Raw genomic sequence first — 71351 nt, 5'->3', positions numbered from 1 at the left:
TGAGTTTAGGAGGAACTTCTTCACCCAAAGGGTTGTGAATCTATGGAATTCCTTGCCCAGTGAAGCAGTAGAGGCTCCTTCATTAAATGTTTTTAAGATAAAGATAGATAGTTTTTTGAAGAATAAAGGGATTAAGGGTTATGGTGTTTGGGCCGGAAAGTGGAGCTGAGTCCACAAAAGATCAGCCATGATCTCATTGAATGGTGGAGCAGGCTCGAGGGGCCAGATGGCCTACTCCTGCTCCTAGTTCTTATGTTCTTAAGAGAGGATCTAACGATCGCCCCTTGACATTTGTTGTAACCTGCCTGCTTACCATTGGCTGGGGACTAATGACAATCCCACAATCCTGTGGGAGTATGAGCTTCCCCAATGAGGGGGGCAGAGAAACCATTAGTAAACTCCAAGTATAAATAAAGCTGGCCAGTTTGGAACCAGCAGGAAGAAGTGTGCAGCAAGGGAAGTTGCTGCTGCTGTTATATATATATATGTTATTGTAAATAAATGTTATTACATTGTATCCTTAAAACTCGTGCTGGGTTCTTCGTGGCCCTCACAAAACATTGAATTACATTACCATCGCTGAATCCCCCACAATCAACATCCTGGGGGGTGCCATTGATCAAAAACTGAACTGGACGAGCCACAATAATACTGCGGCTACCAGGGCAGGTAAAAGACTAGGAATCCTGCAAAGGGTAACTCATGTCTTCCCACCACCCCCGCCCCCCCCGCCCCCACCCCAAAGCCTGCCCCCCCCCCCCCCGCCCCGCCCCCACCCCAATGCCTGTCCACCATCTGCAATGCACAAGTCAGGAGTGTAATAGAATACTCTCCACTTGCCTGGATGAGTTCAGCTCCAACAACATCAAGAAGCTCAACAGCATCCAGGACAAAGCAGCCCGCTTGATTGCTCCTCCTCCACAAACATTCAAACCATCCATCTCCGATGAACAGTGGCAGCTGTGTGCACCACATACAAGATGCACTGCAGTAACTCACCAATGTTCCTTAGTCAGCACCTTCCAAACCCATGACCACTACCATCTAAAAGGCCAAGAGCAGATCACTAGGAACCCCACAACCTGGAGGCTCCCCTCCAAGTCACTCACCACCCTGACTGGGAAATATATCCCCGTTCCTTCGCCGTCGCTGGCAGAAAATCCTGGAATCCTCTCCCTAACAGCACAGTGGGTGTACTGACACCTGAAGGACTGCAGCGGTTCAAGAAAGAACCTCCCCACCACGTTCTGAAGGGCATCTAGGGATGGGCAATAAATGCTGGCCTAACCAGTGAAGCCCACGTCCCATAAATTAATAATAAATGTCTGCAGCTTTGTCTGCAGCACGGTTTTGTGAAGGGGAGGTCGTGTCTCACTAACTTGATAGAGTTTTTCGAGGAGGTCACTAAGATGATTGATGCAGGTAGGGCAGTAGATGTTGTCTATATGGACTTCAGTAAGGCCTTTGACAAGGTCCCTCATGGTAGACTATTACAAAAGGTGAAGTCACACGGGATCAGGGGTGAACTGGCAAGGTGGATACAGAACTGGCTAGGCCATAGAAGGCAGAGAGTAGCAATGGAGGGGTGTTTTTCTAATTGGAGGGCTGTGACCAGTGGTGTTCCACAGGGATCAGTGCTGGGACCTTTGCTCTTTGTAGTATATATAAATGATTTGGAGGAAAATGTAACCGGTCTGATTAGTAAGTTTGCAGACGACACAAAGGTTGGTGGAATTGCGGATAGCGATGAGGACTGTCGGAGGATACAGCAGGATTTAGATTGTCTGGAGACTTCGGCGGAGAGATGGCAGATGGAGTTTAATCCGGACAAATGTGAGGTAATGCATTTTGGAAGGTCTAATGCAGGTAGGGAATATACAGTGAATGGTAGAACCCTCAAGAGTATTGAAAGTCAAAGAAATCTAGGAGTACAGGTCCACAGGTCATTGAAAGGGGCAACACAGGTGGAGAAGGTAGTCAAGAAGGCATACGGCATGCTTGCCTTCATTGGCCGGGGCATTGAGTATAAGAATTGGCAAGTCATGTTGCAGCTGTATAGAACCTTAGTTAGGCCACACTTGGAGTATAGTGTTCAATTCTGGTCGCCACACTACCAGAAGGATGTGGAGGCTTTAGAGAGGGTGCAGAAGAGATTTACCAGAATGTTGCCTGGTATGGAGGGCATTAGCTATGAGGAGCGGTTGAATAAACTTGGTTTGTTCTCACTGGAACGAAGGAGGTTGAGGGGAGACCTGATAGAGGTATACAAAATTATGAGGGGCATAGACAAAGTGGATAGTCAGAGGCTTTTCCCCAGGGTAGAGGGGTCAATTACTAGGGGGCACAGTTTTAAGGTGAGAGGGGCAAGGTTTACAGTAGATGTACGAGGCAAGTTTTTTACGCAGAGGGTAGTGGGTGCCTGGAACTCGCTACCGGAGGAGGTAGTGGAAGCAAGGATGATAGGGACATTTAAGGGGCATCTTGACAAATATATGAATAGGATGGGAATAGAAGGATACGGACCCAGGAAGTGTAGAAGATTGAAGTTTAGTCGGGCAGCATGGTCGGCACGGGCTTGGAGGGCCGAAGGGCCTGTTCTTGTGCTGTACATTTCTTTGTTCTTTGTTCTTTGCAACTTTCTTTCTCACTGTCAAAAACAGGACCACAAATGACTTAATCCTGTCCCCATGTTAAAGTCTAAAGCATTGATACATAACTCAAGAAGCACGGAATCATGTCCTGAGAAATCTAGAATCCCACTGGAAATACCCCACCAATCACAAACATGCCTCTCAACCACTGCCTTGCTCGCTGCTCCAGCTGATGTCACTTCCTGCACTTGTGATTGTTCTGGACATGAGCAGTATCCTGGTTTTCCCACGCGGAGCAGGACTGGAATCCCCTGCCAGGTCTTTAGTTATTTGATTAGTTGACTTAAGCAAAATAAACTTAAGATTAAAATAAATAAAGATTCATCAGCTTCTCACCAATCAGTTTCTTCCATTGAGCTGAAGTTACTTTTTATCCGGAATTAACTGAAATGTTTTTGATAATTGTTTTTTTACATAAATTTAGCGTATCTAATTCTTTTTTTTTCAATTAAGGGGTAATTTAGCGTGGCCAATTCACCTACCCTGCACATCTTTGAGTTGTGGGGGTAAAACACACGCAGACACGGGGAGAATGTGCAAACTCCACACGGACAGTGACACGGGGCCGAAACCAGGTCCTCAGCACTGTGAGGCAGCAGTGCTAACCAGTGTGCCACCGTGCTACCATTTTTGTTGACTGTTAATATCTAAACCTCTCAACGCGGCATGTAGCGCAGTGGATAGCACTGGGATTGTGGCGCTGAGGAGCCGGGTTCGAATCCCGACCCTGGGTCACTGACCGTGTAGAGTTTGCACATTCTCCCCATGTCTGCATGGGGTCACCGCCACAACCCAAAGATGTGCAGGTTAGGTGGATTGGCCTTGCTAAATTGCCCCTTAATAGGAAAAAAAATAATTGGATACTCTCAATTTTTGAAAAAAATATCTAAACCTCTCAAATGATTAATTGACTGAAAAATGCAGACGTCTTCACTCTTACAATGCCAACTTCATCTGTATCCCCTAGATTTGATTAATGGACCATGTACCGTAATTCTATGAACAATGATCAGATTGATTTCAGTTTTGTGATAATTAATGAATTGTCTCACTTTATAATTGATGAATGCAGTGACCAGGATGTGCTCTCCACAGGACTGGGATGCCCTGTCATTGCCTTTATTTATTCCATTATTAACTGACTGAAGCAACAATAAACTTCAGGTTAAAATAAATAAAGATTCATCAGCCACACACCTATCAGCTCGTTCCATTTCCCTGCACCTTATTTTTATCAGGAATTAACTGAAATGATTTTCTTAATTTTTGTTATATCAACAGTTCGGATTTTAACTTGCTGAAGAATTCAGATTTTTTCACTGTTGCAATCGCTTGTCATTCAGTTTCAACTTTATCCCCCAGATTTGATCAATTGAACGCTGACTGCAATTATATAAATGATCAAATTGACTTCAGGTTTATACTAATTAATGAATCATGACTTATAGTTCATTAATACAGTGACCACAATGCTTCGCCCTCCTCTAGCTGTACTCTTCGCCTTTTATAAAGTTCTGGCATAATCTCCTTGCTCTTATATTCCAGGCCGCGCCCAAGAAAGGATTCTTGGCTGCCTGATCGATCTATCCAGCTACCTGTGGATAGGGACACTAATACCTCCCTGTTGCTCACCTGTTCGAAGTCTCATCCTATTTATAGTTCATTCACTTGTCTTGTTTTCACTCTGAAATTCATTATCTCTCACTATTTGTAGCACAGTGGTTAACACTGTTACTTCACAGCGGCAGGATCCAGGGTCAATTCCCAGCTTCGGTCACTGTGTTGTAATGCAGAACAAGGCCAGCATCGCGGGTTCAATTCCCGCACCACCTTACCCCAACAGGTGCCGGAATGTGACGACTTGGGGCTTTTCACAGTAACCTCATACTTGTGGCAATAAAATATTATTATTATGTCTGTGCGGAGTCTGCACATTCTCTTCGTGTCTGCCTGGATTACTCCAGTTTCCTCCCTCAAGTCCTGAAAGATTTGCTTGTTTGGTGAATCGGACATTCTGAATTGTCCCTGTGTACCTGAAAAGGCGCTGGAGTTTTAAAAAGATTGAATTCCATTTGCAATTGTTTTGCCCATCTGACCAGTCCACTGATACCTTCCTGCAGTCCATGGTTTTCTCCCGCAATGTCAACCATACGCAGAATTGTTGTATCATCTGCAAATTTCATAATCATTCATATGTACCAGAGAACTGTGGAACCCCACTGGAAACAGGCATCCAGACATCATTCAGTCCTGGATGTGATTCACAGCAGCAATAACAGCAGAATCCATCCCCTGCTGTCGCCTGTGAACTTGCTGATGTCTCAGCAGGTTGTTTGACTGAGCGAATCCCCTCCCACACACAGAGCAGGTGTACGGCCTCTCCCCACTGTGAACCATGTGTCAGCAGATTCCATTTACTTTTAAATCCTTTCTCGCAATCAGAGCAGTTGAAAGACCTCTGATCAGTGTGAATAAGTTGGTGTGTTGTAAGGTGGGATGACTGAGTGAATTTCTTGTTACACAAGGGGCAAGTGTATAGTCTCTCCCCAGTGTGAACCCGCTGGTGTATCAGAAGGTCGGATGAATCAATGAATTCCTGCCCACACACAGGGCAGATGAACGGTCTCCCCCAGTGTGAATTCGATGGTGCCTCAGAAGGTGAGGTGATTGGGTGAATTCCTTCCCGAACTTGGAGCAGGTGAATGGCCTGTCCCCAGTTTGAGTGCGCTGGTGTTTCAGAAGATCCTTTTTGCTTTTAAAAGTTTTCTCACAATCAGAACAATTAATTGGTCTCTGATCAGTGTGAACAAATTGGTGAGTCAGAAGGTGGGAGGGACAAGTGAATCTCTTCCCACACTTGGAGCAGGTGAATGGCCTCTCCCCAGTGTGAGTGCCTTGATGTATCAGCAAATCCTTTCTGCTTTTCTCGTTCTTCTCACATTTAAAAGGTCTCTGATCAGTATGAACAAGTTGGTGTGTCAGGAGGTGTGATGACTGAGTGAATCCCTTCCCACACGCAGAGCAGGTGAACGGCCTCTCCACATTGGCTGAAACTCTGCATCATGTCTCAAACTCCAGGAGAAAAATGGACCTTTCTGTTTGTGGCTTTAAACAGATGAAACCCTGTGGGTGTGGAGCAAACATTTCAACATTTGTTGTTGAAATATGGCAGCATGATGAAACAATCCACCAACAATTCAGGGGTTGATTTAAAGGAATAACTAGGCAGACAGGGAATGTCACCCTGAGGTCAAGGAGTCTCTGGTTTCAGTTGGTGAATGGACAGAAGGGTTAGGACAGGTTAGGGAGAAGGTTAATACTGTCATCATTCAGAACAACACAGACTTTCAAGCAACAACTGAGGAACTTTACTGTCCAATTTAATATTCACATAATATTTGTAGATCAGACACAGAAGAACAGGAATTTGCAATCAGTTTGGAGATTAATCTGATATTTTCCATTCTTAAACATTTTGTCTTGAAAGATACCAAATGGGATGAAGCCAAATCTTGAAAAGGCAAAGTCTTGAGTTTAAATCATCACTATGCTGTCAGTGGAAAGGGTTAACTTCTCTCCTCTCAAAGGTGTTGGAGCAAACGTGCTCAAATGCGCACAACTGTGTTGACTTTACGTAACTTTATTTTCAGATATGAAATGAATCAAACACCATTTTAAACTTTGTATTCTCAATTCATTTGTCAACTTTTTCAGCTTTGCCCAAATTAGTTTTTTCCCCTCTTTCTTCAGGCACTTTTCCAAGTGACTCAAATAAAACAAAAGAAAAGTAAAAGTAAAACGATCAGCTTTCAGAGGTAACCAAAGCTTCAACGTTCTTAGACCAAAAAGACTTAAAGAGGGCGGAGCTTCCAGAAGATTGTGAAATTCAATGCACAACATTAAGGCTGAAGATTAACTTCAGTGAATCCAACTTTTCACTGCCTTTTACAATTGTACAAGTAAATTGCAATTCATACTTAAAGATTTACTTTCACTCAGTAATTAGTACTTCAAATTTCTCAGCACAGACTCTTTAGATTAAACACCAATTGTTCACTTTGGGTGGCACGGTAGCACAGTGGGCAGGTTGCACTGTTGCTTCACAGCGCCAGGGTCCAAGCTTTGATTCCCAGCTTGGGTGACTGAATGTGCGGAGTCAGCACGTTCTATTCATGTCTGCGTGGGTTTCCTCCCACAAGTCCCGAAAGAGGTGCTGTTGGGTAATTTGGACATTCTCAATTCTCCCTCCGTGTACCCGAACAGGTGCTGGAATGTGGCGATAAGAGGCTTTTCACAGGACCTTCTTTGCAGTGTTAATATAAGCCTACTTGTGACAGTACAGATTATTATTATCAGCTGGTGTGTGGAGAAGGTCATGTTCCTGTCGATCTGTCAGCACAGAAACCGTACTGCAAGTAGATGAATCTTTTAAACATGACCCTAGTGAAGGTCTTCCAGGTGCTGCTAAGGAGTGAGACATCCCTGTAGTCGCTGCAATCTCCTCTGTCACTGCTGTTTTTATCAGTTGTGATAATTTTTACATCATGCACATGGAATGGTTCCGACCTCCCAACAGAGGAGGAGATCGTGACGGTGTGACAGTCAATGGGGCTTTGTGTTTGAGCAGTTCAGCTGGAATTCCATCCTTGCCGCGCACCTTTCTGCTTGTTGAGCAATCAATGGCCTTGTCCAACTGAAACATGACTGGAAGCTGCAGGAGCGTCAGAAAGAGACTGGGAGAAGTCGACATCTGACAGTCATGTTCAACCCAGCAGGACATCTGTTTACATCCGTAAGGATGTCACCATCTGGGATTTCAGGGGAACGACTTTGATGATGGTCAGACCCATTTTTGCTTCAATGACAGGTTCATCTCTGCTGAGTGGCTCTCAAACCAGTCTGTGTTGTGGGCTCCATCTCTATCGTAGAATCTGTAGGATCTTTACAGTGCAGAAGGAGGTCATTTGGCCCATCGAGTCTGCACCGACCCTGTGAAAGAGCACTCAACCTCGGCCCGCTCCCCCGCTCTATCCCCCTAACCCTGGCTGCTGCTGCTGTGTCAGAAATCATTGAACACAGTGACTTCCAAGTTTCATCAATATCAATGTTGATTGATGAAGTTTTTATTGATGTGCCTGTGAAATATTTCACTGTTTCGTTTAATGCTCCTTGATAATGTCATTTCACAATGGACATGTTACTGTGAGGAACGTGTGAGTAACAATTGTCAGCAATGATTAATCAGCACTTTCTAATTGGAGAGGTTAATCAGTGGAACCTTTCAAACTCTGAATTGTAGATGTTGTATCAAACATCAATTTAGGATTGAAGTAAAAGTTCAGAATTGTCTTGTTCCTGTTCAGAGTTCCTGAATGAAGCTTCACCTTCCGCGGGACTCCTGACACCTGGTGCTTCTCAACTCCACTGCCCCCGCCCCCCCCCCCCCGCACCCCCCCTCCCCGCGCCCCCCCCCCGCACCTCCCCCATGCTCCCCCACGCCCCCCCCACGCCCCCCCCTCCGCGCCCCCCCACGTCTACCCCCCCGCCATGCGCCCCCGCCGCGCGCCCCCCCCGCGGTGCCCCCCCAAAGAATTACACCGAACTTGCAGAAGAGTTGTAAATAAATTATAATCCATTTATTATTCCCATTCATTGTGCAGCAAAGAAAGAAGACCGAGATAAAATTGGACGTGTGAAATAGTTTTCATAGAATTTACAGTGCAGAAGGAGGCCATTCGACCCATCGAGTCTGCACCGGCTCTTGGAAAGAGCTCCCTACCCAAGGTTCACACCTCCACCCTATCCCCATAACCCAGTAAGCCCACCCAACACTAAGGGCAATTTTGGACACTAAGGGAAATTTATCATGGCCAATCCACCTAACCTGCACAACTTTGGACTGGGAGGATTTAGCAGCTTTCCTTTGCAGTGCTACCCATACATGGCAAGCGTCTGCAGGAAAAATACCTTCAGTTCTTTGTTGCTATTCAGTTTATAAACGTCAAACAGAACACGGACGTGCACATTGAGTGTAAAGTGTATGGTGAAAATATTAACTATAGTCACAAGGACCACTTTGGGGCTGGTTTAGCACAAGGCTAAATCGCTGGCTTTGAAAGCAGACCAAGGCAGGCCAGCAGCATGGTTCAATTCCCGTACCAGCCTCCCTGAACAGGCGCTGGATTGTGGCGATGAGAGGCTTTTCACAGTAACTTCATTTGAAGCCTACTTGTGACAATAAGCAATTTTCATTTCTGGGATGTTTTGAAGTAGAATTTGAGATCACGAACTGATAACTGCATAATACAATTTGCTCCATTATTTCAAATTAGTCTTGAACAAACTGTCGTATATATGGGACCTACACTTAATCTATATGATTTACCTAGGTATGTAACTGTGGACTTCATTGCCCCAGAGTGCGGTGAATGCTGGGACAGTGAGTAAATTTCAAGAGGAGTCAGACAGATTTTTAATTGGTAATGGGTTGAAGGGTTATGGAGAATGGGAAGGACAGTGGAATTACGGCCAGGATAAGATCAGACATGATTGAATGGCGGAGCAGATTCGATTGGCCAAATGGCCTAATTCTGCTCCTATATCTTATGAACTTATCGACACAACCAGACCTCACTTCCCTTGGAACAACATGAAGTGTCTACTGCTTTCCAGATCCCTTCCTTTCAAATCTTTCAAACCAGGATTCTTTAAAAACACCACTGCAGCAGTCATACACACACTAACCCAGGCTTTAACCCTTACTGCACCAAATACCTATAATACAATATATCTGAAATCCCTCCATTCATCACAAGGCTCATTTTCCCAAATGTTTAGTTGACGTATAGAAATCCTTTAGTTCTCACTGGGACAGGCACCTATCAATATGTTTTGAAAAATAAACTGCTGGTTTATGTTTTCATAGTGGCTGCAAAAGCTTGGAACACAGTTAATGAAAAGGATACTAAGTGACATACAGCCTTAAACTAATACAGAAATTACAAAGTTATCTCACATACAATTTATAACAAGTGTGCATAAAATCAGTGCATAAAGGTGTCAGTAAGTAAATGTTGAGAGAGCAAAATATATTACAAAATACAGCATGACATATTCAAATAAAACATATTTGTAAGGAATATGAGTTAAACTAACGAAAGAACTATGAAAACTGATTGGAGAACTTAAATTCTTTAAGTTCACAAACCAAAGGTGGTTACATAGTGTGACAGAAAGTGACTGCTTCTTTCCAGAAACTACAAGTTAAAGGTTAACTAATTTAAGACACAAGGCTGAAGGTTTGAAATCTCAGAGTTTTCTTCACACAAACTCACAGTTTTCTTCACTCAAACTGATGTATAACTGTTAATTTTCAATGGCAGGAGAGTTAACGGTTCCAGACCTTTGCTCATCCAACCTTTATGGGAATCGCAGCAGTTGCCCTGTAATTAAACCATTAAAGTGTAACTTTGTCCTGGCCTCGGGCCATGGGATGTATTTCACTTGTCCAGTGTGGCAGGAAGAATCGAAAAAACAATATTCTTGTGATCTTATGAGACAAAATCCCATCTTCACACTGAGGATACCCTCCATTGTCACGTGTGACACTATCACTATGCTAAATGGGGTAGATTCAGAACACATCTCGATAAAAACAGGGTATCCAAGAGGTGCTGTGGCCATCAGCAGCCTAATATTCAATTACAATCAAACCTCATAGAACATAGAACATTACAGCGCAGAACAGGCCCTTCGGCCCTCGATGTTGCGCCGACCTGTGAAACCACTCTAAAGCCCATCTACACTATTCCCTTATCGTCCATATGTCTATCCAATGACCATTTGAATGCCCTTAGTGTTGGCGAGTCCACTACTGTTGCAGGCAGGGCATTCCATGCCCTTACTACTCTCTGAGTAAAGAACCTACCTCTGCCATCTGTCAGAGAGTGATTTATTCCGTAGTTTTAATAATGATTGTTCAGAATACTGTGAGAGGCAAGGGAGGAAATTGCTGGGGCCTTGAGATAAATCTTTGTATCCTTACTGGCTACAGGGGAGGTCCCAGAGGATTGGAGAATATCCAATGTTGTTCCTTTGTTTAAGAAGGGTAGCAAAGACAATCCATGTAATTACAGGCCGGTGAGCCTTACGTCAATGGTAGGGAAATTATTGGAGGGGATTCTTTGAGACACAATTTACTCCCACTTGGAAATCAGTGGACATATTAGTGAGAGGCAACATGGTTTTGTGAAGCGGAGGTCGTGTCTCACGAACTTGATCGAGTTTTCGAGGAAGTGACAAAGATGATTGACGAGGGTAGGGCAGTGGATGTTGTCTACATGGACCTCAGTAAGGGCTTTGACAAGGTCCCTCATGGCAGACTGTTACAGAAGATGAAGTCTCACAGGATCAGAGGTGAGCTGACAAGATGGATACAGAAATGGCCGGTACAGGAATTGAACCCGTGCTGCTGGCCTTGTTCTACATTACAAACCAGCTGTCTAGCCCACTGAGCTAAACCGGCCCTAATTTTTATTGTCACAAGTATGATGTTATTGTGAAAAGCCCCTCGTCGCCAGAGTCCGGCGCCTTTTCGGGTAAGTCGGTACGGGAATTGAACCCACGCTGCTGGCCTTGTTCTGCATTACAAACCTGCTGTCTAGTCCACTGAGCTAGACCAGCCCATAAATCCTGGTGTCCTGGCAAATATTTATCCCTCAATCAACATCGCCAAAATCCGATCATCTGCTCATTGCCACATTGCTGTGTGTGGCATCTTGCTTTGTTGAAATTGGCTGCTGCTTCGAGAGGTTGATCATGAAGCGCATACTCCCAGAACGCCTTGATCCACTGCAATTCGCATACTGCTGCAACCGGTCCACATCAGACACCATTTCCCTGGCCTTACACTCATCCCTAGAGCATCTCGAAAACAAGGACTCCTACATTAGATTCCTATTTATTGACTACAGCTCCGCCTTCAACACCATAATCCCAGCCAAGCTCATAGCAAAGCTCCAAAACCTAGGACTTGGCTCCCCACTCTGCAACTGGATCCTCGATTTTATGACCAACAGACCACAATCAGTAAGAATGAACAACACCTCCTCCACAATAGTCCTCAACACCGGCGCCCCGCAAGGCTGCGTACTTAGCCCCCTACTCTACTCCCTGTACACACACGACTGCGTGGCAAAACTTGGTTCCAACTCCATCTACAGGTTTGCTGACGATACGACCATAGTGGGCCGGATCTCAAATAACGATGAGTCCGAATACAGAAGGGAGATGGAGAACCTAGTGGAGTGGTGAAGCGACAACAATCTCTCCCTCAATGCCAGCAAAACTAAAGAGCTGGTCATTGACTTCAGGAAGCAAAGTACTGTACACACCCCTGTCAGCATCAACGGGGCCGAGATGGAGATGGTTAGCAGTTTCAAATTCCTCGGGGTGCACATCTCCAAAAATCTGTCCTGGTCCACCCACATCGACGCTACCACCAAGAAAGCACAACAGCGCCTATACTTCCTCAGGAAACTAAGGAAATTTGGCATGTCCACATTGACTCTTACCAACTTTTACAGATGCACCATAGAAAGCATCCTATCAGGCTGCATCACAGCCTGGTATGGCAACTGCTCGGCCCAGGACCGCAAGAAACTTCAGAGAGTCGTGAAGACCGCCCAGTCCATCACACAAACTTGCCTCCCATCCATTGACTCCATCTACACCTCCCGTTGCCTGGGGAAAGCGGGCAGTATAATCAAAGATCCCTCCCACCTGGCTTACTCACTCTTCCAACTTCTTCCATTGGGCAGGAGACACAGAAGTCTGAGAACACGCACAAAGAGACTCAAAAACAGCTTCTTCCCCACTGTCACCCGACTCCTAAATGACCCTCTTACGGACTGACTTCATTAACACTACACCCTGTATGCTTCATCCGATGCCAGTGCTTATGTAGTTACATTGTATATGTTGTGTTGCCCTATTATGTATTTTATTTCATTCCCTTTTCTTCTCATGTACTTAATGATCTGTTGAGCTGCTCGCAGAAAAATACTTTTCACTGTACCTTGGTACACATGACAATAAACAAATCCAATCCAATCCAATCCATTTCCGACAACAGTGACCACACTTCAGAAGCTCTTTGGGACATGTTGTGGTTATGAAAGGCACTACAGAAGTGAAAGTTTTAAATTGAAGATTAATGCTTTCTGATCCTAAATTTATTTCAGCGATCCCCAACTTACCATTTAATAAATTTGCTTTGGTTTGGACAAGAATTGTTTTTTTAAATTTAGAGTACCCAATTCATTTTTTCCAATTAAGGGGCAATTTAGCGTGGCCAATCCACCTACGCTGCATATCTTTGGGTTGTGGGGGTGAAACCCAAGCAAACACGGGGAGAATGTGCAAACTCCACATGGACAGTGACCCAGAGCCGGGATCGAACCTGGGACCTCGGCACCGTGAGGCAGTGTAACAACTGTGCCACCGTGCTGCCTTCGGATAAGAATTTTAACCAATTAAAGAAAAGGCAGAATTCTCTGGCTAGTCAATTTAAAAAGTTTATTAACAGAAAAAGTTTACTGAACAACTTGAAGACAGTGACGTTTGCAAATTCAAGGTGGTGATCAGTCTGTAGAAGCGTAACCCTCTCTGGCTTCACCTTTGACAGTAATTTCCTTGGAACTCAGCCTCGAGTCTTCAGTACTTGGCCAGCAAGGAAGACCTTCGGAACATCGACCTTTATCCCCAAAGTGACCATTACCTCATGTCAGAGTTGGGCCTGTTGTAACATGACCATTGGTCAATTGGGCACTAGTTTAATTTACTTGAATCTCCAACTCCTGACACCACCTTAGACAGGAATACAATTGAACTGTTTCATACAGTTCCTTTATCTGATTCTGTACAATTCCTTTTTCATACAGTTTCAAATGTTGAGGCTAATCAGGGCTGGAAGGAGACGCCAATAGGCTATTAAGTTGGATGATCAGCCATGATCATAATGAATGGCAGAGCAGGTGCGAAGGGCCAAATGGTCTCATCCTACTCCTATTTTCTATGTTTCTATGTAATCCCTTCCCACACTGAGAGCAGGTGAATGGCTTCTCCCCAGTGTGAACTCGCTGGTGTGTCTGCAGGTTGGATAAATCAATGAATCCCTTCCCACACTGAGAGCAGGTGAATGGTCTCTTCCCGGTGTGAATTCGCTGATGTGTCTGCAGATTGGATAACCCTGTGAATCCCTTCCCACACTGAGAGCAGGTGAATGGCCTCTCCCCAGTGTGAGCTTGCTGGTGTCTCTGCAGACTGGATAATCAAGTGAATCGCTTCTCACACTGAGAGCAGGTGAATGGTGTCTCCCCAGTGTGAACTCGCTCATGTTTCCACAGGGTGGATAACTGAGTGAATCCCTTCTCACACTCAAGAGCAGATGAAGTGGCATTGCATCGATGAATCTCCAGCTCAGATGGGAATCTGTATTCATTCCCACAGTCCCCACATTTCCACGGTTTCTCCATGTTTTGGGTCTCATCACGTCTCTCCAGATTGGACAATTAGTGGAAGCTTTTCTAAACACAGAGCATGTGCACTGTCTCTCCTCACTGTGAATGGTGTGATGTTTTTTCAAGCTGTGTAACTGGTTAAAGCTCTTTCCACAGTCAGTTCACTGGAACACTCTCACTCGGGTGTGTGTTGTGTGGGTCTCGGTGCTTTTCCAGTCACGCTCACGTTTAAAATCTTTTGAAGCCGACAGATTGGACAAACATTTCTCCTTCTCGCCGATGATATTCAGAGCCCGATGATGTTCAGGTCAGAAGGAATCGAGTGAGTTTGTCACATCGAGACGTAATGTTTGAGATTTCTGTCTATAATTCCTCCTCTTCCAATATCCTTTAAAAACAATTTACAAAAGTCATCAGTTAGTACAGGATAGAAATTCAGAACAGACAATTCTCGTTCCTATGGAACATTATTTCCTCTCCCGTTCTCCAAAAGCTGTAAATCTCCATCTCACACACTCTCCCTCCATTCTCACTCTGCTGTATCTAATATTCACCCTCCCAATTCTCCTGAAGGTGCTGATTCATGTTGATTGACAGATCCGAGCTCAGCTCACTGCTTCCTGACCAGGACACAGAGATTAGAATGGGAGCAAGGGTCGGCCATTCGGCCCACTGAGTCTGCTCCATTATTCAATGCTATCCTTGCCCGATCTACCTCAGCACCATTTTTCCACATGATCCCCATAGCCCTCGATATCTTCAATATCTAGAAACCTAGCAATATTTGTCTTGAACATACCTGAGGCTCCACATTTCTGTGGGGTAGAGAATTCCAAAGCTTCACCACATCCTCGAGTGAAGAGATCCCTCCTCATCTCAGCTTTCACTCTATTTTCCCCATAACCCTTCGCTCCATTGTCAATAAAATATCTGTCAAACTTGTGCTTCAATATATTCAATGACCCCCAGATACAACTGGTCCCTGTGGAAGAGAAATTCAAAGACTCACAACCCTTTGAGGAAGAGATGACTGGAAATCTATAACGTAGCTACAGTCTTATATTACAAGACGAGAAATAATAATACATTTACTTTATTACAGAACGATAAATAATATATATAATCTGGACCATGTAACAACACTAGACATATCTCTGTCCATTATTAATTTAATGTCCCCTGAAATGTCAGCCATCTCCTGGGGAACCCACCCCTTTAAATGTGAACATTATGAAAGAGACAAGCCTTTTTTGAAATAAAATTAGAGTAACCAATTATTTTTTTTGCAATGAAGGTGCAATTTAGCGAGGCCAATCCACCCACCCTGCACATCATTGGGTGGCGGAGGTGACACCCACGCAGACATGGGAGAATGTGCAAACTCCACGCGGAAAGTGACCTGGGGCCGGGATCGAACCAGGGTCCTTAGCGCCATGAGGCAGCAGTGCTAACCACTGTGCCATTCTTTTAGTCAGTCAAATAAATGCGTCAACCTATTAAGGCGATCGGTGGGAGTAGTTGGAAACACTTTGTGGAGCCGCGAATCATGTAATTTTTTCCCCCAATTAAGGGGCAATGTAGCGTGGTTCCAGGTTGGGCTCAACTCATCAATGCGAACTCTGATCTCTGGCAAGGGAGGAAACCCTGGCAGGTGGGCAGGGAGGATTCACAAACACCCGCTGGAGGCCCCAAACCCCCAATAAGACCCATTGGTTTTATTGTCAGTCTGCAGACAGGAGCTGGAGAACTGAACCCAGGTAGAGGAGAGGGAGGGAGAAAACTGAGAGTGTAGGAAAGAAATGGTGCAGTTGGTGAGATGGGATTGGATTTCAGCCCAGGGAGGAGGGAGTGTGTGTGGGACAGGGATTTACAGCTTTGGGGGAACAAGAGAGGGAAAAATGTTCCAGAAAAACTAAAATTGTCTGCTCTGAATTTCTATCCTGGACTGACAGTGATGGCTTTTGTTTGTTTCAATTACAAAAAAAATAAATTTAGAGTACCCAATTCTTTTTTTCCAATTAAGGAGTAATTTTAGCGTGGCCAATTCACTTACCCGGCACATCTTTTTGGATTGTGGGGGTGAGACCCACGCAGACACGGGGAGAATGTGCAAACTCCATATGGACAGTGACCCAGGGCGGGGATCTAACCCGGGTCCTTGGCTAACCACTGAGCCACCGTACCTGTCCCTAGTGATGACTTTTGTAAACTCCTTTTACTGGATATTACAAGAGGAGGATTTACAGATGGAAAATCAAATCAAATTTCACATCAAGATTTCAGAGTCACTCCATTCATCAGGACCTGAATATCAGTGGCCTGTGAATGTGGAAGAAGAAATGTTTGTCAGTTCTCTCTGTCGGAAAAGATTTTCAAGATCAGTGTGACTGCAAAAATACCCGATACACACACAGTCGACTCGAGTGAGAATGTTCCAGTAAACTGACTGTGGAAAGAGCTTTAACCAGTTCCAGTCTGAAAATACATCACACCATTCAGAGCAGGAGAGACCGTACACATGCTCTCTGTGGGGACGACATAAACTGATCGTCAAACGTGGAGGGACAAGGACACCTGCAGCATGCTGTAACCGTGGAATTGTGGGGACTGTGGGAAGGGATTCAAGTCCTTATGTGAGCTGGGGACTCATCGCCGCAGTCACACCAGCGACAGACCATTCACCTGTTCTGAGTGTGGGAAGGGACTCACTCAGTTATCCGAATGAGGATGTGGGAGCCGAGCTGGCGAGGAAGCGAGCGGCCTTTAATCAGGTGCAGGCTGTTCTGTGTAAGAAAGGAGTTTGATTCAGGGTAGTATACCCGGCAAAGCTGCGGCACACATATGAGTCCAAAGACTTCCATTTCGAGACACCGGAGGAGGCGAACATTGTAAAGCATGGACTGGGGTCCAGATATCTGTATTGGACAAGACCTACGTTTCCTGTGGGGTGGGATGGGTGTTGTGAATTTTTAGAAAATCTGTTTTCTGTGTGGAGATGAATATATATGGGGGAGTCAGCTGGTGAATGGATAGTGAGATGGGGGAGTGGGGGGTGAAGCTGCAGCCGGTGAACCAGTTTTGGCTGGTTCAACAAGCTTAGCTTCTGGGCCGGAGGCCTGGGGGGTGGGTTTGGATCTTGGGTTTGGTTTCAATTTGTGTGTCTAGGTGGGGCGTTGGTGGGAAATGGGGGGAGACGTGTTAGCTCGCTGATGATGATTATAGAACTGTTTTTGTTTCACTCCGAGGGTGTGTGTGTGGCGGCCATCTTGGGTGGACCCTATGCCTCTACTTTTTCAAGATTGGAGAAACCCCTGATTCGAGGCTGGTCACCTGGAACGTAAAGGGATTGGGTGGGCCAGTGAAGATCGAGGGTTTTCGCTCATCTGAAGATTCTAAATGCTGGTGTGGTGTTCTTGCAGGAGATTGACTTGCGGATTAGAGATCAGGCCAGACTGTGAAGGGGTGAGCCAAGTGTTTCACTCGGGCTTTGACGGAAGGGCTCGATGTGCTGCAATTCTAATCAATAAGCAGGTCCCTCTTTCGGTCGCTAGGATCATTACGAACACTAATGGGAGATACGTGGTGGTCACGACTGGGAGTTAAATATCCAAGGGTATCAAACTATACGAAAGGATAGAATGGACGGTAAGGGCAGTGGTGTAGCTTTGTTGTTTAAGGATGGCATCCGGGCAATAGTAAGGGATGATATTGGTGCTATGGAGGACAAGGTTGAATCAATTTGGGTGGAAATCAGGAATAGTAAGGCGAAAAGGTCACTGATAGGAGTAGTCTATAGGCCACCAAATAGTAACAGGATGGTAGGGCAGGCAATAAGCAAAGAAATAACGGATGCATGTAGAAATGGTACAGCGGTTATCATGGGGGATTTTAATCTACATGTCGATTGGTTTAACCAGGTTGGTAAAGGCAGCCTCGAGGAGGAGTCTATAGAATGTGTCCGGGATAATTTCCTGGAACAGTATGTAATGGAACCTACGAGGGAACAAGCGGTCCTAAATCTGGTCCTGTGTAATGAGGCAGGATTGATTAATGATCTCATAGTTCGGGATCCTCTTGGAAGGAGCGACCACAATATGGTGGAATTTAAAATACAGTTGGAGGATGACAAGGTAAAATCAAACACTAGTGTTTTGTGCTTAAACAAAGGCGATTATAATGGGATGAGAGAAGAACTAGCTAAGGTAGATTGGGAGCAAAGACTTCATGGTGAAGCAGTTGAGGAACAGTGGAGAACCTTCCGAGCGATCTTTCACAGTGTTCAGAAAAGGTTCATACCGACAAAAAAGAAAGACGGTAGAAAGGGGAAAAATCGACCGTGGATATCTAAGGAGGTGAGGGAGAGTATCAAATTGAAGGAAAAAACATACAAAGTGGCAAAAATTAGTGGGAGGCTAGAGGACTGGGAAGTCTTTAGGGGACAACAGAAAGCTACTAAAAAAGCTATAAAGAAGAGTAAGGTAGACTATGAAAGTAAACTGGCTCAGAACATAAAAGCAGATAGTAAAAGCTTCTACAAATATATAAGACAAAAAAAGTGGCTAAGGTAAATATTGGTCCTTTGGAAAATGAGAAGGGAGATTTAATAATAGGAGACGGGGAAATGGCCGAGGAGCTGAACAGGTTTTCTGGGTCAGTCTTCACAGTGGAAGACACAAATAACATGCCAGTGACTGATGTAAATAAGGATATAAGAGGACCTGGAGATGATTGTAATCACTAAGGAGGCAGTATTGGGCAAGCTAATGGGGCATAGCCTCAAAATAAGGGGAAGTAGATTTAAGACCGAGTTTAGGAGGAACTTCTTCACCCAAAGGGTTGTGAATCTCTGGAATTCCTTGCCCAGTGAAGCAGTTGAGGCTCCTTCTTTAAACGTTTTTAAGAAAAAGATAGATACCTTTCATAAGAATAAAGGGATTCGGGGATATGGTGTACGGGCCGGAGAGTGGAGCTGAGTCCACAAAGATCAGCCATGATCTCATTAAATGGCGGAGCAGGCTCGAGGGGCCAGATTGCCTACTCCTGTTCCTAGTTCTTATATTCTTATGTCAGTGGGTCATTGGCGGGTAGGTTGGTGGAGCTGGTGAATGTCTATGCCCCTAACTGGGACGATGTGGCATATGTAGAAAAATTGTTGGGATCCATCCCAGACTTGGATACACATCAATTGATTCTTGGAGAATCGTAGAATCATAGAAGTTTACAGCATGGAAACAGGCCCTTCGGCCCAACCAGTCCATGCCGCCCAGTTTTTACCATTAAGCTAGTCCCAGTTGCCCGCACTTGGCCCATAACCCTTATACCCATCTTACCCATGTAACTATCTAAATGCTTTTTAAAAGACACAATTGTACCCGCCTCTACTACTACCTCTGGCAGCACATTCCAGACACTCACTACCCTCTGAGTGAAGAAATTGCCCCTCTGGGCCCTTCTGAATCTCTCCCCTCTCACCTTAAACCTATGCCCTCTAGTTTTAGACTCCCCTACCTTTGGGAAAAGATGTTGACTATCTACCTTATCTATGCCTCTCATTATTTTATAGACCTCTATAAGATCACCCCTAAGCCTCCTACGCTCCAGGGAAAAAAGTCCCAGTCTATCCAGCCTCTCCTTATAACTCAAACCATCAAGTCCCGGTAACATCCTAGTAAATCTTTTCTGCACTCTTTCTAGTTTAATAATATCCTTTCTATAATAGGGTGACCAGAACTGCACACAGTATTCCAAGTGTGGCCGTACCAATGTCTTGTACAACTTCAACAAGATGTCCCGACTCCTGTATTCAATGTTCTGACCAATGAAACCAAGCATGCCGAATGTCTTCTTCACCACCCTGTCCACCTGCGACTCCACCTTCAAGGAGCTATGATCCTGTACTCCTAGATCTCTTTGTTCTATAACTCTCCCCAACGCCATACCATTAACTGAGTAGGTCCTGGCCTGATTCGATCTGCCAAAATGCATCACCTCACATTTATCTAAATTAAACTCCATCTGCCATTCGTCGGCCCACTGGCCTAATTGATCAAGATCCCGTTGCAATCCTAGATAACCTTCTTCAACATCCACTGTGCCACCAATCTTGGTGTCATCTGCAAACTTACGAACCATGCCTCCTAAATTCTCATCCAAATCATTAATATAAATCACAAATAACAGTGGACCCAGCTCCGATCCCTGAGGCACACCACTGGTCACAGGCCTCCAGTTTGAAAAACAACCCTCTACAACCACACTCTGTCTTCTGTCGTCCAGACAATTTTGAATCCAATTGGCAACCTCACCCTGGATCCCATGAGCTTTAACCTTCTGCAACAACCTACCATGCGGTACCTTGTCAAAGGCTTTGCTAAAGTCCATGTAGACAACGTCTACTGCACTGCCCTCATCGACCTTCTTGGTCACCCCCTCAAAAAACTCAATCAAATTTGTGAGACATGATTTTCCACGCACAAAGCCATGCTGACTGCCCCGAATCAGTCCTTGCCTCTCTAAATGCTTGTAGATCCTGTCTCTCAGAATACCTTCTAGCAACTTACCTACTACAGACGTTAGGCTCACCGGTCTGTAGTTCCCAGGCTTTTCCCTGCTGCCCTTCTTAAACAAGGGCACAACATTCGCCACTCTCCAATCTTCAGGCACCTCACCTGTGGCTGCCGATGATTCAAATATCGTAGAATTTACAGAGCAGAAGGAGGCCATTCAGCCCATCGAGTCTGCACCGGCTCTTGGAAAGAGCACCCTACCCAAGGTCAACACCGCCACCCTATCCCCATAACCCAGTAACCCCACCCAACACTAAGGGCAATTTTGGACACTAAGGGCAATTTATCATGGCCAATCCACCTAACCCGCACATCTTTGGACTGTGGGAGGAAACCGGAGCACCCGGAGGAAACCCACGCACACACGGGGAGGATGTGCAGACTCCGCACAGACAGTGACCCAAGCCAGAATTGAACCTGGGACCCTGGAGCTGTGAAGCAATTGTGCTATCCACAAGGCTACCGTGCTGCCCCTAATATCTCCGTTAGGGCACCCGCAATTTCCTCCCTAGCCTCCCTCAACATCCTGGGATACATTTCATCAGGTCCCGGGGATTTATCTACCTTGATGTGCTTTAAGACTTCCAGCACCTCCTCCTCTGTAATATGCATCTTCAATTATGTACTGGATCCTAAAATGGACTGGTCTAAGCTGATTCAACCACGACAAAAAGAAAAATGGAGTGAAATCTGGACAGACCACCCGGTATCGACCCAGGCACCGGAAATGACAACAGCAAACCCAGCAAAAGGTAAAGAAATTTGTTCCCATCTGCAGTTTATAAAGGAATTGTGGGACACAGATTTAAGATTGTGAGCAAGATCTACAGGGGAGATATGAGGAAGAAATTTTACACAGTAAGTGGTAATGATCTGAACTCAATGCTTACACACAAATCTTGATAATCTCCAGATCCTGATAGAACATACAGTGCAGGAGGAGGCCATTCGGCCCATCGAGTCTGCACCGACCCACTTAAGCCCTCATTTCCACCCTATCCCCGTAACCCAATAACCCCTCCTAACCTTTCTGGTCACTAAGGGCAATTTATCATGGCCAATCCATCTAACCTGTACATCTTTGGACTGTGGGAGGAAACCTGAGCACCAGGAGGAAACCCAAGCAGACACGGGGAGAACGTGCAGACTCCGCATAGACAGTGACCCAACGGGGAATTGAACCTCGGACCCTGGCGCTGTGAAGCCACAGTGCTATCCACTTGTTCTACAGTGCTGCCCGATAACCCGAATGGAGCTGTCAGAATTTGATATGAGGATTGGTTGTGAGTTTCCTGTCTGCGAATCCCTTTCGAAGCCCCTGTGAAAGAGGTTTACAAAGGCATCACTGTCAGTCCAGAAATGAAATTCAGGAAAGATAACCATTTCTCCTGGTTTAAATTTGCTGTGTGTAAATCCTCCCCTACTAATCCCCTGTAAAAGGAGTTTCCACAATTAATCACTATCAGTCCAGGATAGAAATCAACGACATTCTCCCCTCCTGCTCCCTGGTCAAGGATGACCGCTCACACCCACGCTGCACACTGACCCTCATCGACATCAGCAGTCCCCTGATTTGAGGGTGATGTTGACTCAGGATTGCAAGTTTCTGCCCTGGGTCTTCATGTGACTGAACAGCGCCGCAGAACTTTGGACACATGGGACAGGGCGTCCAATGAGACAGTGAAATCTGGAGAGCAGGTTTTCTTCCTTTTCTTTCCATCTCTGCCACCACTCTGCCCCATCAATAAGACATTGGGAGTCAAAAACTAATACCGCTTGATGGACAAGTTGTCTCCATTCTGAACAATGGGGAACAAGCTCCTCCCACTCATTGAAACATCGCCCCGACAAAGATGACAAACGCGCATGCGCCGTGATGCACATCCAATAAAGATGGCGGCCGTTATTCCGAGCCAAACATGAGGAGCTGCAGCTCCGCTCGGTCCAAACTGGGTCCCGTAAACTTTTCCGAGCTTTGCGATTGCAACAACTTTACACAACATGTCCGCCCACTGCCAAGATCTCTCGCTTCTTCCATATTGTTAAACGCCTCTTACCAATTTCGGATGTGAAGACACAGCCCTTCTCGATTGCCATTCCCCACACTGCGCATGCCTCAATCACAGCCCCTCATTCACTCCGATTGGTGGGAGGACCAGCCGCCCTCACTCGGCCCTCCAGTCCCGCCCCCTCTTCCTATTGGTCCGAAGCTGCCGCCAATCAATCCCCGGGCATTGACTGACATTGGAGCATGCGCGGTACAATTGCTGTAGTTGGACACCTGTGCGCAGGCGCGGAGATGGAATTTGGAGCATGCGCAGTTCCAGTGTTGGCCTCGGGGAGAGTGTCCTTTGTCCTGGAGAAGCGGAGTCAGCGTCAGGCGGTGGGTGGGAGCATTTGGAAACACTTTGTGGATCCGCAAATCCTTCACAATTGGTAGCTCCTGTTTTGCAGCTGCGAGGCTTCTCCCTCCCTCCCGGGAACAGGCCCAAGTTAACGGGCACCATCCTGCTTCAGACACTGGAGGATGGTTCACATCAGAGGATGGGGGAGGGGGACAAGAAATAAGAGCTTCCACTTTGCACTCAAATCAATGAGGACTCTTATCTCTGGCAAGGAAGGAAACCCTGGCAGGTGGGCGCGGAGGATTCACAAACACCCGCTGGAGGCCCCAAACCCCCAATAAGACCCATTGGTTTTATTGTCAGTCTGCAGATAGGAGCTGGAGAACTGAACCCAGGCAGAGGAGAGGGAGGGAGAAAACTGGGAGTGGAGGAAAGAAATGGTGCAGATGGTGAGATGGGTTTGGATTTCAGCCCAGGGAGGAGGGAATGTGTGTGGGACGGGGATTTACAGCTTTGGGGGAACAAGAGAGGAAAAAATGTTACAGAGAAACGAGAATTTTCTCTTCAAAATTTCGATCCTATGCTGGACTGGCAGTGATGAGTTTTGTAAATTCCTTTTATAGATTGAGCGAGGAAACTAAAATGAAACAATCGCTGAAAGACCTGAATCAGGACCTGAATATCATCAGCGTTTCAATGTGGAAAGAGAAACAATTGTTCTATCTGAAAAAAATATTTAAAACAGCAATGTGGCAGGAAAAGCATCAAGACGCACACACACGTGAGTGAGTGTGTTCCAGTGAACATATTGTGAAAAGAGCTTTAACCAGTTACACAGCCTGACAAAACATCACACCATTCACAGTGAGGAGAAACCATACACGTGTTCTGTGTGTGGATGGGACAACTGATCATCCAACCTGGACAGACACAAGGACACCTGCACCATGGAGAAACCGTGGAAATGTCGGGACTGTGGGTTGGGATTCAAATGCCCATCCACGCTAGAAACTCACCGACGCAGTCACACTGGGGAGAGACCATTCACCTGCTCTGTGTGTTGCAAGGGATTCACCGAGTTATCCAGTCTCCAGTCACACCAGCTCATTCACACTCAGGAGAAGCCATTCAGCTGCACTTTCTGTGGAAAGAGCTTCAGGCAGTCAGGCACCCTCATTACACACCGACGGATCCACACAGGGGAGAGGCCGTTCACCTGCTCCTTGTGTGGGAAGGGATTCACAAAATCATCCAACTTGCTGACGCACAAGCAAATTCACACTGGGGAGAGGCCGTTCGCCTGCTCTGTGTGTAAGAAGGGATTCAGTCGGCCATCCCACCTGCTGATACACCAGCGGGTTCACACTGGGGAGAGACCATTCACCTGTTCCGCGTGTGGAAAAGGATTTACTGATTCATCCTGCCTCCTGTCACACCAACGAACTCACACTGAGGAGAGACCATTCAGCTGCACATACTGTGGAAAGAGGTTCAGGAGTTCATCACACCTCATTTCACACCGACGTGTTCATACCGGAGAGAGACCATTCACCTGTCCTGAGTGTGGGAAGGGATTCAAAAAGTCATCTAACCTGCTGACACACCAGCGAGTTCACACTGGAGAGAGACCATTCACCTGCTCCGAGTGTGGGAAGAGTTTCATTAATTCGTCCAACCTTTTGGCGCACCAACAAATTCACAAGTGATTGTAGAGATTGGATTCTTCTCTTAATCACACCCAGCACTGAAACATGCTCATTCTGACAGTTCCTGTTTGTTTCTGCTGTTTTAATACTCTCAGTAACTGGGCTGCTTGTGTTCCTGGGGCTGCAGTTCCGCTGTCTGTGACCTTCCCTATAATTCAGGAACATTCATCAGAAATAGGTTTTGATGAACTTTGACTTCACTTGTAAAATTGATCTTTGATACATTTATAATCCAATATCTGGAAGATTATACTGATGACCATCTCCAATTAGAAAGTGCTGATTGATCATTGCTGACAATTCTTACTGGTTTGTACATTACACACAGCGACACCTCCATTATCCAGCAGGAAGAATGAGAATAGGAATTGGTGGAGAATCGAGAGTCTCCAAATGTTACCCCTGCCGTCTGGTACAGAAACCCCCGAGGACAGGAATGGAGACACATTCAATTCAAGTACTGGACTGTAAGAAATCACCGTCTAATAATCTTCAGAACGTTATTGAATATTATTGAAATAGCTCTCTCTCTCTCACTCTCCAGAAGAGCTTGTCATGTGAGGAGCTGCTGAGGACTCTGGGTGTTACTCATTGGAGTTTAGAAGGATGAAGCGGGATCCTATTGAAACTTACAGGATACTGAGAGGCCTCGGTAGAGTGGAGGGGGAGAGGATGTTTCCACTGGCAGGAAGAACTAGAACGTGAGGGCACAGCCTCAGACTGAAGGGATGATCCTTCGAGATTAGGAGGAGTTTCTTCAGCCAAAGGGTGGTGAATCTGTGGAACTCTTTGCCGCAAAAGGCTGTGGAGGCCAAATCACTGAGTCTCTTTAAGACAGAGATCGCTAGGTACTTCATTAATAAGGGGATCAGGGTTATGGGGAGAAGGCAGGAGAATGGGGCAGACTCGACAGGCCAAATGGCCTAATTCTGCTCCTACGACTTATGGTCTTATGAAGACAGATTCCAGAGTAGCTTGCTGGCCGACAAACACAGGATAGGTCTGTATTCTAAGGATATGTCTCTCGCACAGGCCCTGAAAAAGTCATTTCTAACCTGAATACAATTGGATGTGATGACCCATAGTAAACCAACTATCTGTGGTTTGACTCTGTAAAGGTTAAAACTGGCTTTCGCAAGGAAAAATACCACTTTGTCAGGAAGATGAGCTTCAGCCCAACACCAACACATTGGCTTCTGCCAGTTAAAAATTCAGAGGAGACGGCCGCCACCAGCTACAGAGACCAGCTCTCACTCTGCAGCATCTGTCTGTCTGTCCTCTGGGACTGGTAAACCATTCTCACTCCCTGAGCTTCAAGACTCTCTTTCTGAAAGGGCTCCAGCCATGAGTCTGTAGCATGTTGAGCATTTATAACATTATAACGATGCCCTGGAATGAGTTGCTTCACCATTCCCACAATGGCGGCCATCAGCAATTAATATTAGTCGACTCTGACTCCCCCACCACCATCATCTATGATCCTCACCCTGACTCCATGAAGGGTGAGCTCCAGGTTTCCCCAGGCTTTGCAGCAGAGTGTGAACCAGTCACCTCTGATGATCCTGAGCTCCAGGTTTTCCCAGGCTTTGCAGCAGAGTGTGAACCAGTCACCTCTGATGATCCTGAGCTCCAGGTTTTCCCAGGCTTTGCAGCAGAGTGTGAACCAGTCACCACTGATGATTCTGAGCTCCAGGTTTTCCCAGGCTTTGCAGCAGAGTATGGACCAATCACCTCTGATGATCCTGAGTTCCAGGTTTTCCCAGGCTTTGCAGCAGAGTATGGACCAATCACCTCTGATGATCCTGAGGTCCCGGCAGTTCTCGAGTCTGTGCCGGGTGTATTCACAATCCATAAACATGGTTATGGAGACGTGTCCAAATTCAAAGATATAAGCGGACCGACACAGTGTCCCATGAAACAGTACCTTCTCCCTGCTGAGAGTACGCCAGACACTCAAAACACCGTCCGGTCATTGTTAAAGAAGTGTGTTGTACATAAACATCAAAAATCCAAAAGTAAATTGATTTGAGGAAGAAGTTTGAAAACAATTGTTATTTAATCTAAAATGTTGCCAGCTTCTGTACTAATAAAAATTAAACAGTAAAATTACAACTGAGAAAAGGATTATGTTTGATTCCCAAAGGATAAGCTTCAGCCTTGAAGGATGTCCGGCAGAAATCCTGTTTGAATTTGGAATCATTTTGAAATGATAAAACATCAGGAGCTTTTACAATGGGTTAAAGTGAAAAATAAACAAACAAAATATATTAATGCCTGGAATCAATGGGAATGTTGGATCTCTGATCTCAAGGTTTTCTGAGCATATTGTTGGACAGGAAAGTTTACCCGGAGCTCATCAATGAGAGAGGGTGGGAATTAATGAGATGTCTCAGATTGAGAAGAAGTGAGGGAGGATAGGGGAAGAGACAGGAAATCACAGCAGCAAATGAATGTAATTCAATGTAACATCTCAATCCGGTATTAATGTACGTTCTAGTGAAAGGAAAGTGTGAATGAGATGAATAAATTGACAGCATTCTTTTGAAGAAGTTTGTATCTTTGTCATTGATCATTTTTAAAAGGAAACTACATTTGTTATATTACAATCCCAGACCAGACCCCAGCAGTCGCTAGTGTACTGGACCAAAACCCCAATATTTTAGTTTATTTTGTAAGGCTGTGCAAAAAGAATACTTTGCACCAGGAGTGATTGCACAAAGAAATAGAAATTTGGTGTTTTAAAACAAAACTTTATTATTAACGCAACATTAAACACTTTAACATCACACCCAAAAATAGCTTCCAATGACCCCGTAAACAACATTACCCAACACAATAAATACCCTTAATTACCATCTCTATTCCCAAGTAAATAACAAGAAAGGAAAACCCCACAGCTCTCAATCCACCCCACATCCCAATGGCACAGAGTAATATTAGTTTTCCAGAACAAGTTTGACTCCTGTTAGAACCCCTGCAGACTCTCTTATATAATCCCCACAGTACAGAAAGAGGCCATTCAGCCCAACAAGTCTGCACCAACCCTCTGAAAGAGCCCCCTACCTAGCCACACTTGCCCGCCCTATCCCTGTAACCCCACATGGCCTGAACATCTCTGGACACCAAGGGGCAATTTTTGCGTGGCCAATCCACTGAACCTGCATATCTTTGGACTGTGGGAGGAAACTGTAGCACCCGGTGGAAGCCCACACAGACACGGGGAGAAAGTGAAAACTCCACACAGACAGTCACCCAAGGTCAGAATTGAACCCGGGTCCCTGGCGCTGTGAGACAGCTGTGTTAACCACCGTGTCAGCCTGGCTGGATGTCTTCTGGCAGGAATTCTTCAAAAAGCTGTTTCAAATGGTTTGTTTTCCCTTGTCCTCATACAATTCTGCTCTGCATTAAATACTATTATTCTCCTTTAACTATCTGACAGTGAGAGCAAAATACCTTTCTTGTAGTCCAAATGGTAGCCAGATCAGACCTCAACTCAAAATGCTTTCGCAAAATGTCTGAATACCGTAGCTCCACCCAGCAATGACATCATATCCCAAGCTAAAAACAAATTAACTCCCCAAGCTGAAAACACATTAACTCCCCAGGGATTCCCCCTCGTCAAACAGCATTGCATTACCCCAGGCTGAAAACACATTCCACTGGTTAATTTCATCTCTGGCTCCTAAAAACTTTCTGGTCTTGCAAAACAAGGTTCTTTTTAAAAACATGACTACAGCAGTCAGACACACTGTAACCCTAGCTGTTAACCCTTAAATTGCCAAATACTTATAATCTAATATATCTAAAATCCTGCATTTGTTACAGTGAGCCTGGCCACTGCCCAAGAGACTGAGACCATTCAGAGGGAGAGAGAATATAGGAATTAGGAGCAGAGGCAGGCAATTCAGCACTTCGAGCCTGCTCCACCATTCAGTCAGATCATGGCTGATCTCTTCCTGGTTTCAAATCCACCTGTCTACCTGTTCCCCATATTCCTCTAACCCCTTAAGATAAACAAAGATCTCGAGACAGACACCACCTTGAACTTTTGACAAGATCACCTGAAAGTCTATGAATGGTTGTAATCATAGGGAACGTGTGCATGATAATGGGATACCAGTGCGAGTGGACAGATTTATTTATTAGGCGTGGATTAACTAACATGCGGATGTGCATAGTGAGTCTGGGCTGAAGAACAGGTCTCAAGACTTGCTCAGTGAATTGGACACTAGAACATCTCTAATGGTTCCTTCTCTTCCCCAGTGATGAGAAACAATATCTCCAAGCATCCGTCAAGCATCTTCCCTGTAATCGAGGTCACACTCATGAACCTGTCGTTCCCTGGCTCTGATTTGGAAAATGGGAACGACGTGAGCTATATTCCAATCTCGGAACAATCCCTGACTCTATTGAGCTTTTGACGATATGGGCAGCGGGCTCACAGAGTCAGACAAGGGGGAACAAGAGAGAGTTTTAACCTGTGGGCTAGTGGAAGGGAGGAAAGCAGCAGAGGCAGCTGATCAGATTGTCTCGCTCTTACTGACAAAGATGCACAATGAGCTCCTCACACTTGTTGTTGGAGGTGAGGGTGGAGGAGACTGGGGAGAGGGAGAGACCTTTAAGGAATGACCGTAGTGTGCATTTAACACAAATCCAATTTATTTCACATTTATATAGAATATTAACTCGGCTGAAGTTTGTTAACACAGAACATACAGTGCAGAAGGAGGCCATTCGGCCCATTGAGTCTGCACCGACCCACTTAAACCCTCACTTCCACCCTATCCCTGTCATCCAATAATCCCTCCTAACCTTTTTTGGTCACTGAGGGCAATTTATCATGGCCAATCTACCTAACCTGCACTTCTTTGGGCTGTGGGAGGAAACTGGAGCATCTGGAGGAAACCCATGCAGACATTGGGAGAAAGTGCAAACTCCACACAGTGACCCAGCAGGGAATCTAACCTGGGACCCAGGTGCTGTGAAGTCACAGTGCTAATCACTTGTGCTACTGTGCTTCCATCAGCAGATATTACCGTGCTGCCATCAGCAGATATTACCGTGCTAACATCAGTAGAAACAGAGCACAATGAACATGGTTCATTTCTGGATGTAACTGACAGCAAAATCCAATTACTGTCGTCATTTGTGAATTCGCTGGTGTGCCCGCAGGTTGGATAAATGACTGAATCTCTTCCCACAATCGGAGCAGGTGAAGGGTCTCTCTCCCGTGTGAGTGCGCTGGTGTACGGTGAGATGAGCTGATTCTCTGAACCTAGTCCCACAGTGAGAGCACCTGAACGGTCTCTCGTCAGTGTGAACACGTTGATGGGACATCAGATTGGTGGAACTTCTAAAGCACTTCCCACAGTCTGAGCATTTAAAAGGTCTTTCCTCTGTGTGCGCATGTTGATGGCGTATCAGTTCACTGGAACTTTTGTAGCATTTCTCACAGTCCTGGCATTTAAAAGGTTTCTCCTCACTGTGAGTGCGCTGGTGTGCAGTGAGGGTAGACGATGTCTTGAACCTATTCCCACAGTGAGAGCAACTGAACGGTCTCTCGTCAGTGTGAACACGTTGATGGCGCATCAGTTCCGCAGAACTTTTGTAGCATTTCCCACAGTCTGGACATTTAAATGGCCTCTCAGTGGTGTGAGCTTGCTGGTGTCTCAGCAGGATGGATGACTGATTGAATCCCTTCCCACACTGGGAGCAGATGAAAGGTCTCTCATTAGTGTGAACTCGCTGGTGTCTCAGCACGCTAGAAGAGTGAGAGAACCACTTCCCACAGTGGGAGCAGGTGAATGGCCTCTCCCCAGTGTGAGTGCGCTGGTGTACAGCGAGGTCACTCGATTGCCTGAACGCTGTCCCACAGTGAGAATACTTGAACGGTCTCTCATCAGTGTGAGTGCGCTGGTGTTTGGTGAGGGCGAAAGATGTCTTGAACCCACTCTCACAGTGAGAGCACCTGAACGGTCTCTCGTCAGTGTGGACACGTTGATGGGACATCAGTTCCCCAGAACTTTTATAGCACTTGCCGCAATCTGGACATTTAAAGGGTCTGTCGTCGGTGTGAACCCGCTGGTGTGCCAGCAGGTTAGATGACCTTGAGAATCCCTTCCCACACTCGGAGCAGGTGAATGGCTTCTTCCCAGAGTAAACTCGCTGGTGTCCCAGCAGGTTGGAAGAGTGAGAGATTCTGTTCCCAGACTCAGAGCAGGTGAATAGCCTCTCCGCAGTGTGAACTCGCTGGTGTCTCAGCATGTTGGATGACTGAGTGAATCCTTTCCCACAGTCGGAGCAGGTGAATGGTTTCTTCCCCGTGTGAATGCGGCAATGCTTTTCAAGATGAGATGGAGATTGGAATCCCTTCCTACACACTCCACATTTCCACAGTTTCTTCACAGTGTGACTGCGCTTGTGTATCAACAGGTCAGATGATTGTCTGAATCCTCGTCCACACACGGAACACGTGTACAGTTCTTCTCCACTGGGAATGATTCCTTTATCTCCCATGTTCAAAATCCAATAATATTCCGGTCCCTATAAAATGGGCAACTGTCTAATCCTGATGTGATGTTTGGGTCCAGTTTCCCAACTGCAAATCTCCTCTTCTAATATCCTGTGGAATTGATATAAAACAGAAAAAGGGAGTGAGAGAACCCACAAAAACACAAGGGCAGGTTGTAAAATTGAGCTGAATGAATCTGGTCATTTGTGGGGCCGACACTGGGAAAAAGTGACCATGAAAACTGGATTATCATAAAAAACCCAACTGGTTCACTAATGTCTTTCAGGGAAGAAAATCTGCCACACAGTCTTGGCCCACACAGGATTCTGGCCAATATGTGGGAGAAGAGGACAAGAGAGAGAAGGGGCAGTGTGTAAGAACCAATGGGCAAAAGAGAGGGATTTTATTTATCTCTTGAGAGAATTTTGACAAACCCTCAATCTAACCACCCAGAGGATCAGGGTATCAGGTGAATGTGGAAACCATCACCTCTAGTTTTTCTCCAACTCACACACCATCCTGATTCTGTGATATCCAGTACTGGATGAGCAGACATTTCCTCCAAATAAATATTGGGAAGCCCAAAGCCATTGTCATCAGACCCATCTACAAAGTCCATACCCTCACCAATGACTCCATTTCGCTCCCTGGTAACTGAGTCTGAACCAGACTGTTCAGTCATGGCAAAATATTTCAACCCAAACTGAGCTACCAGCCACATATCTACATTATCACTATTTTCATCTCAGTAACATCGCTCAACTCTATCTGAGTCTCAGCTCATTTGCTGCTGAGATTGTCACTCATTCTTCTGATACCTCGGGACTGAACTCTCCTAATGACTCATAGTCGTCTCCCACTACCACTGTCAGTCAAGCAGAGAAATTCACAATATTTCCTCTGGCTGTCTGGTCCAGGATGACTGCTCATACTCCCTGTTGCACATTTCCCGTAGTCATCAGCAGTCTCTCGATTTGATGTCTACTCAGGGTCTGTGTTTTTGCCATGGATCTTCATGTGACTGCACAGACCTGCAGTTTTTTGGACACATGGGGCAGGACATCCGAAGAGGGAGTGGGAGTCACTGAGCAGGATTTGCTTCATGCTAAATTGACCCTTAGTACCCAAAGGTAACGTGGGCCTTGGTAGAGTGGTCTTTCAGATAGTCGGTGCAGACTCGATGGGCCGAATAGCCTCCTTCTGCACTGTAGGGATTCTATAATGTGATTCCAATGATCTCATTTTCGCGCGATATAGTTACCTCCCCATTCATTGAAAACATTGCCCCGTACAAAGATGGTGACTGCACATGCGTCCTCCTGCAGATTGCCCCTATTAAAGATGGCGGTCTTTAAAACGGGCAGGTGAGGGCCAGCTCGGTTCAAATGGGAAGACTTTTTCCGAAGTTTGTGCTTGCACAACATGTATACAAAAATACTCCACACACCTGGCAGATCAATCGGTGACTGCTTTCCGCAATTTTCCGTTTACCGGTCGCGGACCGAAGAAAAAACCGTCAACATTACCACATCACCATAACCGGAACTGCACCTGCGTCATTCACAGCCCGGCTCCGCCCCTCATTCAATCTGATTGGTTGGAGGACCAGCCTCTCCCGCTCGGTCCTCCAGACCCGCCCCCTCTTTCTATTGGCCTAAAGCTTTATCAACCACACCCCTGGCATTGTAATGTGGAGCATGCGCAGCGAGGCTCATGTCCAGGGACAGACTCTTCTTTGTCTCATCTTCAGGCGGATAAGCGGAGGCAGCGTTAGGGGCAGTTGGGGGGGGGAAGGCTTCACAAACACCCAGTGGAGGCCTCAACACCCCCATTAACAAACTGGCGGCACCGCCTCAACACCCAACACAACGGCAGCTGCCGCTTTCTCCCGGTGCCGGGCCCCAGTGGACAAATGTGGCTTCAGGAAGGAAATGCAGCAATGGATTTGTTCAGGAGAAATTATCTTTAACTCACTTTACTGATCCTGGAGCAGGAGGAGAGAATGGGGGCAATTTCTATCCTGCACTCACACTGATGTAACGTAGATGGTCGAATTTAAATTCAGTGAATAATCTGAAATTCAAAACTCCATTCCGTATTAATGACCTTGAAACCATTGTGGTGAGTTTGTGGGAAGGGGAAACTGTGGGACTGGGATTTGCAGCTTTGGGAAATGAGAGAAACAATTACTCCCCAGGGACGAGAATTATCTGTTCTGAATTTCTGACCTGTGTAAACTGATTTTACAGGGTTACAAGGAATGGATTGACAGACTGGAAGCTCAAATCAATCATCACATCAAGATCTGACTCACTCAATTGATCAGGATCTGAATGTCATCAACTTTTGAATGTGGAAGGATAAATGTTTGTTCTGTCTGTGGGAAAATATTTCAACCATCAGTGTGACTGGAAAAGCACAAAGACACACACACCCGAGTGAGAGTGTTCCAGTGAACTGACTGTGGAAAGAGCTTTAACCAGTTACTCAGCCTGAAAAACATCACACCCTGACAGTGAGGATAAACTGTACACGTGTCCTGTGTGTGGAAGAAGCTTCAACTGATCGTCCCAAATGGAGAGACACAAGGACGCCAGCACCATTGAGAAACTGGAAATGTGGGGTTTGTGGGAAGGGATTCAGTTACCCTTCTGAACTGGAAACTCATCACCGCAGTCACACTGGGGAGAGACCATTCACCTGTTCCGAGTGTGGAAAGGGATTCACTCGACTAACACATCTAACTGCACACCAACTTGTTCACTCTGACAGGAGACCTTTCAAATGTTCCGATTGTGAGAAGAGCTTTAAAAACAAATTTAATCTTCTGACACACCAGCGAGTTCACACTGGGGAGAGGCCGTTCACTTGCTCCGAGTGTGGGAAGGAATTTGCTCAGTTATCCAGCCTTCTGATACACCAGAGAATGCACACTGGAGAGAAACCATTCACCTGTCCTGAGTGTGGGGTGACATTCGCTCAGTTATGCAAACTGTTGGATCATCAGCGGGTTCACACTGGGGAGAGACCATTCACCTGCTGTGTGTGTGGCAAGGGATTCGCTCAGTCATCCACCCTGCTGAGATTTCACTTTCTCAACACTGACACTTTAGATCAAATCCCAATTGTTCTCTTCTCTTGTAGCTGGTGTGTGGAGAAGATCATGTTCACTGTAGATCTGTCAGCACAGAAATTGCACTGTGCTTCTGGATACACTCAGTCTGCACGTCGATGAATCTTTTAAACATGACTTTAGTGAAGGTCTTCTCAGCATTGTTAAGGAGTGAGATGGCCCTGCAGATGTTGCAGTCTCCACTGTCACTGCTGTTTTTGAAAATGTGATGATTTTTGCGTCACACATTTTCTATGAAATGGATTCTACCTCCCAAGGGACGGCTGTGGTAAGGAAGGTGTGATATTCTATGGAACTTTCTGTGTGTGAGCAGTTCAGCTGGAATTCCAACTTTGCCGGGTGCCTTTCTGCTTGCTCCGTAACCAAGGGCCTTTTCCAGCTCAAGTGATGAGGGTTCCTTGTCCAACTCAACCAGGACAGGAAGCTGCAAGAGAGTCAAACAGAGACTGGGAGGTGTCTGTCTCACAGGAGTACAGCTCACAGTCATGTTCAACCCAACGGGACATCTGTTTACTTCTGGCAGTGAGAACTTCACCATCTGCTGATTTCAGGTGGGCAACCTTGGTGAAAGCAGAAACAAGTGATGTCTTGATCCCATCAAACACAGTAGATTTCAGAGGCAATTCACATTTTGTGATGTAGACTGATCCAGCGATTATTTCACACATTCTCCCGGTCTTTTACAGAACTAACTTGGCTACTTTCACGAGATGGTGTTCTAGCTCAGGCATTTTCGTGACCCGCGGGTGGGGGAGTCACGGAGCCGTCCGTCGCGGCACTCCCGATTGTGCAGATTTGTGGGCAACAGCCGCAGCAGCCGGCTTTCAACAATGCCAGCTGCGAGCGGCCTTCAAAAAGGCCACGACCATATAAAAAAAGAGACCACACTGCCCATGCGTCACTGCCCATGCGTCCCCGCTCATCGGTACGCAAGCGGAGAAGTTTGCTCACGCGCACCGATAAGCAGGCACACATATGCAGTGCGCCTGCATTTTTTAAAATATGGTCACGGCCTTTTTGAAGGCCGCTCACAGCCCACATTGTTAAAAGCCGGCTGCTGCGGCTTTTGCCCATGCATTTGTGCAATCGGAGTCACAGAAGATTTAAAAAAAAAAATTCTATGTAATCTTCCTGCCTGAAGGGAGGTAGAGAGCAGGTCACGCCCCCCGAATGCCGACCTCACGTGCTTTGGGCCCGGTTGAGAGTCCTCCATTTTGTCAGCAGCAAACAAGGTAAGAAAAAATGGTGGGTCGCGAAGGTCGGCCGGCGTGGGTCCCTAAGGTTGGCCGGTTGGTAAAAATGGGTCCCTGGAAAAAAAGTTTGAAAAACACTGTTCTGGCTGTTAGGTTTAAGTTGTACATCAGGTCAGCTTTACTTTTTACTTCAATGACAGATGTCATCTCTGTTAAGTGGCTCTCAAACCAGTCTGTATTGAAAGTCAGAGAGATCTAGGTATACAGGTCAACAGGTCACTGAAAGGGGCAACATAGGTGGAGAAGGTAGTCAAGAAGGCATACGGCATGCTTGCCTTCATTGGCCGGGGCATTGAGTATAAAAATTGGCAAGTCATGTTGCAGCTGTATAGAACCTTAGTTAGGCCACACTTGGGAGTATAGTGTTCAATTCTGGTCACCACACTACCAGAAGGATGTGGAGACTTTAGAGAGGGCGCAGAAGAGATTTACCAGAATGTTGCCTGGTATGTAGGGCGTTAGCTATGAGGAGCGGTTGAATAAACTTGGTTTGTTCTCACTGGAACGACGGGGGTTGAGGGGCAACCTGATAGAGGTTTACAAAATTATGAGGGGCACAGACAGAGTGGATAGTCAGAGGCTTTTCCCCAGGGTAGAGGGGTCAATTACTAGGGTGCATAGGTTTAAGGTGCGAGGAGCAAGGTTTAGAGTAGATGTACGAGGCAAGTTTTTTTACACAGAGGGTAGGGGATGCCTGGAACTCGCTACCGGAGGAGGTGGTGGAAGCAGGGACGATAGTGACATTTAAGGGGCATCTTGACAAATACATGAATAGGATGGGAATAGAGGGATACGGACCCAGGAAGTGTAGAAGATTGTAGTTTAGTCGGGCAGCATGGTCGGCACAGGCTTGGAGGGCCGAAGGGCCTGTTCCTGTGCTGTACTTTTCTTTGTTCTTTGTTCCACCGTTACCAAATGTTGCTGCTGCTGTGTCAGAAATGATTCAACTCCGTGACTTCCAAACTTCATCAATAACAATGTTGCTGTTCAGTGATTATGTACATTTTCACAGTGCCTGTAAAATATTTAACTGTTTTGTTTTGCTTCCTTCACAATTTAATTTCCTAATGGACATAACACTGAAGAAGTCAGTAAGAATTGTCAGGAAAGATTAACCTGCTGATTGGAGATGTTGATCAGTGGAACCGTTCAGACACGGATTTGCATCAAAGATCAATTTAGGATTGAAGTACAAGTTCATAATTTTACTGTAAAGGTGCTCCTGTTGACAGTTCTTGAATATAGGAGAAAAAACACAGGCGCTGCTTTTAAAAAGGGGCATTTTTAAAATCAGTGACATCTCCAGAATATTAAACTGCAGCCAGTTGAAGAGATTGTTAACATCAGCAGAATCAAACCAGATATTGTCAGACTATCAATCCTGGATGTGATTAGCAGCAGCAAAACAGCAGATTCCAGTCCCTGCACTCACTTGTGAACTCGCTGGTGTCTCAGCAGGTGTTGGGACCGAGTGAATCTCCTCTCACACACAGAACAGATGAACGGCCTTTCCCCGGTGTGAACGCGTCAATGAATTTCCAGCCGGGATGAAGAACTGAATCCTTTACCCCAGTCCTCACATTTCCACGGTTTCTCCATGGCGCCTGTTTCCTCGTATCTCTCCAGTTTGGACAATCAGTTGAAGCTTTGTCCGCACACACAGCACGAGTACGCTTCTTTCCCTTTGCGAGTCGTGCGATGATTTTAACAGGCGGTTTAACTGTTTAAAGCTCTTTGTACAGTCAGTGTACTGGAACACTCACTCCAGTGTGTGTCTTGATGCTTTTCCAGTCACAGATGTTATAAATGGTGTCGCACTGACAGAACACAAACATGTCTCCTCCGGAATTCAATTTCTGATATTGAGGCCGTTGTGACTCAGTGACTTTGTCAGACCATGCAGTTCGAGCTTCCTGTTTGTAAATCCACCAAATCTATTACCCTGGAAAAGGAGTTTACAAAACTTGAGAAATTTTGAACATATAATTCTATTTTCCATGAAAGATATTTTCTTCATTTGTACCTGTAAAGCAGTAAATCCTAATCCCATGCACTCTCTCACCTCCCTTGCTGGATGCAAATCTCAGGGTGACTAACAGTCCCATATTTTACTGGAATGTATTTGTGTCCACTGTCCCAGGCTGCATGCTGCCTGGATGTTGTCTGTCATACAAATTGGACCTTTCTCAATGCACAGAACCATGTTCCTTACTGTTTCTGTGTACCAACAGCTCTGGCAGACACTTACCCCAGGCGGACTGGTCCCAGCTCTGGCAGAATGCCAGCCTTTCAGTGCAGGCTGTGCCTTAATTTTCACCATGAGAATTGGTCAGCCCGGCAAACCCTGCACACCACCTTCACAATTCTTTTCCTTACAGCTCACCCTCTCCCTCCCCTCTGACTGGGTTCAGTTCTCAAACCCCTCTGTGCAAAGTGAGAATAAAATCAATTAATCAATCATCATTTTGCCTCCTGGTCATTGGGACCCTGAAGCCCCGCCCACTCGATGTTCCTTCACCAAGATGGCTGCCCTTGAAGCCAACAATCCCCAGGAGCTGGAAATCCAGGGGCTGCAGGTTCTTATTGGGGTTTTGGGGCCTCCAGCGGGTGTTTGTGAATCCTCCCTGACCACCTGACAGGGTTTCCTCCCTTTCCAGAGATCAGAGTCCTCCTTGATTTGAGTGCAAAGTGTAAACTCTTATTTCTTGTCCCCCTCCTCCATCCTGATATGAACCATCCTCCAGTGGCAGAAGCAGGATGGTGCCCGTTAACCTGGGCCTGTTCCCGGGAGGGAGGGAGAAGCCCCGCAGCTGCAAACCAGGGAGCTGACAATGATTGTGAAGAGTTTGCGGATCCACAAAGTGTTTCCAAATCCTCCCACCCACCGCCTGACGCTGACTCCGCTTCTCCAGGACAAACAAGTGGCGAAATCCATGTCCAGCAGCCGCACTGCGCGTGCTCCGGATCACAATGCCCGGGGGTGATTGACGGCAGCTCCAGACCAATAGGAACAGGGGGCGGGTCTGGAGGACAGAGCGCGAGCGGCTGATCCTCCAGCCAATCAGAGTGAATGAGGGGCGGGGCTGATCTGGATCTCCCTCATTGGCTGAGACTCTGCATCTTTTGAGTTCTTCCCATTGGCCATGTGGGAGCGGGTTCCAAAAACCTAATTTCATCCCTGAGATGTGTTGACCAATGGGAAGGATTGGCGGACCGGATGGACTCTGGTCCTCCAGCCAATCAGACTGCGGGCTGTGTGTGAATGAAGTTTGAGCTTCACACAGACACTGAAACTGAATTGCTGATTTCCGGCAGCATTTCGTGTTTGGGATCTGGGTTCAATTCAGTGTGGAGTTTGCACATTCTCCCTCTGTCTGCGTGGGTTCCCTCCGTTGTGTTCCAGTTTTTACCCACCATCCAAAGATGTGCAGGTTAGGTGGATTGGCTATGCTAAATGGCCCCTCAGTGCCCAAAAAAAGGTTAGGTGGATTACAGGGATAGGGTGGAGGCATGATCTTAAGTAGGGTGCTCTTTCCGAGAGCTGTGCAGGCTTAATGGGTCGAATAGCCTTCTTCTGCACTGTAAATTCTATGATTCTGTTGGACTTTCGCTCTCAGTCTGATCCGATGGATCTGTCTGGGGGTATTTCCCTTGTACAGTTTAGTGTTTGGGTATTTTAGGGAACAGGTAGAACTTCCTTGGTTCTACCGGTTGTTTTTGGTTAATGTGTCTGGAGTCTTTGAGTTCTTCCAGTCCATCTCCAATTCTCCTTCCTCTCTCGGGTATATGGGTCGAGGTAATTTAGTGTTGTGATTAGTGTTGTTTAGTTGTCTGTCTGTCTCCAGCAGGTATTGTTGTCTCTCGATAATGACTGTGCTGCTATCCTGGTCTTATGAACATATCCGTGTTGGATCCAAGCTCCTGGATTGTCTGTCTTTCTCTCCGGGTAAGATTCTGTTTGTCTCTTGTACTTCACTGTGACAGGGCAGAGACCTGATTGAAGGATTCAAACATGGGAGTTCTGGGAAAGATGGGCAAGGATTTGGGAGTTGGCAACATGTTTAAAGAGTTTGGAGAGGAGAGGGAGGTTGAAAATACGGCAGTAATTTGTAAGGATGGCAGGGTCAAGGGTTTGTTTTATTGAGGAGGGGGTGATGATGGCAGATTTGAAGGACAGAGGGACAGTGACTGAAGAGACAGAAAGCTGATCAGTAGTTCAGTGGGAAAAGGGTCGATGGAGCAGGAGCTGGGTCTCATGGACAAGATGAGCTCTGAGAGGGCATGAGGGGAGTTGGGAGAGAAACTAGAGAAAGATGTGGGTTCAGTGCTCGGGAAAGGATGAAATTTAGAGACAGTTTGGTCCGGTGGGCTCGTGGAAGGGAGGGAAGCAGCAGAGGCAGCTGATCGGATTTACTCAATCTCAGTCACAAAGAAGCTCCACAAGCTCCTCACACTTCTTGTTGGAGGTGAGGATGGAAGAGACAGGGGAGAGCGAGAGTACTTCAAAAGGAACTAACTTGTGTCAGATATTAAAAAGTATCAACACTGCGTATGTAACACAAATCTAATTTATTTGACTTTTAGCCAGAATATTAGCCCCTGTAAATGGGCTGGAGTTTGTTATCAGCAGAAAGAGACTCAAATGAACGTGGTTCAGTCCTGAATGTGAGGAACAGCAAATTTCAATCACTGTGGTTACTTGTGGCCTCGTTGGTGTCTCAGCAGGTGGGATGAGTCAGTGAATCCCTTCCCACACTCGGAGCAGGTGAGTGGTCTCTCCCCAGTGTGAATTCGCTGGTGCTTCCGCAGTGCGGATGACTCAGTGAATCCCTTCCCACAGTTGGAGCAGGTGAATGGCCTTTCTCCAGTGTGAATTCGCTGATGTACAGTGAGGTGAGATGATTGTCTGAACCCAGTCCCGCAGTGAGAGCACCTGAATGGCCTCTCCCCAGTGTGAACTGGCTGGTGTCTCTGCAAATCGGATGACTGAGTGAATCGCTTCCCACACTTGGAGCAGATGAACGGTCTCTCCCCAGTGTGAACTCGCCGGTGTCCCAGCAGGGCCGATGACCGAGTGAATCTCTTCCCACACCAGGAGCAGGCGAATGGTCTCTCCCCAGTGTGAATTCGCTGATGTGCAGTGAGGTGAGATGATTGTCTGAATCCAGTCCCGCAGTGAGAGCACCTAAACGGTCTCTCGTCACTGTGGACACGTTGATGGCGCATCAGATCCCCAGAACCTTTATAGCACTTCCCGCACTCTGGACATTGAAACTGTCTCTCATCAGTGTGAACTCGCTGATGCTTCTGCAGGTTGGATGAAATAGCAAATCCCTTCCCACACTCTGAACAGGTGAATGGCCTCTCCCCAGTGTGAATTCGCTGGTGACTCAGCAGGTCGGATGACTGAGTGAATCCCTTCCCACACTTTGAGCAGGTGAATGGTCTCTCCCTAGTGTGAACTTGCCGGTGTCTCAGCAAGTCGGATGACTGAGTGAATCCCTTCCCACACTTGGAGCAGGTGAATGGTCTCTCCCCAGTGTGGCTGTGTTGATGAGTTTCCAGCTTGGATGGGGAAATGAATCCTTTCCCACAGTCCCCACATTTCCACAGTTTCTCCCCAGTGTGACTGCATTTGTGGCTTGTAAGGCCTGATGATCGAACAAATCCTCGTCCACACACACAACACGTGTACGGTTTCTCCCCACTGTGAATGCTGCTTTTTCCTTCCATGTTCAAAGTACGATGATATTCAGCAATGATAAATTGACGACTCTGTCAGACCCTGATGTGATGTTTGGTTTGAGTTTCCGGACTTTGAAGCCTCCAATTCGAACACCCTGTGAAATTGATTGAAAACAGAAAATAGGGAGTGAGAGAGAACCCACAAAAACAGGTTGTGAAATTGAGCTGAACGAATCTGGTCATTTGTGGGGCCGGAACTAAGAAAAAGTGACCATGAAAACTGCTGGATTGTCATAAAAACCCAACTGGCCTCTTCGGGAGGAGAAAGAGGCGAATAGGGATTTTGTATATCTACAAGAGAGTAGTTGGCAAAGCAAATTATTCGACCTTGAGCTTCATGAACAGTAATATTGATACCAAAACGATGCTTCCGGTGGCACAGTGATTAGCACTGCTGCCTCACAGCACCTGGGACCCGGGTTCAATTCCGGCCTTGATGACTGTCTGTGTGGAGTTTGCACTTTCTCCCCGTGTCTGCGTGGGTTTCCACCCAGTGCTCAGGTTTCCTCCAACAGTCTAAAGAAGGACAGCTTTGATGGATTGGCCTTGATAAATTGCCCCTTAGTGTCCAGGGATGTACAGGTTAGGTGGGGCTATGGGGTTATAGGGCCAGGGTAGGGGTGTGGGCCCAGGCAGGGTGTCCTTTCGATTGGATTGGATTGGATTTGTTTATTGTCACGTGTACCGAGGTACAGAGAAAAGTATTTTTCTGCGAGCAGCTCAACAGATCATTAAGTACATGAGAAGAAAAGGGAATAAAAGAAAATACATAATAGGACAACACAAGATATACGATGTAACTACATAAGCACTGGCATCGGATGAAGCATACAGGGTGTAGTGTTAATGAGGTCAGTCCATAAGAGGGTCATTTAGGAGTCTGGTGACAGTGGGGAAGAAGCTGTTTATGAGTCTGTTCATGCGTGTTCTCAGACTTCTGTATCTCCTGCCCGATGGAAGAAGTTGGAACAGTGAGTAAGCCGGGTGGGAGGGATCTTTGATTATGCTGCCCGCTTTCCTCAGGCAGTGGGAGGTGTAGATGGAGTCAATGGATGGGAGGCAGGTTTGTGAGATGGACTGGGCGGTGTTCACGACTCTCTGAAGTTTCTTGCGGTCCTGGGCCGAGCAGTTGCCATACCAGGCTGTGATGCAGCTCGATAGGATGCTTTCTATGGTGCATCTGTAAAAGTTGGTAAGGGTCAATGTGGACATGCTGAATTTCCTTAGTTTCCTGAGGAAGTATAGGCGCTGTTGTGCTTTCTTGGTGGTAGCGTCGACGTGGGAGTGGTAGCACGACCTTTCAGTGAATAGGTGCAGACTTGATGGGCTGAATGCTCTGCAGGAATTCTATGGTTCTAATTCTATGCTATGAATCTTTATAAAGCTCTGGTCACCACTCTTCAGGAAGAATGTGAAGGTTCTTGGAGAAGGTGCAGAGGAGATTTCCCAGAATGGTTCCAGCAAAGGAGGTTGAGGGGAGATTTGATTCAGGGACACAAGATTACGCCAGGTTTCCATCGGGTGGACAAAGAAACTCTATTTCCATTCACTGGTTGTACAAGCACTAGGGAGACAGATTTAAAGTTTTGGGTAAAGCCTGGATTGAATTATACAAGATCCTGAGGGGTCTTGACAGGGTGGATGTGGCGAGGATGTTTCCTCTTGTGGGAGAATCTAGAACGAGGGCATCACTGTTGCAAAATAAGGAGTCACCCATTTAAAATGGAGATGAGAATTTCTTTCTCGAGAGTTGGAAAACTTTGGAACGCCTGCCGGAAAAGGCAGCGGAAGCAGAGTCCTTGAATATTTTTAAGGCAGAGCTGGATAGATTCTTGATGAGCAAGGGGGTGAAAGGTCATCAGGGGTAGGCAGGAATGTGGAGTTGAGGTTAGAATGAGATCAGCCGCAATCGTATTGAATGCGGAGCAGGCTCGAGGGGCCGAGTGGCCTGTTCAGAGTTTGTATGTAAAAGTTACAGGAGATAGAACATAGAAAAATACAGCACAGAACAGGCCCTTTGGCCCACGATGTTGTGCCGAACCTTTGTCCTAGATTAATCATAGATTATCATTGAATTTACAGTGCAGAAGGAGGCCATTCGGCCCACTGAGTCTGCACCGGCTCTTGGAAAGAGCACCCTACCCAAGGTCAACACCTCCACCCAACACTAAGGGCAATTTTGGACACTAAGGGCAATTTATCATGGCCAATCCACCTAACCTGCACATCTTTGGACTGTGGGAGGAAACCGGAGCACCCGGAGGAAACCCACGCAGACACAGGGAGGATGTGCAGACTCCGCACAGACAGTGACCCAAGCTGGAATCGAACCTGGGACCCTGGAGCTGCGAAGCAATTGTGCTATCCACAATGCTACCATGCTGCCTATATCATTTTACCGTAATCCATGTACCTATCCAATAGCTGCTTGAAGGTCCCTAATGTTTCCGACTCAACTACTTCCACAGGCAGTGCATTCCATGCCCCCACTACTCTCTGCGTAAAGAACCTACCTCTGACATCCCCCCTATATCTTCCACCATTCACCTTAAATTTATGTCCCCTTGTAATGGTTTGTTCCACCCGGGGAAAAAGTCTCTGACTGTCTATCTATTCCCCTGATCATCTTATAAACCTCCATCAAGTCGCCCCTCATCCTTCTCCGTTCTAATGACAAAAGGCCTAGCACCCTCAACCTTTCCTCGTAAGACCTACTCTCCATTCCAGGCAACATCCTGGTAAATCTCTTCGCACCTTTTCCAAAGCTTCCACATCCTTCCTAAAATGAGGCGACCAGAACTGTACACTGTCCTCCAAATGTGGCCTTACCAAAGATTTGTACAGCTGCATCATCACCTCACGGCTCTTAAATTCAATCCCTCTGTTAATGAACGCTAGCACACCATAGGCCTTCTTCACAGCTCTATCCACTTGAGTGGCAACTTTCAAAGATCTATGAACATAGACCCCAAGATCTCTCTGCTCCTCCACATTGCCAAGAACTCTACCGTTAACCCTGTATTCCGCATTCATATTTGTCCTTCCAAAATGGACAACCTCACACTTTTCAGGCTTAAACTCCATCTGCCACTTCTCAGCCCAGCTCTGCATTCTATCTATGTCTCTTTGCAGCCGACAACAACTCTCCTTACTATCCACAACTCCACCAATCTTCGTATCGTCTGCAAATTTACTGACCCACCCTTCAACTCCCTCATCCAAGTCATTAATGAAAATCACAAACAGCAGAGGACCCAGAATTGATCCCACTGGGATCCAGGCTGAATATTTGCCATCCACCACCACTCTCTGACTTCTATCGGTTAGCCAGTTCGTTATCCAACTGGCCAAATTTCCCACTATCCCATGCCTCCTTACTTTCTGCAGAAGCCTACCATGGGGAACCTTATCAAATGCCTTACTAAAATCCATGTACACTACATCCACTGCTTTACCTTCATCCACATGCTTGGTCACCTCCTCAAAGAATTCAATAAGATTTGTAAGGCAAGACCTACCCCTCACAAATCCGTGCTGACTATCCCTAATCAAGCAGTGTCTTTCCAGATGCTCAGAAATCCTATCCTTCAGTACCCTTTCCATTACTTTGCCTACCACCGAAGTAAGACGAACTGGCCTTAGGTTATCCCTAGTCCCTTTTTTAAACAGGGGCACGACATTCGCCACACTCCAATCCCCTGGTACCACCCCTGTTGACAGTGAGGACGAAAAGATCATTGCCAACGGCTCTGCAATTTCATCTCTTGCTTCCCATAGAATCCTTGGATATATCCCGTCAGGCCCGGGGACTTGTCTAACCTCAAATTTTTCAAAATGCCCAACACATCTTCCCTCCTAATAAGTATTCCCTCGAGCTTACCAGTCTGTTTCACACTGTCCTCTCCAACAATATGGCCCCTCTCATTTGTAAATACAGAAGAAAAGTACTCGTTCAAGACCTCTCCTATCTCTTCAGACTCAAAACACAATCTCCCCCTACTGTCCTTGATCGGACCTACGCTCGCTCTAGTCATTCTCATATTTCTCACATATGTGTAAAAGGCCTTGGTGTTTTCCTTGATCCTACCCGCCAAAGATTGTTCATGCCCTCTCTTAGCTCTCCTAATCCCCTTCTTCAGTTCCCTCCTGGCTATCTTGTATCCCTCCAACGCCCTGTCTGAATCTTGTTTCCTCAGCCTTACATAAGTCTCCTTTTTCCTCTTAACAAGACATTCAACCTCTCTTGTCAACCATGGTTCCCTCACTCGACCATCTCTTCTCTGCCTGACAGGGACATACATATCAAGGACACGTAGTACCTGTTCCTTGAACAAGTTCCACATTTCACTTGTGTCCTTCCCTGACAGCCTATGTTCCCAACGTATGCACTTCAATTCTTGTCTGACAACATCGTATTTACCCTTCCCCCAATTGTAAACCTTGCCCTGTTGCACGCACCTATCCCTCTCCATTACTAAAGTGAAATGGAGGTGATATGAGGTGATATGAGATATGTTTTTACACAGCGAGCGGCAATGACCTGATACTCGCTGCTTATGAGGGAGTTTGAAAATAGACACAATGAATGATTTGATTTCAAAAGGAAATTGAATAGACATCTGAGGGAAATAAACATGCGAGGATACAGGGAGCAGGAGAATGGGACTAACTGGATTGCTCCAGAGAGCTAGCATGGATTCAATGGGCTGAATGCCATTCTCTGTGTCATCATGTCTCTGACTCTTTTGTGTGATCTAGTTTTATAATTTAACCCCGGGGGGTGTTCAGATATCATTCAGGTAAAAAATCTGAGCTACACTCCCTCCGAGGCCATTCTATCCTTCCTCAGGTTTGTTGCCCTGAACTGAACACAGTTCTCCAGGTTTGGCCTAACCAGGGTTTGTGAATCTCGGGGCTTTTCCAGTCACACTGAGACCTGAAATCTTCCCTCACAGACAGAACAGACAAACCTTTTACCTTCCACACCCAGATGCTGCTGAAATTTAGTTTCCAATGAACCGAGTGACTCTGTCATATCGCGATGTGACATTTGGTTTGCGTTTCCCGTCTGTTCAACCTCCACTTCCAGTATTCTGTAAATTTACAGAAACCTCACGGTCAGTTGAGGAGGCCAAATCACTCTGTTATTATTATTTTTTAATTTTAAAAATAAATTCAGAGTACCCAATTCAATTTTTCCAATTAAGGTGCAATGTAGCATGGCCAATCCACCTACCCTGCACATCTTTGGGTTGTGGGGGCGAAACTCACACAAACATGGGGACAACCCCACACGGACAGTGACCTAGAGCCAGGATTGAACCTGCAACCATGGCGCCGTGAGGCAGCAACGCTAACCACTACTCCACGGTGCTCTCCAAATCACTGTTTTTAAGACAGAGATAGATAGGTTCTTGATTAATAACAGGATCCGGTGTATGGGGAGAAGACAGGAGAATGAGGATGAGAAACATATCAGCCATGATTGAATAGTGAAACAGGCTCGATGGCCGAATGGCCTAATTCTGCTCCTATGTCTTTATGGTCTGACAAGTCAAAGGCTTGCTGAAGTCCATGTAAACTACATCAACTGCACTTCCCTCATCTATACTCGTCACCTGCTCACAAAATTCAATCAAATTTGTTAGGCATGACCTCCCTCTAACAAAGCCATGCTGGCTATTTCTGATCAAATCTTGCCTGGAGAGGCAAGTAGATTCTCTCCTTCAGAATTCTCTCCAATATTTTCCCTGCCACTGATGTGAGACTCACTGGTCTGCAGTTCCCTGGCTTATCTCTACAACCTTTCTTAAACAGTAGGACCACATTAGCTGATCTCCAGTCCTCTGGCAATTTCCCCATGGCCAGAGAGGAATTAAAATTTTGGGTCAGAGCCCCTGCAATATCCTCCCTCACCTCCCACAGCAGTCTAGGGCACAACTCATCCGGTCCAGTTTTAAACCTGCCAGCACCTCCAATACCATGTCACTCCCTATGTCAATTTGCTCAGGATCTTCAGTCTCTCTGCCCAAGTTCCATATCTACCTCCTCATTCTCTTGGGTGAATGTAGAAGCCAGATATTTCTAATACAACTAGTATAGGTAAAAGATAAAAGATAGGTTTAAGCATAAATATTTAGCCACAGTTTTAAATACCCATTTAAAAATGAGAATTTCAGCACCCATAACCTCAGGTCATCTCAAAACATATAGCTTCAATGGATACATGAAACAGCATAATTCCATCATAGATTTAAACAGCACAGTTGCAAGACAGTTTGACACTATGCTTGTGCTGCTGTCAAGGACAAGGGCTGAATTCCATGGCAACGAGGTGGCAGGAGTCCAGTAACTAAAGCTCTATTGTTCTCTTTTCAGGCCATTTGTGATTACAGCGTGAACCACATTCCATAGCTTATAAGGCCGAAACATTTTAATGGATAAAACATTGAATCGAATATATATTTGATTCCAGCTTTCTCGACATGAAGTCTCCATTGTTACATTAGTCAAGCTAGCTTAAAACCAGTTTATTGCTGGTAAAGATTAGCAGAATATCACATTCCATAACATGCAGTCATGAAACAATTAAAAGCTAATGTTGCACATTGAAGATGGACGGCTTGCCGTCAAATCAAATGTGTTTGAGTATAACCCAAACCAATTAGGATTATATTGGGGTGTGATTAGATGACTTAAGACAGATATGAAAGGGTATAACTGAAAGGTTTCCCCCCGCCATTTTTAGTCTGTCAGTCTGTTAGTCTGTCTGTTCGTCCATCTGTCTGTTAGTCTGTCTGTCCAGTCAGTCTGTCTTTGTAGTGATGTAGTGTTTTTGACTTTGAGTTTGAGTTTAGCTGAAGATTAGCTCTCTCTCTCTTCATATTCAGACTTTGATCCTTTTAAAAGTTACTTTCGAACTGTCTGCCTAAACAAAAAGATAATGTCTGTAATTCTCTGAAAGCTTCAAATTGTCTACGAATTGCCTTTTAAATTACTTTCAAATTGTAATCAATAGAAGAAAAATAAAAGAATTCCTTTTGGCACCTGAGACGTTTTAACTGCAAATTTCTGCGGAGTTCCAGTAATCGCAAAGTGCTACTGGTAACCGAATAGTAGGAATACTATAATTTCCTTCAACTTTACAGAGTCAAATAATAGTAGGAATCTAACAACTTGGCACAGTCCAATAATATTAAAAGATTCCTTCAGTGAAGACAGATGTAAAGTGTTCATTCAACACCCGACCAATATCCTCTGGCTCCACTCACAGATTTCCACCTTGGTCCCAAACGGAAACACTATTCTTGATCTGATGAATGATCATGCTGACCTGAAACATTAACTCTGTTTCTCTCCACAGATGCTGTCCGAAATCCTGCAGATTTCCAGCATTTGCGTTCTTGTTTAAAATCACAGCAGTCCAGGTGGTGTCTAACCCGGATTTTATATATCTCAGTGCTTCTCCAGTCACACAGATTCCGGAAATCTTTACCAACAAACAGGCCAGAAGAAATAGGAACAGGAGTCACTCATCCTGCCCTTTGAGCTGCTCCACCATTTAGTGAGATCACAGCTGGGCAGCACAGTAGCACAATGGTTAGCACTGTGGCTTCACAGCGCCAGCATCTCAGGCTCCATTCCCTGCTGGGTCACTGTCTGTGCAGAGTCTGCACGTTCTCCCCATGTCTGCGTGGGTTTTCTCTGGGTGCTCCGGTTTCCTCCCACAGTCCAAAGCCTTGCAGTTTAGGTGGATTGGCCATGCTAAATTGCCCTTAGTGTCCAAAAAGGTTAGGAGGGGTTATTGGGCTAGGGGGATAGGGTGGAAGTGAGGGCTTAAGTGGGCCAGTGCTGACGCGATGGGCCGAATGGCCTCCTTCTGCTCTGTATGTTCTATGATCTAACACTCACTAAGTCCACTTTCCTACCTTATCTGTGTTACCCTTAATTCCCCTACTGATTAAAAACATATCGATCTCAGCCTTGCAACTGATCAAGGACTCGGCCTCCACATTTCCTGGGGTAAAATAAATTTTTTCCTCATTTGGCAGTCCCTCCATACCCAGAAGCATCCCAGTAAGCCTCCTCTGTACTGCCTCCAATGATAACATATCTTTTGTTAAATAACGGGAGCAAGACTGTACACAATGTTGTAAATGTGGCCTCACTGGTAGCTTGTAGTTACAGCAACACCTCTTCGCTTTTATACTTCAGCCCCCTTGAAATAAAACATGCAGAACTAGGCTCAAACTATGGCCTCTCCTTCTAGAATGTCCAACAAGGGAAAACATCCGCTCTATGTCTGCCCCATCAATCCTCTTTAGCATCTTATGTACCTCAGTTACATCTCCTCTCATTCTTCTAAACACCAGTGAGTACTGGCCTAAACTGCTCAAATCTCTCTCCACTTGACCGCCTCTGAACCGCCTCAAATACATTTATGTCATTGTCCAAGGGACCAAAACTGTAGTATTCCAGATGTGGTCTCACCAACGCGCGACACAGTTACAACAGCACTGCCCTACTTTATACTCTATTCCATGACTGGGGCTGTTTAGCACAGGGCTAAATCGCTGGCTTTGAAAGCAGACCAAGGCAGGCCAGCAGCATGGTTCAATTCTCGTAACAGCCTCCCCGAACAGGCGCTGGAATGTGGCGACTAGGGGCTTTTTACAGTAACTTCATTTGAAGCCTACTTGTGACAATAAGCGATTTTCATTTCATTCGCAATCAAAGCCAAAATTCCATTTGCCTTCCTTATTACCTGCTGCACCTGCAGACTGTCTGTGATTCGTGCACGAGGGCACCCAGATCCCGCTGTACAAAAGCATTATGAAGTTTCTCTCCATTTAGATAAGAAGTTGCCTTTTTATTCCTCTGACCAAAATGAATAACCTCCCACTTATGCACGTTAAATTCCATTTGCCACATTTTGGCCCACTCACCTAACCATTTGTTTATTTCTTATTTCCTCATTGCAACTTGCTTTCCCACCCATTTCAGTGTTAGCTGCAAATTTGGCTCTCGTACATTCTATCTGTCCCATAGTCATTAACTTGGATTGTAAATAGTTGGGGCCCGAGGACCGAACCCTGTGGCACACCACTAGTTACAACCTGCCAACCAGAAAAAGACAGATCAGCATAATCCAAGTCCCCTCACACCTGCTATTCTCTCTTCCATCGTGCAGAAAATATAAAAGTCTGAGAACACGCACAAACAGATTCAAAAACAGCTTCTTCCATGTTGTCACCAGACTCCTGAACCACCCGGTCATGGACTGAACTGACCTCTCCACGTATCTTCTGTACTGAAGATGTAGTACTACACTCCAGATGCTTCATCCAATGTCTATGCATTTACATTGTGTATTTATCGTTATGTCCTATGTCTTTCATGTATGGAACTGTACGCAGAACAATTCTTTTCACTATACACGAGTACGTGTCAATAAATCTAATATATCATGCCCTCTCTGCTGTCTGTTGTTTAGCCAATCCTCAATCCAAACTAATATATTACCTCTCAACACCGTGGGATCTTACCTTGTTTATTATCTTTTATATGACACCATATCAAATGTATTCTGGAAGTCCAAATACATCTACAGGACCTCCATTATCCACTTGGCTTGTTACATCTTCCAAGAGCTCACAACAAATTTGTCAAACACGATTTACCCTTCACAAAACCACTGATGGATTGCGGTTTGACTTTCCAAATGTCCAGTTACTACTTCCTCAATAATGGATTCCATTCCCAACAGGCTTTAAACTTACTGGTCTCCTACTTTCTGCCTTTTTGACCCGGAGGGGTTACATTAGACTTTTCCTCTAATGCAGTGACATTGTCACTGGGTCAGTGTCTCCCTCCTGGTCTCTGTGAGGTTGTTTGTGGAGAGAAGCCGGAAGTGGCGGACAGTGAGAGTGGAGAATGTTCATTTGTTTCACATTCAGCTCTGGGGCCCCACTGGGGTTGGTAAACCCCGCCCCCGACACTGACACTGACCCCTCACCTGACACCTCACAATGCGCGGGGTGATTGACGGCAGCTCCAGGCCAATGAGAAGAGAGGGGGCGGAACCGGGGGACCGAGCAGGAGCGGCTGGTCCTCCAACCAATCGGAGCGAATGAGGAGGCGGGACTGGTCTGAGTGAAGCATGCGCAGTGTCATTAATGGCGACGTGAAGAAGGTTCTTTCTCGGATTCGCAATCAGTAAAGGTGGGAATGGCGGGACGGAGGGATCAGCCGGGTCGTTAGACACGGTTCGAAAACATGTTATAGAAACAGGAAACCAGAAAAAAAAACCTACCGGTACCCGGTGACCTGAGCGGTGGCTGCAGCTTTGTCACAGACAGAACTAACCGGCCGCCATCTTGTTTGCGTGTTCCCAGAAATCCGCATGCGCACAAGCCTTTTTAATTGGGTACTCGCAGCAGTCAAATGATAAAAGGCCAGTAATGGGAGAGAGGTTAAAATATGGAATGCTATAGTGGCTGGAATTAAATGAGTGCAGAGATCTCAAAGGGGTGTGGAGGAGATTACAGAGATCAGGATGATCACAATTAGAGGAAAAGAAGACTGGGAAATTTCAACTTTCGGTGCTTCTTAAAGGGAATCGTTTGTAGATCAGTGAGCACAGGGGATGGATAAACAAGACTTGTTGTGAGTAAGCACATGGGTAGCAGAGTTTTGGATGGGGGGGGGGGGGTGGGTTGTTGGAGGCCGGCTGGGAGTGTGTTAGAATAATTTGGCCGAGAGATACCAAAGGAATGAATGATAATTTCTGCAGCAGATAAGAAGACACTAAGGCGGAGTCAGGCTGTGTTACTGAGCTGGAAATAGGTGATCTTGGTGGTGATGTGGATATGTGTTTGGAACCTCATCAGGTGTCACATATTTCACCAGCGTTGTGAACAGGCTGCTTCAGCCGTACACATTTGACAGGGATGGAGTTGGTGGCAAGGGAGTGGAGTTTGTCGAGGGGACAAAGAGAATGGGTTTAGTCTTCTCAATATTTAAATAGTGGAAATTTCTGCTCCTCCAGTACTGGATGTCAGACAAGTTTGGATGGTGTGTGTCTTGGAGTGAAACTTGCAGGTGATGGTTTTCTCATACATCTGCTGTCCTGGTCCATCCAGGTGGTGGAGGGTAAGGGTTTAGGAGATTTTGTCAAATTGTGATTCAGTTGTCGGTTGAGAAAATGTCTCTCCATTGCTCCTGTCACTCCCTTCTCTCTCTCTCTTTCTCTCATCATTTCTGTGTCTCCCTCTCTGTCTCTCCACCACGACTCACTCTCTTTTTCTTTCCCTTTCTGTCTTTCTTGTCACATGGAATTCCCTCGCCCAGAGGATTGTGGATGATCCACCATTGAATATATTTAAGGTTAAGATGGTGAGAATTTTGGTCTCTCAGGAAGTCAAGGAGATGGGGAGCTGGCGGGAAAGGGGAAGGAAGACCAAGATCAGCCACAATCGTGTTCAATGGCAGAGCAGGTTTGACGGGCCGAATGGTCTACTGCTGCTCCTGTTTCTTGTATTCTTGCAGAGGCCCAAGTCTTGTGTGGGCTCAGACTGGGTGGCAGGTTGCCTTCCCTGAAATACATTAGTGAACCAGTTGGGTTTTATAACAATCCAGCAGTTTTCATGGTCACTTTTTCCCAGTGCCGGCCCCACAAATGACCAGATTCATGCAGCTCAATTTCACAACCTGCGTTTGTGTTTTTGTGGGTTCTCTCTCACTTCCATATTTCTGTTTTAAATCAATTTGACAGAGTGTTACAAGGGGACGATTTGCATTCAGGAAACTCAAGCCAAACATCACATCAGGATCTGAGAATCGCTCAATTTGTTGTAACGTGAATATCGGTGAATTTTGAACATGGAAGGCAAAAGCTCCGTTAACAGTGAGGAGAAACCATGGGAATGTGAGGAGGGATTCAGATCCACATCTCAACTGGAAATTCATCATCCAAGACACTCTGTGGAGAGGCCATTCACTTGCTCTGATTGTGGGAAGAGATTCTCTCGATCATCCAGCCTGCTGCAACACCAGCGAGTGCACACCGGGGAGAAACCATTCAACTGCTCCCTCTGTGGGAAGGGATTCGCTCAGTCGTCCAACCTGCTGAGACACCAGCTAGTTCACACTGGGAAGAGACCATTCATCTGCTCAGAGTGTGGGAAGGGATTCAGTCGGTCATCTGACTTGATGACGCACCAGCGGGTTCACACGGACGAGAGACCATTTAAATGTCCAGACTGTGGGAAGTGCTATAAAAGTTCCCGGGACCTGATACTCCATCAACAAGCTCACATCAACGAGCGACTGTTCAGATGCTCTCACTGTGGGACTGGGTTCAAGCAGTCATCTCAACTCCGTGAACACCAACGCACTCACACTGGGGAGAGACCTTTCACCTGCTCCGCGTGCGGCAGTGGGTTCAGTAGGTCATCAAATCTGCGGACGCACCAGCGCACTCACACTGGGGAGAGACCTTACACCTGCTCTGAGTGTGGGAAGGGATTCACTCAGTTATCCACTATGCTGAATCACCAGAGTTTTCACAATGAGGAGAGACCATTTAAATGCCCAGACTGCAGGAAGTGCTACAAAAGTTCCCGGGAACTGCTCCACCATCAACGTGTTCACACTGATGAGAAACCTTTTAAATGCCAAGACTGAGAAGTGCTTTAAAAGTTCCGGGGAACTGATGCGTCATCAACGTATTGACACTGACGAGAAACCTTTCAGGTGCTCTTACTGCGGAACTGGGTTCAAGACATCATCTGACCTCACTGTACACCAGCGAACTCACACTGGGGAGAGACCGTTCACCTGCTCCCAGTGTGGGAAGACATTCACTCAGTCATCCAGCCTGCTGGCACATCAGCGAGTTCACACTAGGGAGAGACCGTACACCTGCCCCACGTGTGGGAAGAGATTCACACAGTCATCCAACCTGATGAGACACAAGCGAATTCACAAGTAATTACAGTAAGTGGACAATCTGATCAGCTGCTCTGCTGCTTCCCTCCCTTCCACTAGCTCCACCGGGCCAAACTGTCTCTAAAAATCCCCCTTGTCTGAGTGTGAACTCGGATCTATCTCCGGTTTCTCTCCGATCTCCTGTCATGTCCTGTTCAATCTCATCTTGATTACGAGACCTGCCTTCTGCTCCCTTGACCCAATTCTCAATAAACCGCTGACCATCCAACTTCCCCACATTAATTGATATCGTTAACAGTTCTCTCTCTCTTCTGGCTTTGTCCCTCTCACTTTTAAATACACTATCTTCACCTTTCCTGAGAAAACAACCTTTGACCCTAACTTCCTGCAAAGTACCACCCCATCTCCAAACTCCCTTTCCTCTCCAACATGGTGTCCCCCAAGGATCTATCCTTGGCCCCTCCTATTTCCCATCGACATGATGGCACTAGAATCCATAGAATCCCTAAAGTGCAGAAGGAAGCCATTCGGCCACTCAGGATTGCACAATACGCCTGAAAGAGCGCGCTAGCTAGGCCCATAACCTCACCCTATCCCCATAACACCACCTAACCTGGACTGAGGCAGCACCCAGAGGAAACCCACACAGATTTGGGGAGAATGCACAAACTCCATACTGACAGTTATCCAAGGCCAGATTCAAACCCGGTCCCTGGTGCTGTGAGGCAGCAATGCTATCCACTGTCCCGCCGTCCAAAAGTACCGTGTTAGTTTTCACATGGAGACCGTGTTAGTTTTCACATGGACACTGACAACACCAAGCCCTACCTCACCACCATCCCTCTCCATTCCTCCACTGATAGCAAATTATCAAACTGTTTATCCCACATCCACTGGATGAGCAGAAATTTCCTCCAATTAAAATTTGGGAAGATCAAAGCCGTTATCTCCAGTCACCATTTGAAATTCCGTTCCCTAACTCCCGAGTCTATCCCACTCCCTGGGAACTGTCTGAGGCTGAACCACACTCTGCACAATCTCCATGTCAGATTTAAATCCGACGAGTTTCTGATCACATATCCACACCATCGCAAACACCACGGAATTCCACCTCTGTAACGTTACCTGTCTCCAGCCTGCCCCAGCTTGTCTGCTGCTGAAATCCTCATTCAAACCCACGTCAACTTGAGGTTTGACTATTCCAATGCATTCCTGACCAGCCTCTCTCATTGATCCTGCTTCCCAGCACCTGGAAAGCTGAAATCATCTAAAACTCTTGCTGCTCATATGCTTTCCCACCCCAAATCTATTTCATTTTTATTAATTTTTCCACTTAAGGGGCTAGTTAGCATGGCCAATCCACCTATCCCGCACATCTTTTGTGTTGTTGGGGTGAGACCCACACAGACACGGGGCGAATGTGCAAACTCCAATGTACAGTGACCCGGGATCGAACCCCTCCCCAGCACTGTGAGGCAGCAGTGCTAATAACTGCGCCACCATGCTGCCCTTTTCTCACCCCAAGTTGAGGGGAGAATATGGTGTAGTGGTCATGTCATCTGGACTAGTTATACAGAGGCTCAGACGAATGATCTGGGGGCACGGGTTCAAATCTCAGCATGCTGACAAGGTGTGGGAGTGGGTAGAACATATTCCAGAGCTTTGTGTCGAGGCAACTGAAGGAGCAGGGCCACCAATGGTGCACAATTGAAATGGGGGGCAAGAGGGGCCACAATTCGAGGAGGGGGGGGTTGTGTAAATAGATGGCTGTCTGCAAGTTGAGACATTGGTCTGCAGAATTTTGAATGACCTCAATTTTATAGATAGGAGAATGTGGCAGAGCCGTCAGGAGTACATTAGAACTGTCAACTCTGGAGGTAATCCATAGTATGTACTATGTTTTCATGTCTGGAACGATCTGTCTGGACTGTACACAGAACAATACTTTTCACTGTACCTCGGTACCTGTGACAATAAATCCAAATCCAAGAATCATAACCGAATGCAGCAACCTGCACCCAGGGGAACTTGGACAGCCAGCACGGGGATCAACCCTGTAACCCTGGCATTATTAGCACCACACTCTAATCATTCTAGATTCACTGAATAGTCGACCCTGCAGAATGGCCACCATCAGTGTTAGCAATCTTTCTATATTCCCGATTGCCATTTCATTTTGCCTTGCATCCCTTTCACCATTTAATCTCTCCTGCATTTCATAGACCTCTCAGAGCCTACCTGTGACAATAATAATCATTATTATTATTACACAATTGAGTTCATGTCAGATTCCTGACTCAGGAGCATTAAAAGACCCCTGGATAGAAAGAACCACTGGCTTATGCACAATAATAATCTTTATTATTGTCACAAGTAGGCTTACACTACACTGCAATGAAGTAACTGTGGCACCTGTTCGGGTACACGGAGGAAGAATTCAGAATATCCAAATTATCTAAAGGAAAGGTTTCCTTAGGTAGGTGTATAATTTGATTCTTAATTTTATTGATTCCCGTCCCAGCGTACCCATTCGCCACATGATATCAAAACAATTCACTGTTCACTGGTTTTAACTTTCAATGGCAGTGCTTATACCCAGTATCCCCCGCGGTGGGGAATGTCCTCCATTCACACCACAGGAGAGTACTGTGCAAACGCAGTACCGCCCGGTGTCTGGAGCACGCGCAGTGATAGCGATGGTAAGTCTCTTGTCTGTCATATCGCCAAATTGGTGAAGATGTGGAATGCGGAGGGAGCGATGGAGCCGGTGGGTGGACATGGAGGGTTTCTAAACACCTGGTGAATGACTCAAACCCCGAACATGAACCTGCGGGTCCCTCATTTGCAGCTCCGGGCTTTATCCCCCCAAAAGCGCAAGGTTAACTGTTGATTTAACGGGGCGAGAGCATTTGCGCCGGATTTTGGAGATGTAAAATATGGTGGGCGGGGCTTCAGCGCCTGTTCCCACCCGGGTCCTAGCGCCTGACAAAAACATCAATTTAATTATTTTCTCACTCGTGGTTAACTAAGGTAGATGTTCATCTGTTTCCATAGCGAGCAATTCCTGGAACTGGTCACTAGTCTGTTACCAAGGGTTTATAACTTGAGAGGCTCACACGCAACACGTGGCTGACCAGGACTCTCTCTCACTCTTACCATCAGACATTGGTGTGCTGAGAAGCATTTGCAGGTTGACACACTCAACCTGTTTGACTGGGTTATGAACATACTTTCCTTGCCCATCATGTCCTGGGGTAGAACTTGAATCCAGAGATTCCGGCTCAGAGGCAACCACACTGCTCCACAAGACCCCCCGCCCACCTTGCCAGGCTATTTAATAATAATAATCTTTGTTGTCACAAGTAGGCTTACCTTAACATTGTAATGAAGTTACTGTGAAAAGCCCCCAATCACCACACTCCGGCACCTGTTCGGGGACACAGAGGGAGAATTCAGAATGTTCAAATTACCTAACAGCACATCTTTCGGGACCAAAATTAACCAAATATTGAGGAGCCGTCCCTTCAGGTAACTATACAGGGGCTGCAACCTTTCACATTGAACAAATACTCATTGAGGCTAAAAACATCACTTGCAGCCTAATGAACGGTCGCACAGTTGTTAGCACTGTTGCTTCACAGGGTCCCGGGTTCAATTTCCGGCTTGGATCACTGTCTGTGCGGAGTCTGCACGTTCTCCCCATGTATGCGTGGGTTTCTTCGGGTACTAATGTTTCCTCCCATAAGTCCCAAAAGACGTGCTTGTTAGGTGAATTGGATGGGAATAGAGGGATACGGACCCATGAAGTGTAATAGATTTTAGTTTAGATGGGTAGCATGGTGGGCATGGGCTGGGAGGGCCGAAGGGCCTGTTCCTGTGCTGTACTTTTCTTTGTCCTATTCTGAATTCTCCCTCTGTGACCCGAACAGGCGCCGGAATGTGGCGACTAGGGGCTTTTCATAGTAACTTCATTGCATTGTTAATATACGCCTACTTGTGACAGTAAAGATTATTTTTTAAAATTAAAATTTCCCTACTAGAGCTGATGAATGGTGGCCATTGTTCCCACAATCCCCCGCGGCCCAGAAACCGCTGATCCAACTGACTCATTGCGCAGGTGCTGAGTGCGCATGCTCCAGGCCCAGCCAGCCGCGGGGCATTCTGGATGGCTCCTCTGTTCCGAGTCGGAGAGGACCGGGAAGTGGAGGTGCAGATGGGCTGCAGTAAACTGGTCAGGATATGGAATCCAGGGGGAGTGATGGAGCCAGCTCTGGACGGAGAGAGTTTCTCAACTCCTCAGTGAACGCCGTAAACCCAAAATAAGACGCTGCCGGAGCGAGTTTGTGGCTCCGGTTCCTGAGCCTGGGATCAGGGCCAGGTGAACGGCCGCCATGATGGTTCAGAGAAAGGAAGAGCGCATGCGATGGTCTCTGGGTGACGTAGGAGAGAATGGGCAGAACCTTCAGGGTCTCTTTTCCAACTGGGTCCTAGTGCCCGGATACATTATTCAGTATAGTTTAAAGTTGTTAATTGGAACTGCCTCACAGCGACTGAGACCCGGATTTGAATCCGAACTTGGGTGGCTGTCGTTGTGAAGTTTGCACATTCTCCCCGTGTCTGCCTGGGTTTCTTCCGGTGCTCTGCTGTCCTCCCACAACCCAAAGATCTGCAGGTTAGGTGGGGTTATGGGGATAGGGTAGGGGAGTGGGCTTAGGCAGGATGTTCTTTTGGAAGGTCAGCTTTGCTGAACAGAGGGGTCTGGGCTAGTTGGAGCGGCTGGTCTGCTCCTGATCTGTTTAAAACACCAATTTGTAGATCCCTATGGGGGGAGAATGTAGGGCTTCCTCTGGCTGCTCGCCTCTCTTCCGTGGTCTTGTCCATGTTCAGGTGGCCCTGGAACGGAAACATGAGGTGTCCTCCAGTACACTTGACACCTTCCACAACGGTTGGTACCTCAGGGTGCAGAGTGCTTCTGAGACACTGAAAACAACATTCTGGTTTAGTTAAAAAGTTTTCTTTGATTTTGTTGTGATTTTGCCTTCTTTTACTTTGATTGGCCAACATATTTGGGGAAATAAGAGAGAGAAGAATATTCCATTGAAATTAGAATTATTTGTTCTGAATTTCTATCTTGGGCAGACAGTGATACTGACACAGTCAACTCCTTTTACAGGGGATTGGAAGGAGAGGATGTCACACATTCACGATGAGTTGAAGATCACCAGCCTTTGATGTAGGAAAGGATCTGAAACATCAGTGTGATTGGAAAAGCACCGAGACCCACACGGACACACACCCGAGTGAGAGAAACTATTACACAACCTGAAAAACCATCACATCATTCACAGCGGGGAGACACTGTACAATTATTCTTTGTGTCAGCGAGGCTTTAACTGATTATCCAATCCAGTGACACCATGGTGAAACCGTGGAAATGTGGGGACTGTGGGAAGGGTTTCAGCTCCCCATCTGCAGTGGAAACTCATAAACACAGTCACACTGGAGAGAAGTTGTTCACTTGCTCCAACTGTGGAAAGGAATTCACTCAGTCATCCAGCCTAATGACACACCAGCAAGTTCACACTGGAAAGAAACCATACGATTGCTCTCAGTGTGGGAAGAGCTTCCGGTGTTCATCCCACCTCACTGAACATCTACGGGTTCACACTGGGGAGAGACCATTCCACTGCTCTGAGTGCGGGCAGAGATTCTCTTGTTCTTCCCACCTCATTCTACACAAGCGTGTCCACACTGGTGAGAGGCCATACGTCTGCTCTGTGTGTGGGAAGGGATTTATTAGATCATCACATCTTCTTAGACACCAGCGTGTTCACACTGAAGAGAAAGCCTTCACCTGCACTGAGTGTGGGAAGAGTTTCACTAATTTACCTAATTTTCAGAATCACCAGCGAATTCACAATGGAGAGAAACCCTTTACCTGTGCTGAGTGTGGGAAGGGATTCGCTGCAAAATCGCAGCTTAGGACACATACACTTGTTCACACTGATGAGAGACCATTTCAATGTTCTGACTGTGAGAAGAGCTTTAAAAGCAGAAGGGAGTTGATGAACCACCAGCGAATCCATTCGGGGGAGAAGCCGTTCACCTGCCCTGTGTGTGGCAGAGGATTCACTCAGCCATCCGCTCGTCTGAGTCACCAGAGAGTTCACATGTGATTACAGGGATTGGATTCCTACACTCAGGAATGAACCATGTTCATTCTGACAGTTCAGATTTATTTCCATTGATGTTAAACTCCAGCCCAGTTAATGGGATTATCAGAATGGACATGAATTGCATTAAACACAGTGTTGGAGTCCTTGATTTCTCTAAGATAAGAGAAGACTGATTGATCTCCTGTTACCGACTGTTCCATTGTTGGGCCTTTTCTCCTTTGTTAATGGAACACTTGGATTTATGTAGCACCGCTCAAAACTTCCAGAATGTCCCAAAGTGCTTTACAGACACTGAGGTTCTTTTGAAGTATAGTCACTGTTGTAATGTAGGAAATGCAGCAGCCAGATTGTGTACAACAGGCTCCTACAATCACAAATAAGATGCTGGAAATACTCAGCAGGTCAGGCAGCATCTGTGAAGCAAGAAAGTGAGTTCAAAACAGAACTATGATTATGACCAGATTATCTGTTCAGTGCTCATCACCGAGGGCTTTATATTGAGCAGTTCATTCGAGAGAACTTCCTTCGAAATATCATCAAGGGAACTTTTACATCTAGCTGCAAGAGCAGATGGGGTTATAGTGGAAGGTTTCCTCTGAAAGACAGTGCAGTATTCCCTCAGTACAGTGCTGTATTCCCTCAGTACAGTGCTGTATTCCCTCAGTACTGTGCTGTATTCCCTCAGTACAGTGCTGTATTCCCTCAGTACTGTGCTGTGTTCCCTCAGTACAGTGCTGTATTCCCTCAGTACAGTGCTGTATTCCCTCAGTACAGTGCAGTATTCCCTCAGTACAGTGCAGTATTCCCTCAGTACAGTGCTGTATTCCCTCAGTACAGTGCAGTATTCCCTCAGTACAGTGCTGTATTCCCTCAGTACAGTGCTGTATTCCCTCTGTACAGCATCGGAATACCAGCCGGATTTTATGGTCAGGTTTCTGGAGCTGAAATTGAACCCACATCATCCTGACTCAGGTGGGAACATAACCACTGAACAATGACACCTCATCGTTAACTCGAGATTATTTCCGCTCTCTCATCCTTGGTTGCTCTCCTGAACACATTAATCCATTGGGCTCTCGGACAAATCCAAGTGGATTCAACAGGTTTCCCGGGTTCGTGCTGATGCTGCAGCAAGAGATCGAGAAGGTTTTTATTTCTGAATTCAAGAACTGGCATCAAGTATCACAACATGGTGACAATTTGAACTCAAGGCTTTGCCTTTCAGAGACTTTGGCCTTAACCATTCAGGCCATTTGCTACTTTCTGAGAGAAAGAGCTTGAGATGGGAGAGATGGAACTTGCCTCCAAACCAAAAAATTGCCAAGACTCCTGATTCTGATGTAAAAATACAATTTATAACCAGCAAGTCAGAGTAATTGTTGCCAAAATTGATAAAGTAAAATTGTAGCTTTGCTATTTCAAACTTCGAAAGGGAGATTTACCTGAAGCTGAGGGGGATTATCAAATATTCAGAACAAAACCTGATGACAAACGGTCTGGGTGGTTCCCGGGAATCGGAAAAGAAGGTTTCCTTTTGGGAAATAAATTGAAGATTAAGAAAACCCGCCAGCCCCACAATACTGCAAATTGAATTTGAAATAATTTTGAAAATAAAAACATCTAAACTGTTGATACCTGGAATCAAATTGGAAAGTCTGATTCCTGTTTTAAAGGTAGTAGGAGTACTGGACAGTAATGTTTCAGCCTCATGAATGAGATATCTAATGGGATATGTAAAATTGTATAAGAGGAAGTGATTGAGCACAGAATAAAGTTAAGGAAAAATAACTCCACTAAATGGGAATTGGAATACCTCACTGTGGGTGTAGTTCAGTGGAATATATCAATGTGGTATTGATGGATATTTTAATGAAAGCAAAGTGTAGATGAGACTAATAAATTGATGGCTCTCTTGGAGATGTTTGCATCGTTGTGGATAAACGTTCAAAGAGAATTGCATTTGATAAACTGGCCACTGCCGAGACATTGAAGCATTCAGGGGGAGATGAGCAAAGATATTTACAGACACATATAAGTGGGACTAGGCAGTAAGTTTCAGTAGAAATGATTCATTTTCAGGTGAGCTACATTTTATATTTACTGAAGTAAGCTAATAAGATCAAGGAAGCCATTTTGAAACTAACATTTAAATGAAAAGGGCATTTTGTATTCGGCAATTGATCTATTGTATTAGTCAATGATGTGTATTAATTATTCACTAGTCAGAAACAAATTATTAATTAAGTAGTGTGCCTCAGTTGATTTTAATTGAAGATTTAATAATCTGGAAGTGGTTGTGTTAAAAGACTTGGTTGTACCTAAAACTGTAAGCCTGTTTTAAATTCTATATTACAGCTTCTGTGAGAAGGAATGTATGATCTGATATGATGGTTAGCAACAAGTCTTCATACACTTGGTAACCTTATTTGTAACTGGAAGGTCACACAATGATGGGAGGGATACATTAAACATTCCCATTGTATCCTGATCTGAGACATTTACCCAAATGGTTAAAAAAACAATCAAATTGATTCAGGTATGAAATTGACCAACCATTGAGTTCTAATCAGTTTATTCAAACTGAGATAAGAGCGACTGAGGGATTTAAAACCCGAGGAGAAGGTCTGTTGCCAGCCAAGTACTGGAATCCCCAAAGCAAGATTCCCATCAAGAGCTGTTGTCAAAGAAGGGGTACAAGAGGGATTATGTTTTTACAGCCTGATCAACCAAGAGAAATGGTAAAAGTCTGTTTTGTATCGATCAGTTTACCCTTTTCCTTCTGTATCGCTATGTATCTTTATTTTAAATAAATTAATTTCAATTTTCCATCTGAAATTCCTGTCCTTCCTAATCGTTCAGTCTTGTTCAAACTAAAACAATCGAGCAAACTATTTACAAACACTGGTGGATTGGTTGATTGCAATTAGACTTACATAATTCTATATTTTAATATGAGATCACCTGAAAGTCTCTGAATTGTCTGCATTGGATGGAGCCCTTGTAGCCTCATGTGAGGATATCACTGAGTGTGCAGCTGTGATTTGTCAAATGTAAAATAACTTATTCAGAAATGCTTTGTGTAATTCACTGAAGAATGAATCCCAGACATGCTCAAACTGTGTCCTAGGCCAAACTAGTTTCAGCTGATGCTTCATCAATGACCGGCCTCCCATGATAAGGTCAGAAGTGGGGATGCTTGCTAATGACTGCACAATGTTCACCATTTGCGACTCCTCAGTTACTGAAGCGTCCATGGCCAAATGCAGCGAGATACTATCTAGGTTTATACAGACAAGTGGTAAGTTGCATTTGTGCCACACAAGTGCCAGACTATGATCATCTCCAACAAGAGAGGATCTAACAATTGCCCCTTGACATTCAATAGCATTACCATCATTGAATCCCTCGCTGTCAACATCCTGGGGGTTACCATTGACCAGAAACCAAACTGGACTAGCCATAAATGGTGGCTACAAGAGCAGATCAAAGGCAAGAATCCTGCGGCGAGTAACTCACCTCCTGACTCCCTAAAACCTGTGCACTATCTAAAAGACACAAATCAGGAATGTAATGGAATACTCCCCACTTGTCTGGATGGGTGCAGATCCAACAACACTCAAGAAGGACAAAGTAACCCACTTGATTGGCAACCGATCCACAAACATTCACTCCCTTTACCACATATGAAAAATGGCAGGTGTGTGTACTTTCTACAAGATGCACTGCAGTAACTCACCAAGGCTCCTTAGGCAGCACCTTCTAAACTCAGGATCACCACCATCTAGAAGCAGAATGGCAGCAGATACCTGGGAACACCGTCACCTCCAGGTTCCCCTCCAAATCACTAACCATTAGTGATTAGTTAGACTAGAAGGGCTTGCGGTTCATAAGGAGGAGGTGTTAACAATTCTGGAAAGGGTGAAAATAGATAAGTCCCCTGGGCCGGATGGGATTTATCCTAGGATTCTCTGGGAAGCTAGGGAGGAGATTGCTGAGCCTTTGGCTTTGATCTTTAAGTCATCTTTGTCAACAGGAATAGTGTCAGAAGACTGGAGGATAGCAAATGTCCCCTTGTTCAAAAAGGGGAGCAGAGACAACCCCGGTAACTATAGACCAGTGAGCCTTACTTCTGTTGTGGGCAAAATCTTGGAAAGGTTTATAAGAGATAGGATGTATAATCATCTGGAAAGGAATAATTTGATTAGACACAGTCTCAGAGCTTATAAAAAGCTGGATTAGCCAAAATTCACTGTGAGAAATGTTGGGGAATGCAGGATTTAGTGAGAGGGAGGAACTGAAGGAGATCAATATTAGTAGAAAAATAGTGTTGGGGAAAATGATGGGATTGAAGGCTGATAAATCCCCAGGGTCTAATAATCTGCATCGGCAAGTAATTAAGGAAGTGGCTCTCGAAATAGTGGATGTATTGGTGATCATCTTCCAGGATTCTATAGTCTCTGGAACAGTTCCTGCGGATTGGAGGGTGGCTGATGTAACTCCACTATTTAAAAAGAGAGCAAGAGAGAAAACGGAATTATAGACCAGTAAGCCTGACATCGGTAGTGGGGAAAAGTCTAGAATCCATTATCAAGATTTTATAGCTCAGCGCTTAGAAAGCAGTGTCAGGATCGAACAGAGTCAGCATGGATTTATGAAGGGAAAATCATGCTTGACAAATCTACTGGAATTTTGAGGATGTAACTGGTGGAGTTGACGAGGGAGAGCCAGTGGATGTGGTGCATTTGGACTTTCAGATGGCTTTTGGCAAAGCCCTCCTTAGGAGATGAGCTTTTACAATTGAAGCACATGGAATTAGGAGTAGTGTATTGGTATGGATAGAAAACTGGTTGGCAGACAGGAAACAGAATGGGAATTAACAGGTCTTTTTCAAATTGGTAGGCAGTGACTACCACAGGGATTGCTGATCAAACCCCAGCTATTTACAATATATATATAAATGATTTAGATGAGGGAACAAAATGTAATATCTGCAAAATTACAGATGACATCAAGTTGTGTGGGAGGGTGAGCTGTGAGGAGGGTGCAGAGATCCTTCAGTGTGATTTGGACAAGTTGAGTGAGTGGGCAAATGAATGGCAGATGTAATTATACAGGGCCTTGGTGAGGCAACAACTGGAATATTGTGTGCAGTTTTGGTCTCCTTATCTTTATTCTTCCTCGAGGGGGAGTGCAGCGAAGGTTTACCAGACCAAATCCCAGGATGGCAGGACTGATGTATGAGGAGAGATTGAATCAATTAAGATTTTATTCTCTGAAGTTAGAAGAATGAGAGGGGATCTCATAGAAACCTATAAAATTCTAACAGGATTGGACAGGGTAGTTGCAGGAAGGATGTTCCGATGGTGGGTGTGTCCACAACCAGGGGTCACAGTCTGAGGATATGAGGGTAGCCCATTTAGGACAGAGATGAGGAGAAATATCTTCATCCAGAGAGTGGTGAGCCTGTGGAATTCGTTGGCACAGAAAGTAGTTGAGGCCAATTATGTAGAATGTATGTTTATGTAGAATGTATGTTTTCAAGAAGCAGTTAGATACAGCACTTAGGGCGAAGGGGATCAAAGAATATTGGCGGGGGGGGGGGGGGGGGGGGTGGGGGATGCAGGATCAAGCGATTGAGTTGGATGATCAGCCATGATCATAATGAATGGTGGAGCAGGCTCAAAAGGGCCGAATGGCCTCCTCCTGCTATTTTCTGTGTGAGAAGTCAATACGGATGTTTTCTATTCATAATAGTGAGATCTGCAAGAAAGTTGTTGTATCATCTAAAATAGTTTAAAAATAATTAATATTATTGAAATCTTATGAAGAAATATCTCACTGCAGCTTGCTGGTGAAAAACATAGGACATGCTTGTTACTTTAAAATCACTCGTTAGCTGGGCAGCACGGTGGCACAGTGGTTAGCACTGCTGCCTCACGGCGCCGAGGTCCCAGGTTCGATCCTGGCTCTGGGTCATTGTCCGTGTGCAGTTTGCACATTCTCCCCGTGTTTGCGTGGGTTTCACCCCCACAACCCAAAGATGTGTCAGGTAGGTGGATTGGCCACGCTAAATTGCCCCTTAATTGGAAAAAATGAATTGGGCACTCTAAATTTATTTAAAAGATAAAAATAAATAAAATCACTTGTCAGCTTGATCTAACCCCATTCCCCCACTCCACTTTGTGGGTAATCTGAGAATCCCAAATTCGAATTTAAGAGTCCCAGCTTGCCATACCTTACATACTGTCTCTCCGAGCTTTTGCATCCAGGGATGGTTTTGCTAACCTGCCCCAAGGCCCTCAAACACTGCCTGGGGTTCTTTTCATACTACGCCCAGTGGGTCCCAAACCATGCGGACAAGGCCCGCCCACTCATCCAGTCCACCCATTTTCCCCTGACAGCCGAGGCTCTACATGCCTTCGACCGTATCAGAGCCGATATCACCAAGGCCGCGATGGACGCAGTAGATGAGACGCTGCCCTTTCAAGTGGAGAGCGCGCATGCGACATCGCCCTAGCGGCCACCCTCAAACAGGCAGGCAGGCCGGTGGCATTCTTTTCCCGCACCCTTCATGCCTCCTCAATTTGGCACTCCTCCGTCGGAAAAGAGGCCCAAGCTATCGTTGAAGCTGTGCGGCATTGGAGCCATTTCCTGGCCAGCAGGAGATTCACGCTCCTCGCTGACCAACGGTCGGTAGCCTTCATGTTTAATAACACACAGCGGGGCAAGATCAAAAATGATAAAATCTTGAGGTGGAGGATCGAGCTCGCCACATACAACTACGAGATTATGTATCGCCCCGGCAAGCTCAACAAGCCCCCAGACGCCCTATCCCGAGGTACATGTGCCAGCACCCAAGAAGACTGACTCCGGACCCTGCACGACAGCCTTTGTCACCCAGGAGTCACATGGTTGTACCATTTCATAAAGGCCCGCAATCTGCCCTACTCCGTCGAGGAAGTGCAGACAACCAGGGACTGCCAGATCTGTGCAGAGTGCAAACCGCACTTCCACCAGCCGGACTGCGCACGCCTGGTGAAGGCCTCCCGCCTCTTTGAACACTTCAGCATGGATTTCAAAAGGCCCCTCCCCTCCACCGACCGTAACACGTATTTCCTCAGTGTGGTCGATGAGTACTCCAGATTCCCCTTCGCCATCCCATGCCCCGACATGACATCTGCCACCGTCATCAAAGCCCTCAACACAATCTTTGCTCTGTTCGGTTTCCCCGCCTACATCCACAGTGACAGGGGATCCTCACTCATGAGTGTTGAGCTGCGTCAGTACCTGCTCAGCATAGGTATCGCCTCCAGCAGGACGACCAGCTATAACCCCCGGGGAAACGGGCAGGTAGAGAGGGAGAACGGGACGGTCTGGAGGGCTGTCCAACTGGCCCTACGGTCCAGGAATCTCCCGGCCACCCGCTGGCAGGAGGTCCTCCCCGATGCACTGCATTCCATTCGGTCACTACTATGCACCGCCACTAACGACACACCCCATGAACGTCTCTTTGCCTTCCCCAGGAAGTCTACATCTGGGGTGTCACTCCCGACTTGGCTCGCAGCTCCAGGACCCGTACTCCTCCGCAGGCACGTCCGACTCCACAAGCCGGACCCGTTGGCAGAAACGGTGCAGTTGCTCCCTTCGCGAACCCCCAGTCTGCCTACGTAGCATACCCCGGCGGCCGCCAGGATACTGTCTCCCTCAGGGACCTGACACCAGCAGGTTCCACACACACACACCTCTGGCCTGGCTCCACCCCACCCTCTCCCAGCGCTCCCAGAAGCAACCACCCCAGGACCATCCGTCCTTCCCCTGCCCACGCCTGAGGATGAAGAGGATTTTGGCATGCTCCCAGAGTCACCGAGGACCAGACTGACATCGGAATTATCGCCGCCACCACTGCGTCACTCCAAGTGGCACATCAAGGCCACGGACCGACTAAATTTATAACTGGTTCAGGACTGCCTAACCTCTGGACTTCAACATTTTTTTGCAATGCTGTACATTAAACTCAAACTTTTTGTATATAGTTCTCCAGCACCCCCGCCGGACTCAATTTTAACAGGGGGTGAATGTGGTAAACCACTGTTGTACATATATTAGGATATGTATGGTAAGACCCTGTACTACAGGTACAGCGGTAGTCCCTGCCTGCTGGCTCCGCACAGTAGGCAGAGTATAAATATGTGTGTCCTCCGTACAGCAGCCATTTTGCCAGCTGCTGTGGGAGGCCATACATCTTAGAGTAATAAAGCCTCATTTGTATTCAACTCTCGTCTTTGTCCAATTGATTGTGCATCCGTAGTTTAGGGAGAATGAGAAACTCAAGCAGGTGCTTCAGTGCAGACAGGTCACCGTGGAAATGTTGTTAAGTCATTCCTTCACTGCAGACAGGTCATCGTGGAAACGCTGATAAGACATTCCATTCCACAGAATCGACTCATTGGAAACTCTAATTGGATTGGGGAGAGGACAGAGTTTGTCTGTTATTAACCTCAACATAAACTTAAACCAGAGTAAATAATGGAACAGATTAAATTCTAATCTGTGATGTTTATAGCTACAGTAATGGAATTATCAGAATAATAGAATCAACAGGCAGGGTAGTTTAGGGAAAATGAAGAAATTACAGAAGAAACGTAACTGGTGGGAACCCGAGAATGTGTCCTTGTAAATCACAGATGAGAGAAACTCCTGCTGTCTTTTCCTCACTTGCTGCATGAACTGTGTTCCATACTGGGCACCAAACCTCAGGAAATATATATTGCACTTGGCAACAGTCCAGTTCAGATTGACCATGAAGAAGTGAAGCTGGTGATCTGAGTGAATCCCTTCCCACACACGGAGAACATTAACAGTAACTCCTCAGTGTGAACAGGCCGATTAATTTCCAGGTCTGATTAAATCTATTCCACAGACCCCAGATTTCCAAAGCTTCTCCCCAGCGTGACTACATACCGTTCGAAAGGTCAGATCATCGGCTAAAACATTATCTACATTCAGAACAGGTGAACTGTTTCTCCCAACATTAAACGGGGCTTTTTGCTTCCATGGTTAAAGGCTGACGATGTTCATGACCATGGAGGGATTTGACAACCTGAATACAAATTTTATAATGGAGGCATTGCTTAATCAGAGCTTGAGTAGGTCAATGAGCACAGTGGTGATGGTGAACAGGACTTTGAATGATCTCATATTTCCGTGTGCGGGTGTGGTGAATGAGAGAGGCTGGACAGGAATGTATTGGAATCAAGTCTGAAGGTAAAAAAGGGAGGACACAATCTCAGACTCAAGGAACAATCCTTTAAAACAGAGATGAGGAGGAATTTGTTCAGCCAGAGGGTGGTGAATCTGTGAACTCTTTGCTGCAGAAGGCTGTGGAGCCAAATCACTGAGTATCTTTAAGACCGAGATAGATAGGTTCTTGATTAATAAGGGGATCAGGGGTTATGGGGAGAAGGCAGGAGAATGGGGATGAGAAAATATCAGCCATGATTGAATGGCGGAGCAGACTTGATGGGCCGAGTGGCCTAATTCTGCTTCTATGTCTTATGGTCTTATGGTAACAGGGGCACGGATGAGCGTTTCAGCAGCAGATGAGCTGGGGAGTGGTGGACACAGGCGACATTGGTATCAGTGATGGTGTGGAAATGTGTTCAGAAACTCATCTTGGGGTCAGATCTAACACGGAGATTGTGCAGAGTGTGGTTCAGCCTCAGACAGTTCCCAGGGAGAGGGATGGACTCGGGAGTTAGGGAACGGAATTTCTAATGGTGACTGAAGACAATGGCTTTGGTCTTTCCAATTTTTAATTGGAGGAAATTTCTGCCCATCCGGTGGATGTGGGATAAGCAGTTTGATAATTTAGTAACAGAGGAGGAATGGAGAGGGTTGGTGGTGAGGTAGAGCTGGGTGTTGTCAGTGACATGTGAAAACTAGCACGGTGTTTTTGGATGATGTCACCTCGTGGCAGCTTGTAGATGGGAAATAGGAGGGGCCGAGGACAGATCCTTGGGCAACACAGAGTACAGGGACTTGGAGAGGAAAGGGAGGTTTTGATGTGGTGGTTTGCAATGATGGTGGGGTAAAATATTGTTTTAGGAAGGGTGCGTTTAAAGATGAGCGACAGGACCAAGAGACAGAACTATGAACAATATCACACAACATGGAGATCTTGAATGGTCAGCAGTTTTGTGAGAATGTGGTTAAATAATAATAATCAAACAATCTTTATTGTCACAAGTAGGCTTACATTAACACTGCAATGAAGTTACTGTGAAAATCCCCTAGTCGCCACACTCTGGCGCTTGTTCGGGTGCACAGAGGGAGAATTCAGAATGTTCAATTCACCCAATAAACACGGCTTTCAGGAATTGTGGGAGGAAACCAGAGCACCTGGAAGAAACCCACGCAGACATGGGGAGAACGTGCAGACTTGACACAGACAGTGACCCAAGGCGGGAATCGAACCCAGGACCCTGGCGCAGGAGCCAGGTCTAATGGACAACATGAGCTCTGAGGAAGATGGAGGGTAGGAGAGAAACTGGGGAAAGATGAGTTCAGAGCTCAGACCAGGTGGGATTTTAGAGACAGTTTGGCCTAGTGGAAGAGAGGAAAGCAGCAGAGGCAGCTCATCAGATTGTCTCAATCTCAGTGAGAAAGAAGCTTCATGAACTCCACACACTTGAGGTGAGGATGGAGGAGACAGGGGAGAGGGAGAGACCTTCAAACAGAACTAACTTGTGATGGGATGTTAAAAGATTCGACAAACTTGTGTTAAATAATTGACTTTTAT

General features: G+C 46.1%; 4 protein-coding genes across 16 annotated transcripts; 2 read left to right on the top strand and 2 right to left on the bottom strand.

Annotated features, from left to right (window-relative positions):
* Window positions 1–23037: 23037 nt before the first annotated feature.
* On the top strand, window positions 23038–27336 carry LOC140418915 (uncharacterized). 2 transcript variants are annotated; one of them, XM_072502594.1, is made up of 2 exons: window positions 23038–23119; window positions 23705–27336. In XM_072502594.1, exon 2 carries the CDS (start codon window positions 24029–24031, stop codon window positions 24785–24787), a length of 759 nt encoding a protein of 252 aa, XP_072358695.1. In that variant the 5' UTR covers window positions 23038–23119; window positions 23705–24028; the 3' UTR covers window positions 24788–27336. The 2 variants fall into 2 exon arrangements, with proteins under 2 accessions (XP_072358695.1, XP_072358696.1); XM_072502595.1 differs by having other exon boundaries at window positions 23087–23172.
* A 192-nt stretch (window positions 27337–27528) lies between these two features.
* Window positions 27529–32865, bottom strand: LOC140418907 (uncharacterized). Its single transcript, XM_072502571.1, has 2 exons — window positions 32746–32865; window positions 27529–31409 (listed from the first exon to the last, which is right to left on the bottom strand). Exon 2 carries the CDS (start codon window positions 31301–31303, stop codon window positions 29930–29932), a length of 1374 nt encoding a protein of 457 aa, XP_072358672.1. The 5' UTR covers window positions 31304–31409; window positions 32746–32865; the 3' UTR covers window positions 27529–29929.
* A 7371-nt stretch (window positions 32866–40236) lies between these two features.
* Window positions 40237–57730, bottom strand: LOC140418912 (uncharacterized). 5 transcript variants are annotated; one of them, XM_072502579.1, is made up of 3 exons: window positions 51742–51816; window positions 46407–46522; window positions 40237–41524 (listed from the first exon to the last, which is right to left on the bottom strand). In XM_072502579.1, the coding sequence occupies exon 3, from the start codon at window positions 41415–41417 to the stop codon at window positions 40380–40382; it is 1038 nt and encodes a 345-aa protein (XP_072358680.1). In that variant the 5' UTR covers window positions 41418–41524; window positions 46407–46522; window positions 51742–51816; the 3' UTR covers window positions 40237–40379. The 5 variants fall into 5 exon arrangements, with proteins under 5 accessions (XP_072358680.1, XP_072358684.1, XP_072358679.1 ...); XM_072502583.1 differs by lacking the exons at window positions 46407–46522; window positions 51742–51816 and adding an exon at window positions 57534–57730; XM_072502578.1 differs by lacking the exon at window positions 46407–46522 and having other exon boundaries at window positions 51742–51819.
* LOC140418914 (uncharacterized) lies at window positions 51576–63379 on the top strand. 8 transcript variants are annotated; one of them, XM_072502586.1, is made up of 3 exons: window positions 51576–51650; window positions 53203–54425; window positions 59551–59798. In XM_072502586.1, exon 2 carries the CDS (start codon window positions 53310–53312, stop codon window positions 54111–54113), a length of 804 nt encoding a protein of 267 aa, XP_072358687.1. In that variant the 5' UTR covers window positions 51576–51650; window positions 53203–53309; the 3' UTR covers window positions 54114–54425; window positions 59551–59798. The 8 variants fall into 8 exon arrangements, with proteins under 8 accessions (XP_072358687.1, XP_072358692.1, XP_072358694.1 ...); XM_072502591.1 differs by lacking the exon at window positions 53203–54425 and having other exon boundaries at window positions 51634–51650; window positions 59551–63379; XM_072502593.1 differs by lacking the exons at window positions 51576–51650; window positions 53203–54425 and adding an exon at window positions 52512–52529 and having other exon boundaries at window positions 59551–63379.
* Window positions 63380–71351: the final 7972 nt, after the last annotated feature.

Source organism: Scyliorhinus torazame, chromosome 5 (genome assembly GCF_047496885.1).
Source record: "Scyliorhinus torazame isolate Kashiwa2021f chromosome 5, sScyTor2.1, whole genome shotgun sequence".
Lineage (NCBI taxonomy): Eukaryota > Metazoa > Chordata > Chondrichthyes > Carcharhiniformes > Scyliorhinidae > Scyliorhinus > Scyliorhinus torazame.
Note: the sequence above shows the minus strand (reverse complement) of the source record. Positions and strands in the feature narration are given on the sequence as shown.

Bases quoted from the DNA above. Each gene is read 5' to 3' on its own strand.
- LOC140418914 (XM_072502586.1), top strand. From the start codon at position 53,310: ATGGAAGGCAAAAGCTCCGTTAACAGTGAGGAGAAACCATGGGAATGT.
- LOC140418907 (XM_072502571.1), bottom strand. From the start codon at position 31,303: ATGGGAGATAAAGGAATCATTCCCAGTGGAGAAGAACTGTACACGTGT.
- LOC140418915 (XM_072502594.1), top strand. From the start codon at position 24,029: ATGGAGAAACCGTGGAAATGTCGGGACTGTGGGTTGGGATTCAAATGC.
- LOC140418912 (XM_072502583.1), bottom strand. From the start codon at position 41,417: ATGGAAGGAAAAAGCAGCATTCACAGTGGGGAGAAACCGTACACGTGT.